Source organism: Anastrepha obliqua, chromosome 4 (genome assembly GCF_027943255.1).
Source record: "Anastrepha obliqua isolate idAnaObli1 chromosome 4, idAnaObli1_1.0, whole genome shotgun sequence".
NCBI classification, from domain to species: Eukaryota; Metazoa; Arthropoda; class Insecta; order Diptera; family Tephritidae; genus Anastrepha; species Anastrepha obliqua.
The window spans coordinates 58,970,084-59,042,172 of record NC_072895.1 but is presented as its reverse complement, the minus strand read 5'-3'; the positions used below and the strand labels follow the sequence as shown (position 1 = coordinate 59,042,172).

At 37.6% G+C, this 72,089-nt stretch overlaps 1 protein-coding gene across 7 annotated transcripts; it reads right to left on the bottom strand.

Moving 5' to 3' along the window:
- Positions 1 to 15,419: 15,419 nt before the first annotated feature.
- On the bottom strand, positions 15,420 to 50,359 carry LOC129244732 (uncharacterized). Of its 7 annotated transcripts, none has more exons than XM_054882529.1 (20): positions 50,291 to 50,359; positions 49,865 to 50,157; positions 49,551 to 49,787; positions 43,790 to 44,295; positions 42,983 to 43,704; positions 42,660 to 42,677; positions 40,596 to 42,081; positions 40,265 to 40,537; positions 39,816 to 40,172; positions 37,952 to 38,017; positions 37,720 to 37,764; positions 36,553 to 36,594; positions 36,296 to 36,465; positions 35,989 to 36,137; positions 31,193 to 35,892; positions 24,976 to 25,097; positions 21,671 to 22,198; positions 20,501 to 21,605; positions 20,288 to 20,409; positions 15,420 to 15,688 (listed from the first exon to the last, which is right to left on the bottom strand). In XM_054882529.1, the coding sequence occupies exons 2-20, from the start codon at positions 50,031 to 50,033 to the stop codon at positions 15,532 to 15,534; spliced, it is 10,974 nt and encodes a 3,657-aa protein (XP_054738504.1). In that variant the 5' UTR covers positions 50,034 to 50,157; positions 50,291 to 50,359; the 3' UTR covers positions 15,420 to 15,531. The 7 variants fall into 7 exon arrangements, with proteins under 7 accessions (XP_054738504.1, XP_054738508.1, XP_054738503.1 ...); XM_054882533.1 differs by having other exon boundaries at positions 31,193 to 32,914; positions 33,050 to 35,892; positions 49,865 to 50,353; XM_054882528.1 differs by having other exon boundaries at positions 49,865 to 50,353.
- Positions 50,360 to 72,089: the final 21,730 nt, after the last annotated feature.

Sequence of the window (72,089 nt, the reverse complement as noted above, 5' to 3'; positions counted from 1 at the left end):
ATTGGTGGTTGAAAATGGATTGACTACTTTTCAGAAAATTATCCACTTCTGCATTCGTCTGAACCAATTTTCGATTCTTTCACTTTGTCCAGTTGCGTTTCCAATGCGTTTTTTTAAATGTGTGAGATCCAAGATGAACCAACTTTTTCAGCACAAGATGATCATGCGAAATCTGATTGATGCTCATCATACTAATGCCCAAGCATGCCTCAATTTGACGATATATGGCATGACAATGTTGCTCAGTAGTTTCGTGCGCAGCATCGATATTTCCTGGCACAAAAATTGATTTTGTACGAGCTTCCCGGAATACATCAGTGAGCGAACAATGAGCATGGGAAATTCCATTCACGGTCCTACTGATTTTAGTTCATCGATGCATGCTTGACTTGTTAATCTCGATGATTGTAAAAAATAATCGCACGAAAATATTCACGGTTTAATTCGATTTTTTTGCCGAAATTAATTTTTAAAGGCACTGTTCATTATTATAATATTAATATGACTCACACATCAATACATTCATCGCGTCAATTCCTGATCGGTGGTACCCAGCTGGAGGAAGTACAATATTTTTGCCATCTGGGCAGTATCATCTCGGTGTCAGGTGGCCCGAGCGAAGACATCAAAAACCGCATTAGGAAAGCTCTAGCAACACTGAGCTCCCTACGTCCAGTCTGGAAAGTATCACACATTTCGCAACACACAAAGCTAAGGATCTTTGATTCTAATTTCAAATCATCTTTACTCTATGCCTGTGAAACGTGGAATGCAACAGCGGCCGATATAAACGCAATGCAAGTTTTCACTAATAGATAGCAAAATCCTGAAAATCCTCTGGCCTAACACGATTTCAAATGCTGATCTGCAAACTTGAAACCCCAAAAGTTCTTGAAATTTTCAGAAGAAATTCGGGTTGGATTGGCCACGTTCTTCGTAGATAATATGATGACTTAACAAGAGCCGCTATTGAATGCGATCTCCAAGGCAGCCGTAGACGAGGAAAACCATCGAACTCTTAGAGGTGGTTGTTGGGTTTGGAAACGCGCGCCGTGAATTTAACTTGGAATGAAGTTAAGAAACTGGCGCAGAACAGATCTGAATGAAAGAAATTCGTTGTTGTCCTTTGTTTTTCCCTCGAAGCATAAGAAATATTAATAATAATCAGAACGTTCAGTTGCGTTCATGGAAAAATTTGTGAAACTTTCCATTCAATTTTTCGTTTGTTTGTTCCTTGTTCACTCCTCTCGGGAGCATAGGGCCTCGACAAGACTTGTCTTGCGTTGGTTTCGTTAATCTATTTGATTTCTAACAGGGTAGGTGGTTAGCCTTCCGCTATCAGTCCTAAGTAGTGAAAATGCCCACCTGTCGTTGCTTAGGAACAACGCCTTCTTACTGCTTGGAGCGCCATCTGTGTGCCACATTTTTCTAGCAGAAGGATCACACAGATGGTTGAGGACTTCACTAAAGTGGTGGTTTAAATAGCAACTCTCGTATATTGGAAATTTATTTATTTTTTGTGACAACATTTCTTGTTTTATTTTATTTCAATGCTCGAGCGCTCCTAATGAAAACCCCGATAAATGAAATACCTACATATGTACGTATGTACAATATATGTACGATTTTTTCATGCAGCTTCCTGTCTTCGAAATACTAAATACTTATTTTGCTTTGCCTCACCGCCATTGAAATCAGCTTACATTTTGTTTGTCCGCATTTTCAACGGTTTATCACAAAAATATGGTATTGTTAACAACATTTTAATGAGCCAAAATTATATGAGTCGATCATTCGACAATAGTAACAGCAACAATGACAATAATAATTATCGAATGATTTTTTTTCCAGTTTCGAAAGCGCAACGAAAACTCACCGCAACTGTCAACACAACATCCAATGAAAGTTGACAGGCAAACAGACAACCAGCGACATTCCCTTAGTATTTATTGGTATTGCCTTTAAGTGCATTGCAACTCTGTATGTGCAGAAGTAGTAATTGGAAAATAAGCAACACCCAACATTTGCTTATGCAAAGTGGAGAGGGCAGGAGTGGCGAAAAATGTGGTACACGCACTTACTTATGTATTTATGAGTGCATATGCAACAATTGTAATTTCTGCCGGTTACTCGGTGCATGCAAAGGTATGTATGTGTACTAAACTCTACCTACAACATATGATTATGTTGTACGCTTACTGATTATTGCAAATTGTTGCGCATTGACAGGCTTTGCCGCTCACCAATTTCCGATTGCCACAATTCACCAGCAATCGCTGTTGCCATTGCCGCAAATGAAATTACTGCTGCAACTCTGAGCACATACCCACACGCACACACACACACACGTATGCTTGTATGCATGTAAGAGGAATTTGTGCAAATAGCTGCAATTGCTGCTGTTGCCATCGTATAATTTTAGCAATCAGTTTGGTACCGATTCAGTCATTGCAGCAGTCAGCCAATTCAACCAATTCAGCCAATCAGCCAAAATGTATCGAATCGCATTTTAATGGTGCAATAATTTGCAAGTACTCAATGGTTCGCCGCTGGCTGCTGCTGCTGCTGATGACTGGATGACTGTTGCTGCCCAGGTAGCAGTCGCATCAAAACAGCTGTTGCTGCAAGCCTCGTTCGTCATTTGTCTGATTGATTGAGTGACTGATTGAGACTGGCTGAATGCCTCTTGGCTAGCGTTCGCTCGCCACATAAATTCGATTTTGATTGGTGTTTGCGCTATTGATGCGATAATTGCTGGTTGTTGGTGGTAAGCTGTAGTAATTGTTGTTTGTGGTTATTACATTTACTTGAACTTCGTTACACACGCATACTCACAAACGTACATTTTACTTAAAAAGTAGTACTGCAATTCTATAGTAATCAGTTTTAAAAGGCACCAAATGAATAACCCAGCCCACCTCGATGTGTACATACAGGGTGTTTCATCCGAAAATCCCCTATTTCAGACGCAACTTCGATTGCTGACATAAGCGGACTAAATGGGTTGAGCACTTGAAGACTTGTAACCTCACCACTGGGGTGAGTAAGCTCTGGTCCACCGTTAGGTCCCTGTCGAACCCGAGGAAGCACAACGACAAGGTGGCTATCACCTTCCGATATTGCACAAAAACAAATAAAAATAGGAGGAGCATAGAATTATGACACCTAGGGCATGTCTAGTGAAATATTATGCCATTTGGTTTACAAAATCCCTATTGCCTTTCATACTTCTTACAGCATCTCCAATATCGTACTTTAATCCGTTAAAAAACCTAAAGATTTAGGTAATTTCTGATAGTCGTTTTTCCCTACTTTCATTAAAATTATTTAAAATGAAGAAATCAATATATCTTTTTCAAAATTGGCATCCAGTTTATTTATACGGGTGTACCCTCCTTTCTTGCAGGAAGGTCGCAGCGGGGCTTCTCAATCGGCGGGCATTGAGCATCGGCGTCAGTGACCTGAATACAAAAAATCAAAAATTTGTTTGTTTATTAATATCATAATTTCTATATGAATTAACAATAAATGGAAAAAAAATTCGTGGAAAAAAATGCTTAAAAAAATTAATTTTGGGGCGTATTTTCTTACTATTTTTGCTTCGAAAAAATTATTTTTTCGAAAATTTAAATTCACATAGAAAGTAATATCATAAAAAAGATGTGTGCAAAATTTCAGGGAGATCGATCAATAACTTTTCGAGTTATCGTGCACGCCAATTCGAAAAATATAGTTTTGAGAAAAACGCGTCTAAAGTTTGAATACAACGTAACTATACCTCTCCCAGCGCTCGAACGCAAAGAATAGAGTCATCACGCTTGACGATCTATAATAAAGGGTCCGCCATATAACTTCACGAAATTAAAAATGCTATAAAAAAGAAACTACTCAATATTTTTCCAAACTGTTTTTTTTTATTTTGAAGTACAATCCTTCCGGTTAATGATGGAGCACAACTTCATTCATATGACTGCCTCGGCTATCCATGCACCATCCCATACGATCGGTCCAATTTTTCAACACATTTTCGATTGTATGCGGCTGTATTTTAGCTATGACATCGCGTATGTTGGTATTCAGTGCATCAATTGTTGCTGGTTTTTTAGGCATAACACTGGTTTTTCACGGCACCCCAAAGATAATAATCCAACGGCGTCAAATCGCAGCTCCGAGGCGACGTCATACCAAGGTCTTTACGCGAAATTCGTTTCAATGATGTCTCCGAAATGTCCAATTGTTAAGAACGACGGTGAACTGATGATTATCTATGAACTGATGTTCCTGGTGATTCACGAACACTCTCGGCCACAGCAGCAATATTTTTGGGTGTACGCACGGTTTTTGGTCGGTCACGCGTTGATTTGTCAATAAGCAACCCAGTTTCTCTTACCTTTTTCGCAAAGTAACGCACATACGCTTCATTCGGTATTGCCGTACGGAATTTTCGTACACATTCTGCAACATTACCATGATTTTCAAAGTAATGTCGCAATATTTCCCAGCGTTCTTTGAGCGTATACACAACCATTTTCGTTCAGCTGAAGAATATAACTAATTTTCTGTCAAATCAGATGACAGCTAAGTGTTACCATTCTTCACATAATACCTAGTTCAAATCCGTAACGATAGATGGCGGGCCCTGTATAAGAAATACTTAAATTTACGTTCTAAAATTTTTTTGACATATTCTTAAAGGATTATATTAACATTTTATAAAAAAAATATTTTTTTTCGAAATTTTACAGGTATCTGTCCCCTTAATAACCACGTTAATTTCATCTTATCAAAATCATATTCTGTCTTAGACTTTGTACGACGAAATAGCTCAAATTTTGCTGATGCTTATACCCTAAAACTTTACTACATTCATTCGCTTTAGTTTGGAATATATATATATATATATATATAATTGGCGCGTACACTTCTGTTATGTGTTTGGCCGAGCTCCTCCTCCTATTTGTGGTGTGCGTCTTGATGTTGTTCCATAAATGGAGGGACCTACAGTTTCAAGCCGACTCCGAACGGCAGATATTTTTATGAGGAGCTTTTTCATGGCAGAAATACACTCGGAGGTTTGCCATTGCCTGCCGAAGGGCGACCGCTATTAGAAAAATGTTTTTATTAATTTTGCTTTCACCGAGATTCGAACCAACGACCTCTCTGTGAATTCCGAATGGTAATCACGCACCAACCCATTCGGCTACGGCGGCCGCGTTTATTTGGAGTAAAATTCTCCGATCCCATCTTACCTTGAAGCTTTTAGAAAATACGAGATCGATTCTTGTGCTCTCGTTTGTTTTGAATGTTATTAAAGGTGGCATTGTTGGTCAACTTCTGCGTCAAAGTATTCATTTTCTAACACCTCCCAGAATTCTTCGTAAGGGTCTTCCTTTCTGTTTGAATAAGTTCAATACAAATTATGCCCGTAATGCTCCTCCTATTGATCGTGTTCTTCGTGATTGTAATGAGATCTTCAAGTCTTACTTCCTAGATTTCTCAGTTTCAAAGAAAGAATTTTATGTACTATTGCACTCTATGTTGTTTTTTTTGTTGTAGCATTATACAGGGTGGCTGATGAATTTTGCTACATTAAGAAACTCAAATAACTTTTTTTTTAGTGTATGGAATTCATTTATTTTTTTTTTTCAAGTTGAAGGTCATTAAATTTTATTAAATGTAGCTTAACTAGTTTTAAAAATAATTGAATTTAAATGCTCCCCATGCTCGTTGACACAAGTGCGGCATCTTAGTAAAAAGTTGTTCATTGCTGCTTTGAGAGTTGCGACAGGAATAGCCGCAATTGTTGCCCGAATGGATTGTTTTAGTTCATCCAAATTTGTTGGCTTTGTTTTATAAACTTCTTGTTTACATAAACTCCACAAGAAAAAGTCAGGTGCAGTAAGGTCAGGCGACCTGGGGGGCCAACGAAATTCGGAGTTTCTTGAAATCATTTTATTGGGAAATTTTCGTCGCAACTCTGTCATAACAGTCTGGGCTATGTGAGACGTTGCCCCATCTTGTTGAAACCACACAGAGTTGAAAGGAATTCTCTTTCGGCGTAGTTCTGGATAGAAAAATTCTTTCAGCATTTTCAAATAACGGTCTCCAGTAACCGTAACGGTGTGACCATTTTCTTCAAAAAAATAAGGCCCGACAATACAGCGTGAAGAAACCGCACACCACACTGTCACGCGAAGAGGATGCAATTCCGTCTCGTGGAGTATCTGTGGGTTAGAAGTACTCCATATTCGACAATTTTGTTTGTTCACATTGCAAGTTGAGCAGATAAGCTTCTTTTTGAAACCCTTGGATTGCTTTGTATAGCTGCAGCTACAGCAGCGATCGTTTCCTCCGTCCGAACTGGTGGGTTTCGATGATAAGGCCTTCTTGCGACTGTTCCTTGCTCAGCAAAATTATTCACCAGTCTCATTATGGTCCATCTGCTCGGGGGATCGCCGCCAAACATCCGCCTGTACTCTCTCTGTACCAAAACTACGGACTCCAGTGCGTGATAGCGGCGGACTATCCAAATTCTTGTTTGCGTGTCCCAGTTATCTATTTTAATAAATTTTAAAGATCAATCTGCAAATTAAAACAAAAATGGAACAGATAACTTCAAAAGAAAAAAAGTTATTCAATTTTTTTTTTTGGTAGCGGCTTTCATCAGCCACCCTGTACTTTGCCCTGTCAGTGTAGTGTAAATCACCGGTCGTCTTCGTCTAGCTTATCTAACGGTAGACCCAGGCAACTTGCTGTTTCGACAGGTTGAGTCCGAAGGCAGAGGGGTGTTAGATGAGTGGGTTTGATTCCCATGGCAGCCGGTTCTACGTTACCGGAATGGCTCGGGTTTTTCCCGACCAAGGGCGGCCGCCCCAGTTAACTAGCCCGGCCTAGTGTACCGTAACCCATCTATTGAACTCTATCTTTTAGTTTACCTTATTATCTTCTATACTATAAAGGTAAATGTCTGTACGTTGTCCGCGCATCACTACGAAACGACAACACCAAATGACGTAAAAAATTTTATACATTCATATCTTCACCCAATGAAGGTTATAGGCATGTTTTTATGATGGAACTCCCTTCCACAGCCCCCAGGTCGCGCCACCACTCTCATTCGTCACTAATAATCGAATATTTGCTTAATTTATTCTAAAAAATCTTAGTTTTTCCTATTTCCCACTATTTAAAGCACATTCTAGACTTTAAAATCCGCATAAACTATGACCCAAATGCAAAGTTCAAAAACGGTTTCAGATAGAAAATTACAATAATAAAAATAATTTTGCTTGACATTTTTCTGATTGGTTGTTTTGATTTTATTCAACGAGGCATAGCAACGGATGCCGGGCATTTTAATATTATGGTTATTAATAAAAATTTATTTTCTATGAAATTATTGTTTGTAATTATTTTATATACTTACATATCCTAAATCCCTCTAAACTACTCCTACGCGAGCGGAGCCACGAGTTAAAGCTAGTTATGCTTATAATTGTGTTATTTTTTAGTTGTAGTGGTCAGTTTGAACTCATGTTTTCTTGACTTCTTGAAATAAAATTAAAAAAAAAAACGCGGTAGATTGTCTCGGTAAATAGTCTTTGCTTTGTCGACAATCAAAATTACAATTCGGCTCAAAATGTAAACTTTTTTCTGTGATTTACCATAGTAGAATTTTGAAATCTGAAATATCATCACTGCAGTATAGTACAACATCTTCACCAAATTACATAGAAATAGGAGCTATGCGTTTTTAGGTGGGTCCATAGGCCCATATACATATGGTACATAGAAATAGGTGAAAGAGCATGAAATTAGAATAAATATTTTTGTTTCGCTTTGCAGTTCAACCCACTGGTTTCACTTTAGAGAAGGCATTTTTTTCACCCAAAGGGCATCATCATTCGGCTAGTAGCAAAATCGAAATGTTTAAACTTCAGCAAGTGTGGTGTGTGTCTGTGCTAATTAGTCTCATTCACAATGTGATGGCATTAAAAATGAGAAAATTATGACACTAGAGGGACAGGTTCTGGTATTCGCTTCCACGCGGGTTTTATCAGAGAATGTTAATGGAATGAGAAAGAGTAGATGTCACTGTTAACTAATTTTAGCACAATTGAGATTTGAAAGATTTGTAGTAAAGGATTTTAGAACATCGACTTTATAGCCACCACACTGAGTTTTGCCCACACAAAAATTGAAAACACCACACATCTTTCACCTCAACACACAACACATTTCTCACCTCGACATTAAACCAATTAAAATTTCACTACAATATTTTCGTAGTTTTGAAATAATAAGCGAATACGTATAATTTGTTACACACATTTTTTTTGCTTACATTAAAAAAATAATATTAAGAAAAAAATTGAAAACAAAAAAAAATCGGGCCGAGCATTGATGTCAACTCATGCATTTGGAAGGTATAAAGGCGCGGTGCGTTGGCTTCTGCGACTGCGTTGTGAACCAAAGTTTTGTGATGTCTATGTATGTACATATGCATGCGCTCGACGCAAATAAGTTTTAATAAATTCTGAAAGTAATTCATGGCGTTTTTATTATATAATTACATAAATTAACATACATACATATAGTACATACTATATACATAAATGATGGTATATGACTATATAATATGCAATATGTACATGTCAATGGAGGTATTTGCATTAACAAATAAAACAGTTAACCAAGAATTGTTTGCTCACATTTCCGGCCGTTTGCAACATACAGCATCTCTCAAAGGCTTCAAAAGGGATAAATAATATTCTTTATTGACTGTCTGGCCCGATGGATGGTACTCATCGTGCACTATGCCATTAACTTTCTCTGCGAACACCATCAGTTTAATTATTTTTTAGCTAGGTACAAGGTGGCGCAAAATTAATCTCCCTATCGGAAGATTCATAATTTTTGTAAATGGCGTCATATACGGGTGGGCCATATAGCCTTTGCTTTTTAAACCACCTATTTTTTTGAGAATGGTAACACAAATGACATGTCAAATGTGTTCATAATTTACTTAAAGGTTTGACATTTACGAAATGGGACGCTATACGCTTGAACGAAATTGGGAAATATTGAAAACCTATTTCCAAAGTAGTGAGCCTTCTTCTTTTCTGATTTTCACATCGGTGGCTACGTCAATAAGCAAAATTGTTGGTTTTGGGGGTTAGAAAATCCTTACATTATTGTAGAGAAGGAAATGCATCCACAACGAGTCACTGTTTGGTGCGGTTTTAGGTCTGGCGGCATCATCGGGCCATTTTTTTGTCGAAAATGAGCGAGGAGCCGCAGTTACAGTAAATGGCGAGCGTTACCGTGACATGCTCAATGAGTTGTTTCCAAAAATTGAAGAGCATGACATGGACGACATTTGGTTTCAACAGGACGGTGCAACTTGTCACACTGCCAAAGTTACACTCGAAATTTTGGCTACCGTTTTTGAAAACCGAATAATCAGTCGAAATTCCGATATCAATTGGCCGGTGTGAATTACGCTGTGATTTAAGCCTGTTGGACTATTTTTTGTGGGGAACCGTTAAGGACAAATGCTATGCGACTCATCCAGAGACGATTGATGCTTTAAAACACGAAATCGAAGTTTCCATTCATGAAATTGGAGTCCAAATATTGATTCGCAAATTTTACATGGCCCACCTATAAATCGTATCCCCCCACCTGGGGGAGGTATAGTTACGTTGTATTCAAACTTTAGACGCGTTTTTCTTAAAACTTAATTTTTCGAATTGGCGTACACGATGATTCGAAGAGTTATTAACCAATCTCCCTGAAATTTTGCACACATCTTTTTTATGATATGTATTACTTTCTATGTGAATTTACAATATAAAATAATTTTTTCGAAGCAAAAATAGTAGGAAAATTCGCCCCAAAATTCATTTTTTTTTTAAGTATTTTATTCCGCGAATTTTTTCCCCCATTTTTTTTTAATTCATATGGAAATTATAACATTAATAAACAAAAAAATTTTTAGTTTTTTGTATTCAGGTCATTGACGATGCTACAATGTCCGCCGATTGAGGAGCCCCGCTGCGACCTTCCTGGAAGAATTGAGTGTACATCCGCCATTTCATGTAATTGAAATAAAAAAAAAATTTATATTATTTTAATGTATAAATAAACTGTATGCCAATTTTGAAGAAAATATATGTATTGACTTCTTCATTTTAAATAATTTTAATGAAAATCAGGGAAAATATTGCCGTTTAAAGGTATCTGTCCTCTTAAGCCTCCGAACGACATATGGTTTTTAATGGCTATTTGCATGGCAAAAATACACTCAGAGGTTTACTATTGCCTGCCGAGGGTTGGTTGGTTTGAGTAGTGATTCATCCAGAATCCAACTAGCGCTGCCGCACCATTTTGTTGCCACATCCTCGTTACCAACTTGTTTACCAGTTATTTACGGCATGACTATATCCAGTCTGTGCGGTTTAACAACCTTATTAGGTTGTTGACATCTAATCCAGACAGTTGTTCGAGACCCTCGAACAGTGGTTTGCCCAGGGTTAAAATTCTGTCCTTGCATAGGGCAGGGCATTCACAGAGGAAGTGGAAGATTGTTTCCTTTTTCTCCGGTTGTTTGCTGAGGGATTCCTAGAAAAAATCGTTTCGATCACTTAGTATTTTATGCCCACAACGGATTTCGTCAGAGTTCGACATTAGCGGCTGAACTATACTTTTGAATAAAATAAACTGAAAAATGAAAATAAATGAACTATGCTTTTGAATAAAAATAAAGGGTGTTTTTTTAAGAGCTATAGGAAAGTTTTTCAAAAAACACACGTAAAATTTAGAAAAATGCATAAATTTTTTAATTAAATCGATAGTACAGTCCATATAATTTAATGTTTGAAGATCATTTCATGCAAATGTTGACCGTGACTGCGCTTCAAATGGTCCATCCGCTTAGTCCAATTTTGGCATACTTTTTCCAATGTTTCGGCCGGTACCTCACATATAAATGCTTTACTGTTGTCTTTCAATGCGTTAATTGGAGCAGGCTTATCTGAATAGACATGAGCTTTAACATAGCCCCACAAAAAATAATCTAAAGTCGTTATATCGCACGATCTGGGTGGCCAATTGACAGGTCCCGAACGTGAAATAAAATGATCACCGAACTCGCCTCTCAACAAGTCCATTGTTACGCGTGCTGTGTGGCATGTGGCACCGTCTTGCTGAAACCACATGCCATGCAAGTCAAGCTCTTGCATTTTGGGCAAAAAAAGTTGGATATCATTTCACGGTAGCGCTCATCATTCACAGTTACGTTACGATTCGCAGCATCTTTGAAGAAGTACGGTCCAATGATACCTCCAGTCCATAAACCGCACCAAACTGTGACCTTTTCTGGATACATTCGTAGCTCTTGCAATTCTTCTGGCTGATCTTCACTCCAAAATCGACAACTCTGCTTATTTACGTACCCATTGATCCAAAAATGAGCTTCGTCGCTGAACACAATTTTTCGATATAAAAGTGGATTTCCGGCCAACTTTCCAATAGCCCATTCACCAAAAATTCTGCGTTGCGGTAGGTCGTTCGGCTTCAATTCTTGCACCAGCTGTATTTTGAAAGGCTTCACACTTAAATCCTTTCGCAAAATTTTCCACGTTGTTCAGTAACAGAGGCCCAATTGCTGCGAACGGCGACGAATCGATAATTGATGGTCATCATTAACACTGGCCGATGGACTGGACAGCTGCGATATTTTCTTCAGTTCGCACTCTACGTAAGCGTGTTGGTGGTTTGATGTCCAATAATGTAAATTTGGTTGTAAATTTAGTCACAATAGCTCGAATAGCCGCTTCAGTGGGTCGATTAAACTGCCCATTAAATGGAAGAAGCGCGCGATAAACTTTCTTAACAGAACACGCATTTTTATAATAAAATTCAATGATTTACAAGCGTTGTTCGTTTGTAAGACGATTCATGGTTAAATTATAAACCAAACTGAAGATGTTTGACAGTGAAATAAAACGCGAAACGTGCGTCAGCTGTTTAAACCAACTGTTTAAAAAGATAATAGCTAAAAAATCACCCGTTATTTATTCAATTCCAGACGACCGAGACCTCTTGAGTTGCTTTAAGGCTTAGCACGAGAAATATACGTATAATTATAATCATCGCAACTCATTTTATATATATTTCAATTAATTTATTTTAAATCTTATTTCTTTACTTATGAACTTACACAAATTAGGATTGCAACTTAACTAATACTTAGTGAAAAAATTACAAAACTAAGTACAAAATTAGTATTATAATTAACATACATACAAATACAATTATGTTCATTTGTGTTTACGTTGATCCACTCTTTATGATAAAGATTGAAAATATTAATGCTAAAAATTAAAAATTCATAAATTTTCTTCTCATCTTTCACACACTGTACACTGCAAAAATACTCGTATGCATGTATGTTTGTATGTAGTGCAGGGTTAATGCGTTTTTAAGCAAAATCGTTGCGCTACAAGTAGTAATCAATAGTATTGATCTCGATTAATTTTAATTATATAATTAATTTTTTTTCTTTTAATTTTACTTAAATTATTATCATTATTGGTTTTTAAATAAACGCAAAAAATGTATATACCATGATAAAATACAAAATGAAAAATTAAATTAAATAAAAATTCATAAAATACTGTAGTTTTGTGTGTACGTGTGATTTTTGAAATTGTTTTGTTTTGGAGAATTTCTATCTTGGTTTTTCTTTTTTGCGCTATTTTCAAGCAAATTGAGTTGCTGTTGCTGTATTTGTGGGAGGGGAAACTGGAGTGTTGGTAATGTATGGTGTGAGTAATGTGTGTGTGAGGGCGGTCAGGGAAGGTAGGGGTCGTAGCGTAAAAAGTTTAATTCGCTTTTGTACGTTCTTGCTTTTTCTTTTTGTTTGTTGTTTTACAATTTTTTATTATTTTTCTATTTTTTTGCTTTTGTTTTTGTTTTTTTGTTCTTAACTTGCATTTTTCTTGTGTGTGTGTTTTAGAATTGCGATAAAATAGCTTTTAAACTAATTAAATTTAAGTTTAATTTTAAAAAATACTCAAGTGTAGTGTTTTGTGTTGTTAGCATTTGATTTGTTTTTGTTTTTTGTTGTTTTTATTTACTTTATATATTCACCGTTACTTTTTCTCTTATTTTTCAGTGCTGCAGTTGCCCAGTTGGAAAATACTTTTAGTTTTAGTTTTAATTTAATTAAATTTCGTTTCTACAATTTTTCATTTTATTAATATTTTTTGTTTTTTTCTTTGCTTTTTCTCTTGCTCTTTGCTTTTCATCATATTCGCTTAAAAGTATTCGCTATTAATGTCAACTAAAACTATTCTTTCTTCAATATGTATGTATGTATGTATATATTATATATTTTAAATATTCTTTTACGCCTTTAAACTTTATCCTTTCGTTGGGTGTATATTGTATACATGCAGTTTATATGTATGTATGTATCTATGTATGTATGTATGTATGAGTACATTTAGTTTATTTCAATGTAAGCTTCTTGTATATTTTTTAATTGAAATGTTTTATATGGATTTTCTTTACTATTTACAGTTGTTTGCCCATCAAATGTCATGTCTTTGTATGTATGTGTGTGTGTGTACATATGTGCGTGTGTGCGTGTGTGCGTGTGTGGGTAAGCCAGACGATCATTGTAATAGAATAAACGATAAAAAAAAATCATCTCGCCCACGCAACGAATACTAAACTGGCGAATAAAATATACAACGCTTGTGGAGTATTTATGCTGGAAATTGAATTCCAAAACCTAAACAGCTGATTTGTGTGTTAAAGCATGTGTGCGCGTGTATATGTGAGTATACTTACATATGTAACGTGTTTGCATTTTGTTTCAAAAAAAAAAAAGAAACCTTCGTTAGGTAACTGATAAGTTTGAAATTTCAAAAAAAAAAAGAGATAAACCAAACGCGGTACATATACATTTTAAAAACTACGTACAGTGTGAGTCAAAAATATCTGTACGATTACGTAAAAAAAATAGCACAGTTGATTATTACTCGCACCACAGGCGGAAAGAGCTGAATTGATAGCTGGCTGGAGCATTGCATCTTCAGCGGCATTCTCGAAAATTTATCGAGTTTAATGTGTGCTGTTACAACAACAACAAAACAACAAATAGCTAGCAGCATTGAAATGTATCGCCCACTTCAACACACCGCTCCAGCAGTGTGTCAATTACAAAACATTGTTTGACGAGTATTTTATGCTCTTACAGGTTTTTAAGAACAACAACAAATACGCTTTAGTATACGTGCAAGTTTGCGCTAGCGGCACCGATTCATATATTGTCGAGGAATGTCACGTCAGCAGTATGCCCTATAATTTTATCAAGAAGTATATTTTATGCTGCTACAATAACAACAACAACTATTCCTCCGCATTTGGGTATGCGCTACTGAAACGACCAGAGTTGGTATTCTGCCAAGGAATACATAACAACTCCAGTGGCATGCGCTACAATTTGTTAAAGAGGTATTATAACAACAACAACAATCAAGTACGCTTTTTATTGAAGTTTAAACTGCAATTATTTGCGTGGTAAGAATGGAAAAATTTGACAAATGCCGGTCGTCAATTGGCGCCAACAAAAATGATTTTTAGCTTATTTTTTCTTTCATAGCATAAACTCAGCAAATTCAGCAACATGCGCCTTGTACACCACTTTTTGGACTAAACCATATGCTCTTTCTCTTGAAAAAAAAAATTTAATACACCAACAAAACATACACTTTTGACCCACACTGCCACTACTATCTACACTCTCATTTGCCTACAAAGAAGATTTAAAATAGTTTTGAATTCATTTTCTTTTTCTTTCTCTTTCTTAATGTTTTATGTTTTGCTTTGCACATTATTTATGCAATTAGCCTTTTACATGATTGCTGATATATTTCGTTACATTTTTTGAAAATAATACAATAGTTATTATCAACTTTTTTCTTACCTATTCAACTATATATGTATGTATATGTATATATATGTATGTATATTTATAAATACCACATCACTGATAGTTTTTAGCATCTGCTTCATTATTGTGTTGTGACTGCTGCTTCATGTTCGCATTGTCTTCTATTTTATTTTTATTTATTTTTTTATTCAATCATTCAATCAATAATATGCTTAGCCGAATGTATTTTTTATGTGTTTTTTCTTTTGGAGTGCCGAAAATGCTTTCTTTTTTAAATTTCTTGTTTTTCTTTTTTGTTTTGTTTTTGCTTAAAATTTTTATCTTGCTTCTAATTATGAGTTTTTAATGCCATTTATTTTGGTTGAATATTTAAAAATTTCTGATTTTTGAGTTTTTTGCCTTTCTTCTCCTTCTTTTCTTTGCAATAATTTCTATCCTTCCAAATAAATTAGAATTTTACTGCTCCAATATTTTATTTTTATTTTTTATTTGCTTCTTCTTCTTCTGATTTTCTTACTTTTCCTTTCTTAATCACTAGAATACTTGAGGTGGTGATGCATTTGATATCATGAGTGCTTATCAGTCAACTCAGCCCAGCGCAGCTCGAAAAATTTGCGCATTCCATGACCCGCCTTGCCGACCGGCGAATCATCTTCATTGAACATTTCACAGTTGTCGAATATTTGGCGCACGTCAACACAAAAGTCTTCGCGACTTTTATAGCTGTAGAGAGCGAAAAGATAAGAGACATTTTAAGAAAAATTAGTTTGTGGAAGGCAAAATTTACAAATACATACATATGTACATATACAGAAATATTAAATTAATCGATTATTAAGGGTAAACGAGGTGCCATGAGTACAACCTCTGGTGATACCCTAAATGCTATGCTTAATTTGCTCCCTCTGGATCTTAAGATATCACAGGAAGCAATAAAATCAATGTGTAGACTCCATAAATATGGTTTCTGGCACGAAGACGGAACTTCGGGACACTGTTTTTGGCACCTAAAGACGACCTGATACCCACAGTTTCATTTGGAAGGAAATTTGATGCCAGATTTCCATTGCGTGAGCAATGGAGCAATCCAGAATGCCTGCAGGGAGGTTTGACGGATATTTTCTTTACCGATGGGTCCAAGAATGAAATAGGGTCTGGAGCCGTATGGTACTTAAACGATAGTAATACAGGGTTTGATTGAAAGGTAATGAGCTTTATTTTTTTTAAACAGTTTTATTAAACCTTTTGGCTTATACCACTAATATTCTTTAAAATAGGACCCTTGAGCGTCAATACTCCGCTGGTAGCGGTCCCTCCACTGCAGGAAACATTTTTTAAACTCATCCGCCGGGATCGTGTTCAATTCGGCTGTCACAGTTTTTTGGATTGCCTCGATGGGGTCGAAAAGCCTCCCCTTCAGCTTTCTTTTCAGGCGCGGGAACAAGAAGAAGTCCGGAGGGGACAGGTCTGTTTTCCAAACGGAAATTTTTGCCATCCTGAAAGTACCCGAATGGATAATCGAGAGGAGATGGAGCGGGAAACAGATTGAAGTTTTCAGTGACAGCCAGGCTGCACTGAAGGCCCTGGAGAACGGGAAGCAAACCTCAAAGATTGTTCAAGAAGGTAAGAAGAAGCTTAATTCTGTAGCAAGACAGAACAGGCATGTACTTATATGGGTTCCAGGACACTCCGGTGTTCAAGGAAACGAAATTGCCGATGAATTGGCCAACCGTGGATCAGCGGTTTTCCAAAGAATTATAAATTGGATAAGCGATTATGTAGGCAATCCACATAAAGAGCGATGGTCCGGTCTAGAACGCTGCAGAACTGCAAAGTGTTTTGTGACAAGTCCGAACAGAAAACTGTCAAACTTTCTACTATCACTTGGAAGGAAAGACGTTCGGTTAATGGTCGGTATTATTACAGGACACAACCCATGGGGTCAGCATATGACCACCATTGGAATCATTGAGGACGCGATATGCCTGTCTTGCTTGGAGGAGACGGATAGCACTGAGCACTTTCTCTATGAGTGCTAGAACAAGGCTACGCATTTTGGGTTCCGATGTATTGAGAATGAGTAATATTTGTTCTCTAAAACTGGAGGATATTTACAGATTTGCCAAAGAATCTGGAAAATTCTCACAGGACTAACTACCTTAGTCTCTGTCCCTATTCTTTCCTATCTCTTTCTCTGATACTTTTCTCCTTTCCTCCTTGACTATCTACCCTCTTTCCAGAGCTCTAAATACAATGGGCTTTTTAGCCGGAGTGTTTTAGGAGCCACCAAATCTCCTGGTGCTCCTTTGCTCGACCTATTCAAATTTCAATTTCAAGGGTAAACGAACTGCCTTTTCAGGTCCACCAAGAATAATAAGAATTTAAAATTTATTTATGAAAACTTTACCAAATGAAATCAAGGTTTAACCCGCTAAGACCCCAGCCACTGTGAAGCGAGTCTACAATTATTTTATTCGCTCCTATCTAGAACAGCAAGGAAAATGAAGTTGAGGTTTGTATTACTACACATACACCTGTGTTCACAATAATAGCAGCGCGACATATTGTAAAGTTTTGACTATTTATTTATAAAAGGTTTTCCAATAACAGGTGTTATCTATCGCTATCGAGAGATGATTAACGATTTTTTATGGCCAGAAATGGATGGTATTGATCTGGACAACGTTTATTTTCAACAAGACGGCGCTACGTGCCACACAAGCAACGAAACCATTGACCTTTTACAGGAAAAGTTTCCGGAATGTGTTGTCTCTCGAAGAGGTGATCACAATTGGCCACCGGGATCTTGTAATTTAACACCTTGTGACTTTTTTCTTTGGAGTCACGTGAAATAAAAGGTCTATGTCAACAGCCCAGGGTCGATTCAAGACCTCAAAGATGAAATTCGTGAGACTATCGAAGACAAAGTGGCTGCTCACTTTGCAATTCGGTTATGGAAAATTTCAAGAAAAGGATATTGTACAGTAAGCGCGGTCACGATGGTCATTTGCCTGATTTTATTTTCTACTATTAAAGGCATACCTTCCTCTTTATAATGAAATGAACATCCGATCATTTATATTAAAAAATAACATTTTTCTTTGAATATCAAAATAACACCTCTTATTGGAAAACCCTTTATTACTAAAATTTTAATTTTTTTATAAACGTGCAGTTCATACTTCAACAAAAACTCTATAACGCAATGTTTCATTTCAAACTTCATACAAAATTTAACAAATTTACAACTTTTTAGTCAGGATTTGCATAAAAATTCAGGCCAAAAATGCAGAGATTGTAGCCCATTGAATTTTTAAAAAAGAATATTTCAAAAGTGACACCCAGATGTCAATAAGGAATAATTCCTAAACGGTTACTTTTTTTTGCCATCTTTCACATTTGTCAAGTCGAAGATGAAAACTTTTATGCGATAGAAACACGAGTTAAAATTATTGAAACATATAGTGAAAATTGTCGATCTTTAAGAACAGCATAGCACCATATTCGTGATTTTTTTGGTGAAAATAATCATCCGAAAGAGTCGACATTTCAAAAGGTAAGTATTGAAAAAGGGCAGGTCGCGTATAGAAAAGGACTGACAGGCCAAAAACTAGAGAATGTTGCTGCTGTAGCGCCAAGTGTTGCTGAACAGTCTTTGACATCGATTTACGACGTTCTGAACAATTAGGCATTCATGAATCGACTATTTGGCGGATTTTACCTGAAGATGTGTTCATGATAGGCCTTTATGTAAGTGCTGTAATTTTTCACATATAATTGTGAAGAGCCGCATTTTGAACAAAATTAGTGAAACCTGAATAAATCTAAATTATTACATATTTATTTTAAAACAACATTTAGGCGCGTCTTTCGAAACACCCTTTCTAATAAAGTATTGCAAAAGGGGGGATTTCCATTCCCCGGCTTAAAAAAATCGATTTTTTTTTTTACCTATTCTTGTTTATTATACTTTCAAAGAACTCTGTGCAAAATTTCATGACAAAATTGGTTAAATTGACGAAGTTATGCGTGATCAATGAACTCGGTGCGCTCCATAATACTGAGAAAGAGCGCGAGCAACAGCCGAGCTTTAATGCAACGAAAGAAGCTCGAATTTTACGTCGGGGTCAGCAAATGGTACAAAATCAAAATGGTCCTGGAATAGCTGATTAACACGAAAATGCTGTGAGTCTTAAATATATACCTTTTTTAACATAAATATTTGAATGCGTTTTTCTCAAAACAGCATTTTTCTATACGGCCGCCATGATATCTCGAGAACTATTCGGTCGATTGCTGTCAAATTTGACATGAATCTCGAAATAATATCTGTCTCTATCATAAACTACGGAAAGTAAGATACATGCATGACTTTTTTTTATAAATAAAAATCCGAGGAAAAAATGTGCGAAAAAACAAACTTTGTCTTTCAACCATCGCAGTTATATTAATTTTCGAAATTTTTTTTTTTCAATAGCTCATACCGAAACTATATTCATAAGGAGTAAAATGCCATTTGAATTTTTCCTTTCAGACAACCTGGAGCTGAGTTATCGTGGCGGCCAGCGACCAGGAATTTTCATAGAAATTTCACCTCGAGCGTTGTCAAAGCCACAATTTTTCAGAAAATCGACCAAAAATTGAAGTTGATTTTATATAATGCATAATAAATATGGCTGTAAATTTTCCAAAAGATTCAACTGATAGTTTTCCCAATAAAAATTCGTAAAAACCCCGTATTTTTGGCGTTTGAAATGGGAATCCCCCTATAAGTTTGAAGAGGCTAAAAATTCCGAAACTTTTTATATATGGCGGAAATGCACCAGACCACCAGTTAAAAATGAACGCGACCAAAATTCAATGTGCCAGAAAACTGCATTCTCGAATTTTTTCTAAAACTTCTGACTAAAAAGTTAAAATTTTAATGAAAATGTTTTTAAATTTTTGAAAACTTTCAAACTTTCGAGCTACATACCATACCTATATAGTTTTTATTGTAATACTTGTATGTACTAAATTTGTACACAAACTTTACAATACATTACGGCAAGTATTATTCTGAACACAGGTACCTTTGACATATGAATATGTATATGTATTTAAGGATAAGTATTGTGCATCCCGCGACAAAGGATAGCACATCAGTTTTTTTGACCAGTTCTAACAATTTTTCTTCTCTTTTTAATGCTTAGCTCATTGACTAACAGACTAACCAAGTTTCAAACTTTATGCAAAAATTAGAAAAAAGTCACAGACCTGTCATCAAAATTCTAAGAATTTTATTTATAATTTCTAGAAAGATGTTTGGAAAATATTACTCACGTCAAGTCCTGTAAGCGTTTCTTGATTGTAGATAAATCCATGGGATTTTTAATAATCTTACGGTAAGTCGGAAACTGTTTAGTATTCACTGGCAACAAAAATGGCCATGAGTCTTCGTGCAGCTGCAAGGAAGAGCAAATTCAAAGACATATATGTATGAATGCAGCACTTGATATCCACTTAATTATCATTTTTCTGTCCCATTATGCTTACCTCCATTTCACCGAGCAATGTTTTGCAAATAGCCAACTCCTTTATCAGTTTTTTGGTTGCATGCTTCTCCTTTTTTTCTTGCTTCAGCTTTTCTTTCGCCTCTTGCACTGCGTGTATATTCAATGGCGGGGGAGGCGGCGGTTGTGGCGTACCGCATTGGCTCATCGGCGATGACGTCATCGGCGAGAGAGCGCCAAACTGATGGGCAGCCGGCGATTGTGACTGCGAGTGCGGCCCAATCGTTTGTGGCGAGTGTTGAGTAGGTGTACTGGCGCGCGGCGACTGCATTGCCACTGTGGGTGCATGGTTGCTGCAGTGTTGGGGTGACAAAATCGATGATTGCAATAGCGGCGATAATTGTGGCTGCTGTTGTTGCCCAAGCGATGCAATGGATGTTGGTGGCATAATAAGCGGTAATGATGTGGAAGGTTGGGGGGATGTGCTGATGACACTGGTGGGCGGTAATAGTGATGGCGGTGGCAGCGGCGATTGCGCGACTGCATTGTAAGGCGACGGCGGCGGTAGCTGCACTGCACCGTTGCTATTTAGCTGCAACTGTGCCAGTTGTTGCTGCTGACTGGCCGTCAGTGTCATGTAATTTGTGGTTGTCACATTACCTGCACCACCAGCACCGGTACTTACTGTTGGTAGTGTTGGCGTCATATGCGACATTAAAATGCCACTGACAGGCAGTGACTGCGTCAGCGGTGGTTGGGCCGTAACATAGCTTTGCATAGTCGCATTGGGTGTCGTGCTATTGTAAATGGGCGACGAAAGTGGCAGGACACTGCCAGTCATTGGGTGTAACAAGGCGGCCGATGCCGACTGAACGTTATCTGTGCAGCCATCTATTGCCGTGTAGTCGTTGTTCGGCAAATGTGAAGCATGGATGTTGTTGTGTACGGGCGTTGTGTTGCCCGTGTTGCTTGCATCTGGCATTATACCTACTGGGGCGCCAACACTTAGACCAGCGCCAACCCCCATGCCCATTGCCATTGCAGCATTGTTGCCAACCATTTGTTGTTGCTGATGCTGAAAACGCGTGGCATCAATCGAGTTATTGTGCTGTTCATCGAATGAGGTGGAAGCAATCGAATGCGCCGGACTGCAAATACCAGAGGCGGGTTAGTAACGTCAGGCGTGACATGCGGCGCTGCCTGAGCGACCTACCTGAGCGGCGTCGGTAACGAGGTCATCGACTCGTCATGCGACGAATTCAGCGAAAGCTGTGATGAATTATGCAGGTGGTGATCCGCCGAGGCAGCTGCCATGGCCTGCGCCTGCGCTAGAACCGCAGCCTGTTGTTGTTGGAGCTGATGCTGCTGCTGTTGTTGCTGTTGCTGTTGATGATTCTGCTGCTGCTGCTGCTGTTGATGGTGGTGTTGCTGCTGTTGTTGGATATCAATATTCGATGATGTCGACGAATTGCTATGACGATCGCGCCGCTTCGAAGAATCACGATCTCGTCGCGGCTTACTACTGGTACGCTTCTTCGGTGGTGGCGCCTTCGTGATGCAACCATGGCAATACCACTTGCCACGGGGTACTTTCAACAACGGTGGTATGTAACAGTCTGCGTGATAGGCGCGCGGACACAAATCGCAATAGATCATTTTGCCAACGGGCGAAGGCCGCAAACCGCCACAGACAATGCATTTACGCTCATTCGTCGCCTTATTGACGCACTCATAGCAATACCTGAAAAAGGTGCGAAATGGAAAATACCGTTGAAGGGTTAAAACTCAAACTAATCAAAAATAAATGATTTAAAAAATATAATAAAATAACATAAAAGCGGACTTCGTGCAGGAAAGGAAGAGGATTGGGACAGAGAGGTGCATAAAAGGCTGCGCAAAATTAATCGCCTTAATGGAAGATTTATAATTTTTGCAAATTTCGTCTTAGCACATGGGCTGCAAAGTCCAGGGTCTAACACATAGATGGCACTAGTCTTATTGCATTCACCTCTTGTTTACAACCTTAAAAATACAGCTGCTGAAATTTCATGATATTCTATTCATTAATTCGTGAGTTATTATGCTAAGAGTGATGCTACTTTTGTTATTTTCAAAGCAATGGATTAAAAAGAGTTTCGTGTTATAATTTTACACGGCTGCTTTTTGGGCAATAATGCAAAGCAATGGCTTGAAAAGTGTTATGGGGAATCTGCTCCATCAGAAGCAACAATAAAGCGATGGTTTGCTGACTCCAAACGTGGTCGTAGAGACATCGATGAAGCACAACGCAGGAGACGTCCAAATGAGGAGGTAACACCAAAAAAGAATAAAAAATCCACAAAAGTGATCGAGTGATCGAAAATTGAAGTTGCGTGAGTTAACTGACATCGTAAAGATATCAAAACAATGTGTTGGCTTTGTATTGCATGAGAATTTGACTATGAGGAAACTCTGTTCAAAGTGGGTGCCACGTTTGCTCACTCCTGACCAAAATCAAGAACGTGTTGATGGTTCTGAGCAGTGTTTGGCCTTGTTTAAACATAATAAACCGTAATTTATGCGTCGATATGTGAAAATGGATGAAACATAGACCCATCACTTAACTCCGGAATCACAGCGATCGTCATCTGAGTGGACATCAACTGGTGAACCTCGTCCAAAGCGCCCGAAAGCACAACAATCGGCTAGAGAGGTTATGGTCTCGGTATTTTGGGATGTGCGTGGTGTAATATTCATCGATTATCTTGAGAAGCGAAATACCAACAGCACAGTGAATATCATATAGCGTTATTAGAGCGTTTGAACTCGGAAATTGCAAAGACGCGTCTGCATATGACAAAGAAAACATTTTTTTTTTTCATTAAACAACGCAACGTCTCACAAGTCAATCAAAACAGTGGCAAAACTAAATGAACTGAACTTCGAATTGCTCCCACATCCACTGTATTCGTTAGATTTGGCTCCCAGCGACTACTGGCTGTTTGCAGACCTAAAAGAATGCTCGTTGGTAAAAGTTTCGCTCGAATGAAAAGGTTATCACTGAAACTGAGGACTATTTTGAGACAAAAGATAAATCGTTCTACAAAAGTGTTATTGAAATGTTAGAACGGCGCTGGAATGATTGCACTGTGCTTGATGGAAATTACGTTGATGAATAAAGTTAATTTTGAAAAAAAAAAAAACGTGTTTTCTTTGTTAGGCCCGGGACTTTTCAGTCCATGTGTAATGTGTGAAATCAAAATTTAATGATTTATAGCGTCAATACCGTTATTTAATAGCCACTCCTCGCACATATAGGGCAAAGGGTCAAATACAAGTGACGGTCTGCATTGTTCTGTGACCTCTCTAATAATGATTATGATCAAAAGCGTGCGCATTCCTTGAGAGTACCCCCAATGGAACTGTGTTGCACAGCGTTCGCTGCTTCCATTGTTTTCCTAGATTCATGCTTTCTATGGGGGCCTTTCACTGATTAGATATGTCTATAATCCACCTAACACGACTTTTTCTTGTATTATAATTATATTTTTCTTTTCTTTTTTTAAGTTGCTATATATTGACAAACCGACCGCCGATGTCGAATGGGTTGGTGCGTGATTACCATTCGGATTCGATCCGAATCTCCGTGAAACACCAAAATGAAGAAATAGTTTTTTTCTAATAGCGGTCGCCGCTTGGCAGGCAATGGCAAACCTTCGAGTATATTTCTCACATGAAAAATCTCCTCAGAAAAAATATCTGCCGTTCGGAAGCGGCTGAAAACTGTAGGTCCCTCCATTTGTGGAACAACATCAAGGCGCATGCCACAAATAGGAGGAGGAGCTCGGCTAAACACCCAAAAAGGGTGTAAGCGCTAATATAATATATATATTAGGGCGGGTCGATTTGTGGGGAGGCAAAAAAATCGCTCATTGCTCTGTGAAAATCATATTCTAGGGATCAAAATAAGAAACTTTGCCGAAGGAACCATGCCTCTAAAACAAATTCTGATGCCCCCCAATTTGGGTCGAACTTTTTAGTTTCTTTTCTCATGTAAAGGCCAAAAATGGCCAGGGAAGTTCCAGGGGGTGTGCCACTGGCATGGGTGGATCGGCCGTCCAAAGTTAGTGGGGGTCGGTCATACATTTGGACTCGATTGGAGCACTCTAAATGGGTCAAAGTGGGATTTTTCGTTCGACCCAAATTGGGGGACATCAGAATTCGTTTTAGAGGCATGGTTCCTTCGGCAAAGTTTCTTATTTTGATCCCTACAATACGATTTTCACAGAGCAATGAGCGATTTTTAAATCGACCCGCCCTAATATATAATATATTATATACATTTTTTTTTTTTTTTTTTTTCAAAAAACAACTTATGCGACTTTAAGAGATGTTGCGTTGAGGTCAATAAATTCTGATTCATCACAGAAAACTTTGGTGCTTTATTGAATTTTTATTAAGATGTCTGACGAAAAAAATGCTACGTCGATTTAAGTTGCTTCATCAAAAGCACACAGATGCATTTATAAAAATACTCACCAATCGCCATCGGGTATATTGTCCATTTTCGGCTTGAAGCAGTAGGTGTGATAGCCTTTGTCGCATCCATCGCACAGCAGCAATTTATCCTCATTCTCGCCAGATGTGCAGAACTGGCAGTACTGTAATACAATAATAGGGAAGATCGAAGAGAAGATGCGTGGTAGAACAAGAAGAGGAGATTGATGTTATATGTTGTTGTTGTTGCAGTTGTACTTGCAAGTGTACACACACATACATACACAGACACACTGATTTGTGGCAGCTACCTAAATTGTTGTTATTTTGTTGTTTTTTTTTGTGGTTTTTCAATTTTTTTTTTTTTGTTTTCTTTTTTAGCTTAACACTATTTAATGTTGTTGTTACTGTTACATTTCATAAGAAAATTATTTGCATTATATTATATTAAATAAACGAGTGTATACGGGTATGCATTGTTGTACGAGTTGGGTGTATGAATAAGAGCCCCATGTGTGGGTGGTAATTGTATTGAATTTGTACTTTGTCATTATTTTTGATTTTTCCTATTTTTCATTTTTCTTCTTCTTCGCCTTCAAGCGGCGTTAATCGTCGGACATTAAGTGTGTCGCTTGTGTTTTTTGGCATTTGAGTTTTTCGTTTTTTTCGCATTATTTCCACTTTGTCCTTTCATATTGAATTTAATCGTAGTGGTTAGCGGCGGTTTTGCGCCATCTTCATACTTAACACCCACATTTGACTCCGCACCAGCTTTGGCGTCATTGGCGTTTTCAACGCAGCTAGTGGCGATCACCATGCCGTTCATGCGCTTCTTGACCAAGCTTAAACCCACTTGCCGCCTCGCATTCGCTACCTCATCCGCAACTGATTCTGAGTCACTGTTCACCTCCGCTTCGTACTTCTTCTTCTTGTGCTTTTTATGCTTGTGTGATTTGGCGCGTTTACGCGACTTGGGTGTGGAGGACTGCTTCTGCAGTTTTGCGTCACCCTCTTCGGCCGTTGTCGTATTCGCCACAGCCAGCACGTCATGCAGAGACGCGCTGCTGTTGCTTGACTCCTCCGGCGTTGTGTCCTCGCTATTGGGACTCGCTGGCTCTACATAATTGATCACATATCCGCTGATTGGTGCCTTTGCCTTTCGTTGATATTTAAAACGTGCGTGTGACAGATTTTGTGTTTCTGGGTGCGGCTGTGGCTGTGGGTTCGACTGTGTTGCGGTTGGCTGACTCGTAGATGTTGGGGGTTGCGTCGTATCTACTTTTTTCATAGACACCGTCTTAGCCGCTGCCTTCAGCATTTGACCATCAACCTTTTGCTTATTAGCGGATTTTGATCGCTTTGGAGTTGTTTGAGCTTTCGCTTGCTTGGGAGTGCTTTTCTTTGCCGCTTTGGTAGTGGTGGCAGTTGGTGTGGAATTGGACTGAGAAGTGTTTAACCCTTTTTTGGCGGGCATTTTGACCTTATCTTTAGTGGGCGCAACTTTGGGTATTTCATCTTTGTTAGATTTGGGTTTTTTATCTTTTTTGGATTTTTTTGTTTTCGTTTTAACTTTTTCCTATTCGTGAGAGTTGTGATGTTTTTGGGGAAGGTTCAAGTGTGGGGAAAGTGTGGTGTATGTGTGTAGATATGAAGATGTATTTGAAAGTATGAGTAAATGAAGGTGTGTTTGTAAATACAAAAGCACGGCAAGCAATATGTAGCATTTTCCAAACATTAATTCACCAAAAATTAATGCAGTGTTTTAGTTTTCATTTCGCAGCATAAATTTTTTTTTTCAATTTTCAATTTTCGTTTTTTTTTTTATTTTGTTCAACAACCACGTGCAACAAATGACACGAGCGCAAGCATGGAACAGAAAAAGCGTGTTTAAATGCATATTTGCCCCGTATATGTATATATTATTGTTTTTTTTTTTTTTTTTTAAATTTTCGATATATATCGCATTACATATATGGCATTCACATACAAATTAGGTGAATATTAATTTAAAATATTATATTTAGTTGATTGTCAATTTTTTTTGTGTTTAAAATACAACAACAATTAATCGCGTTATCAAAGTTTATAAAAAGAAATGAAAGGAAAAAAGAAAGAAAAATTATGCAATTAGTTTTAACGAATTTTGATAAAAATCGATAGACAGGCAATTGTTTTTCAAGCAGCAACAACTACAACTACCTACAGCAGGGTAGCGTAAACTACTTTTTGCTAAGCAAAGAGATGGAAACTACTTGAAATCAAAAGAAACTTAAGATGAGCTAAACAAAAGTTTAGATAAAAATCAAACAAACGTTTTTTATGGTGGAGGGGAATCAATAACAAAAAACAATTTAGTATTGAAGAAAGATTTAACTTAAAAGTATTCGAAGAAACTGGGGCTAATCCAACATATTTTTCTTTATATTCAATGTATTGGACCCTCAGGTATGCAATTCTCAACAGGTCGTTGCATTTTCATTCCTCTGCCCTATAATCTACACTTCTCAACAGGTTTATGAAACCTGAAATAGTTAATTGCCTTGGTAGTAAAACGGGATTGGCGCCAATAACGTAAGTGCTGTGCTCTGTGTTTGGTTGCTTTGAGGGGGAATATGGATTCAATGTGATCTTCACTATCAACAGTTAATAAGACGGAACCAAGCAACTCAACTGGAGTAATCAGAATTGAAAGCAGAAAATTTGTTGTTATAATTTCTTTTCTTTTAATTTCAGACACATGTGTCTAAAAAATCGCGTCTCATGCAACATTTAATCGTTGAATTTGATTTTTTGAACTTTTTTAACTAAAATGTGCACTCATTTTGTCCATATTTCGAAAAGCAAATAGTTCACGAAAACTCTTTTCGATGAGTGTATGTTAATTTAGGAGCCTTGATCTCAAATTACATTTCACTGATAAGACGAAATGAATTTGCAAATGATACTCCATGGAAAAGTTAGTGGACGAAAGTAGTGTTGGAAATTTTCAGTTTCATGCTTGCCGATATTTTCGAAATCGCTAAAAACGAATACAGTCAAACCTTTATGTAACAAAGTTAAAGGCGTTACACCAATGTTTCTTAAGGTCTATAGATTCCTTATATTTATTGTATATTAAAACCTCGATACAACGAAAAAGTTAAATTTTTTTTACAAAATTCATGTAAATGTTGTTATTTATTTTTTTTTTTAGTTTAATTTCCAGATCAAACAATAAAGAAAGTGTAATTATTCTAATCATTAAAAGTTTTCAATTGATGCCAAAATATTCTGTTATTTCTCTTTTTTTTAAGCTCGGTTTGAATAAAACAATCTATCTAAGTATGTTTCTACAAATGTCAAGACCTCAAATATATATGTAAGTATAATGCGGTGTAGAATTCTGCGTTCAAAAAATATTTGGAGCTTTTTAATTGCAGTTTTGTCGGGTAGGTAAATCGATTTGCACTTCACTAAATAATTCACATTAACAGCATTTAATAGAAAACTGACAATGTGCACTCGATGCACTACACTTCATTATAATCGCTTTTGCTAAAGGAACTTTAACCATCAATATATTCCGAAAGTTTTCATGCCCGAAATTTTTTGGAGCAGTTTTATGTGGAAAATTTCGCAACCACAAGGTTCTTGCAGGGGACTCAGCAACAATTTTGATATTTTGCGGTTCATTACATCGAGGTTGCACTATGCACTTTAGGCCAGGTCGATTTGTGGGGAGGCAAAAAAATCGCCCATTGCTCTGTGAAAATCATATTCTAGGGATCAAAATAAGAAACTTTGCCGAAGGAACCATACCTCTAAAACGAATTCTGATGTCCCCCAATTTGGGTCGAACTTTTTAGTTTCTTTTCTCATGTAAAGACCAAAAATGGTGATATTTTGAAATGATTGTATGGGGAACCCCCCAGGGGAGTTCCAGGGGGTGTGCCACTCTCATGGGTGAATCGGCCGCCCAAAGTAAGTGGGGGTCGGTCATACATTTGGACTCGATTGGAGCACTCTAAATGGGTCAAAGTGGGATTTTTCGTTCGACCCAAATTGGGGGACATCACAATTCGTTTTAGATGTATGGTTCCTTCGACAAAGTTTCTTATTTTGACCCCTAGAATACGACCTAAATCGACCCGCCCTAATGCACATATTATTGGAATTTTCAAGACCTTTCATTGTACAGGGTGGGCCATATAGCGTTTACTTTTTGAACCACCTATTTTTTTGAGAATGGTAATACAAATGACATGTCAAATGTGTTCATAATTTACTTAAAGGTTTGACATTTACGAAATGGGACGCTATACGCTTGAACAAAATTGGGAAATATTGAAAACCTATTTCCAAAGTGGTGAGTCTTCTTCTTCTTCCGCGGTTACAGTAAATGGCGAGAGTTACCGTGAAGAGGATGACATGGACGACATTTGGTTTCAACAGGACGGTGCAACTTGTCACACTGCCAAAGTTACACTCGAACTTTTGGCTACCGTTTTTGAAAACCGAATAATCAGCCGAAATTCCGATATCAATTGGCCGCCTCGGAGCTGTGATTTAAGCCCGTTGGACTATTTTTTGTGGGGAACCGTTAAGGACAAATGCTATGCGAACCATCCAGAGACGATTGATGCTTTAAAACACGAAATCGAAGTTGCCTTTTATGAAATTGGAGTCCAAACAATCGAAAATGTGCTTAAAAAGTGGGTTGATCGAATGGCCTACTGTAAAGCCAGTCGTGCCAGTCATTTGAACGATATTATTTTTCATTATAAATGACAATATTCAATCTTCAAAATAAAAAAAAAAATTTTGAAAAAATATTGATTAGTTTTTTTTTATAGCCAATTAAAAAAGAAAATTTTACATGGCCCACCCTATCCAATAAAATTTATCTCAAACGAAATTTCTCCAAATACTTCCGAGATTTTCATACAAATTTTATAGTTGATTATGAACACCTAAATCTTTGAATCCTTTTGTTTGGCATTCATCATCAGAATCACTTCAAAGCGAGTATTTTTACTATATTCAATCTTACGTGCAACAACTGGACTCGGAAGAAAGCAAGGAAAATAACACCACTACACACGCAAACTATTCATATGGAATAGTTAAATTTGGAGCCAGTATACTTTGTGCTAACGGAAAAAATGATTTCGACGATAATAATTTTTCAGCTTTTAAGATATTGATATTCAAAAAAAGTTGTTAGTCACAGTACCCAAAATATTTTCGTTATATTTTTATAGCGGCTCTTGCCCATTATTGCGGTTTTTGAGCTGTATGACACATGTTTTCAATAGATTTTTCCATTAAATAGCATATGACAACACTCTGCAATAGGAAACTATATAGTATAAGGTCGAGTTCTATAAAAAAATCGGCTCAAGTTAGATACAAAAATAATCGCACATCATTTTGGAACTTCGATATTTCGAAAAAGAGACGAGATACTGATTGATTTGTCGCATCGTATTCTATTACAGCTGTAAATAATTTATGTTTTTATAATTATTGTATATTTTTTTATTTTGAATTTCGCTACGAATTTTAGAAATATAGTGAGATTTCGAAATATGAATTCATACTTTTCCAATTTTATCGTCTAATTTTATAATATTCGCTAACAAAAATTTAATTAATACTAAAAAATTTAATCGAAATTTTGAAAATTAAGCCAGTTATTGATATGTTTAGTGTAATGACCCCTTTTCAACTAGTGCATAACTAGTCATTAGCAGACTCGTTATGTATTTGTCAAAATGTCGACTGTAGAAGCCAGATCTTTTTTTCCGCTAGTTTCTTCTTGTTTTCTCTGGAAGATAATTTTTTCATAATTCAAATACATGTACTTATATTTTTGCACACATACGTATGAACGTATTTTTTAAAATTCATGTTTTTCATATAAATAAGATTAATGGAAATGATAGTAATGAAATTAACCTTCAAACGAAAAAGAATTACTGAATTCCCTTTGAAAAGTAACAGAAGAGAAAAACATAAAACAAAGAATGCACACAAAAAAAAATAATAACAGTAACAACAACAACATATTAAGTTTAATCCTACAACAAACGGTGATAGCGAGCACAATTGGGAGCCGTGTCGTACACATGTTTGTATGTGTGTGTCACAAATGCGTAAAAATACCACAAAAATAAATCAAAACAAAATGGAAACAAACAAAGTATTCGCCACTTATCTTTTTTTTTTTTTTTTAGTTAGTTTTTTTTTCTGTGTTTTTTTTTTTTGCAATTGCACTTACCGCCTTCATTATGCTCTTATCCCAGGCCACACACGATTCCAGCACGTAAAGCGCCATCGCCAATTGTGCAGTGGTGTGTGAACGTGACACCGCATCCCGCCACGATGCCAAACCTTTGGGTATATTCTCCACCTTCTCATCCTTTTCGCTGTCACAGTTGCTTGCTGGCGAATCGCCACCTGAGTTATTGCCACTGGTGTTTGCTGTATGCCCGCCCGCTGCATCTCCGCTCGCATTACCAGCAGCTGCTGCGGCCGCGGCAGCATTGGCAGCTGCAATTGCCATTGCGCGCTCATTAAACGCCGAAGCATTGATTACATTCTGTGTTTGTTGTTGTTGCATATTGATGAGCTGCTGTTGTGCAGCAGCCGCTTGCTGTTGTTGCATTTGCATCAGGAATGCAGCAGCGGCTGCTGAATTTTGCGTTTGTGTAGTGGTGTGTTGATTTTGCGCAATTACCGCTAAGTGCGCATCACCTGTCTGTGAGCCAAGTGGCGGCTTCAAGTAGCGTCGCTCGATGTTGGCCTCCAAATCTATGATGCGTTCACGTATCATTGGTATAATGCTGATGAAGTCTTCCTCGGTTACATCTTCAAGTTCGAGATTGATTTCGCTTTCGATGCGAGGTGGCAGCTGCCAGTTCTTCAGTTGCATTGAAGCGCTAGCTATTTTGTCCTCCAACGCTTCAAGTTGATCGAGCAGTGCAAGTTCGGTACGTTTGGCTATTTTTGGATTCCAATCGTGCGGCTTGTCGGGTTCCATGTAAGTGGCATCTTCGCCAGGTTTGCTTGCCATTGGGTACTTGATGCCAATGGTGGGATCCTCCTGTTGCATGAAGCGCATAAGGTTCTCTTGTAAATCGCGTTCACGCAAGCCGCTCGGATCCAGGGAATCGATGACGCGCTGCAGCATTTCGAAAGTATCCAACTTCCACCAGCCGTAGCGCAAATCGCGCGGCACATATGTGCCGGTTATTTTCTTAGGGTAGCCCTCCTTCTTCACTTTGTCCAGCAGTTTTTGTTCTTCTGGTGTCATTGAGAGCGGCGTTTGTACATCGTATTGAAGGAATGTGGTGAGATTTTGCAACGACATATTTGCTAAATTTTGTATGGACATGCCAGCAATGTCGTCCATGCGTATTTCTAGTCTGACTGTATTGAAGTCGTTCTCTTTGGCTTCGTTTGCGGCACCATCGATGGTGTCTTTGGTCGGCTTACACTCACCATTGCCGCCACTGTCCATTTTTGTATCGTTCAAAAAGGGAAAAAACTTCTTGTCTTCGGTGTGCTCCTCCTCGATGCCTTCACTTTTCGTTACATCGGTTTTAATAGCGGGAGATGATGACAAATTTGCGACAGCGGCTGCTGCGGATGTGGATGGTTTACAATCATTCTCGTACTTTTGGTCATTCTCCTCCTCATCACCGCTATCCGCCGCTTCCTCACTCTTCAATCGCTGACGAGGAGAATCCAGGCAGTTTTTTGACTCCGCCGGTGATGCTATCGCAGCCTCTATGCTGTCCACACCTTCAGCTGCCGTAGCTGCAGCTAACAACATCTTCTTCTCGTACTCACGTATCTTCGCTTCCATTTGCTTCTCATCCAGACCGGAAAGTGAAAGAATGCACTCCTGCACGAATTTGGCTGGGTCCACTTTGCAATCGTCCAAAGTCACGTTGAAATACTGCACGACATTCTGCACCTCCCAAGGATGGCCCTGTGTCTGGAAGAGAGAGTCGCATGAGACATTTGCGAAAGCCATCTTATACTCTTTGAGGCTTGCTTCATCCATCGGTTCGGTCGACATCAATGGCAAATCGCGATCGAGTATCGAAAACCACTTATCTGAGACATTTACCGGCTGTTTGAAGAGTGCGTCATCACCACTTGTCGCAGACACAATGAAGCAGTCGTCTTCCTTCTTTAAGTCTTCTGCCTTCACAACGCTGTCGATGATGGCTGATGTTGTGCTGCTCACATCCAAACCGCCAATGCTGGGCATTACACTGCTAATGCTGGGTGCGCTGATGCTAATGTTGTTGCTACAGCTGACTATTGTATTGTTGCTGCTCATTTGCGCAGCCGTTGACACTGGCAGCGGTATCGGCAACGGTAACGGCATTGGCATAGACAACGGCATGGACAATGGCAATGGCATCGGCATTATCATGGATGTTGGGATTGGTGTTGGTGTTGGGGTCGGTGTAGGCATCGACATCCCCATCGGTGACGGCGACGGCGTCAACATTGTAATCTCATTTTTATCACAGTTTTTTTCGCCGATAGCATTAGCCGCAATGGCATTTGTTGCATTCGCATTGGCTGCAGCCGCAGCGGCTGCGGCGGCGGCAGCGGCAGCGATAGCTGCATTGAATTGCGCTGGAATGGCGGGTATTTTGATCTCCGCCTCGAAGTCCGTTTTAGTGGAAATGGTCGCTGCGTCGATATGTGGCTTCTTAGCTAGACCATAGTTGTCCGCATCAATGTCCATGCGTTTCGGCGCTGGTATGGTTGCTGTGTGCACGACGTCATCATCATCATCGTCGTCATCCCGCAAATCGACAATCTCCGGTTCGTCTTTGCTGGTGAGCACGACATCGTCGTCGTCATCGTCTATCACTGCTGAAAGCGTAACATCTACGGTATTGGTATTGTTGCCATTGGTATTGTTGTTGCTGTTGTTAGTGGCAACTGAATTGGTCGTTGTCACCTCCGCGACGCTGTCAACTTGCATCTTTTCATCGTCGTCCTTCACGGCTATCGCTGTGGCTTCCATACTGTGGTCTTCGGTAGTATCAAGAGCTTTTTCAGTGCTAGCCCCCTTACTTTCTATCTGGCATTCTTCTCCATGTTCATCGACATTCTGCGTCTCCGCGCCTATCTCATCACCCTGTTCCTCTTTGCACTCATCCTTAGCCTCAGTTTCACCGTTCGCCAATTTAGCAGCGCGTTCTTCTTCCGCTTCTGCCTCTAACACTTCCTGGTAGTGGAATATATCATTTTGTGCCGACTCCAATGCTTCGATGAAGATACCACCTGCTTTCGGCAATTTCCAGTAGCGTCGCCAAAAACGATCTTGGCCAAAGCAAGTGGCTCGCAGCTGATTCGTACTCTTCTCCAGTAGCTCCTTGCAATTCATTGATGCGCGTAATATCTTGTCCAATTTCTTTTGCAACTCATCCGCGCTCAATCGATTGTCCTCATCTTCCTCAACGTTCGTTATCTCCGATTCCAAATCACTGAGATCATCATCCAATCCCACATCGGCTGGAACATCTTCATTACCACTCTTTTTTGTTAACAGATTACTCAAATCGGACGGTGTTGCTGTTGGAACGGTCGTCGCTGGTACACAAACGGCTGGCAAACTGCCTGGCATATTGCTGACGCCATTGTGATAAGCAGGCGTCGTCCCTAGCACTGGTTCTTCCGGCTTCAGTTGCTTACAGGGTGTAACCGCGCTGTCACTAGTGTAACTTTTTGTGGGACTCACATCGTATTTAAGGCCGTCGAAAACATTTGGCAACGATGGCGTCTGTAGCATATGTGGCGGCGGCACATCTGAAGCATTATTGGCGCCAACGACAGTAGTTGTTGCAGACGCATTTATGGCCACTGCCACAGGCATTGACTGCTCCTTGTTGTCACACTTTGCGGCGTTACTGTCTTCACCGTTATTGATTGATGCCGTCTCTCCATCTACATCCATCTTGTCAGATCGTTCGGCGATTGTATCATTCACTTCCTTGTTATGATTCTCACCATTGTTGGTAGTACTGCTGTTGTTATGCTCTGCACTCTCCGGCGTGACCGGATTATTAGCATTACTACTTGACAACGCATCGCCGCCATTAGCACCATCAGCTGCAGCAGTATTGGTTTTGCTACCGTCACCGTCTTTTTCGTCACCCGTATTCTCTGTTGCTGTATTCGCATTCGCAGCCACTGCTGCATTTGCCGCCGCTTCCGCCGCCGCAGCAGCTGCTGCCTCAGCCTCTTTCTGCATACGTTCGGCATCGGCCTTCTGCTGTGCTGCAATGGCTGCTTGCATTGCCGCCTCGCGTTCTGCCTGCGCCTTCTCGTACGCCTCGATGCGCGCCTTGCGTTGATGCAACGCCTTGTATTTGCGTACCTTCATGTCGGTCATGTACTTCTCTTTACGCATTTGAGCGCATGTCTCTAAACTACCATCGATCTGTTTTAGCACTGCCTTATTCATAAGCAGATCATTGCAAAGATGTGCGAGTATTTGCGCCTTTCTTGTGGGATTCAATGCAACGAAGGGACGATTCTTGAGTGAATGCGACAATTTCCACGTCTCATTTTCATGTAGCAGTTTATAGTACTCGGCGTTTTTACCCGAATGTGAGGCGGTTTCGGCGTCCACCTGATGATGATCGGGTATACGACGTTCACGCTCACGATCCATTGTTATGCCGTGCAATTGACGTATCTCACCGGTGGCAGTGGCATATAGATAAATACGCAAAATCTCCGAAACGTTGGAGTTGGTAATATCGGCGTTACGCAACGATTGTCCGAGGAGTGTGGTGTGGCGGCCGGGATTCGGTATGCCCGGGTCTTCGATGGCGCACACCAACAGATGAGTCATCACAGATAGCAGCTCCTCTTCAGCGTCGGGATTGCTGTCACTAATTAGAGCATCATGCAGGTTCTGCAGAGTGGGAAGTGACTCCATGTCTGCAAGCGAATGGAGAAGGGGAGAACGTCAATTTCAAATTATTTTAAACTGTTACAAACATTCAATAGTTTTTCAGAATGAAATCAAATGCTCACCAAATCCTAATGTTTCGCCAAAGTTGTGCAAAAACTCGAAAACCATCAGCAAATCGGCCATAGCTTGACCGGGCAAACGATTGCCACCGATGCGTTCCAATTCTGCTAACTCATGAGGATGTGTAACTTCAGAGTCTTCTTGTGGTTTTCTGTGCAGAAAGAGGAAAATTAAGAGTTAAAACAAAACAGTTTGTGTGATCAAAAAAAACCCGTTGTTCACTTCATGCGTTGTTTTTTTCTTCTTGTATACAACTTTGTAATTTTCTGCTTTTCTTTTACTGAATTTAATTTTATGACAGCACCTCACCTTATTTGTGCCAAAATTTCTGAATCACGCTTTCTAATAGCCATGCGCTTCTCACGCAATATCAGACGATCTAAAATCATTTGATGTTTCTTCTTTTCACGCTCTACAAATTTACGACGCGCCTCCAGCTGGCGCACAAGTGCCATATGTTGACGGCGGCGTTCACGTTCCTGCAGTAAAGAAAACGCACCAGGTAAAAAAAGAAAAATCGTTCAGTGATTTGTGGCGAGAAAGTTTCGAAAAAATATTTTACTCACCAATTCGGCGGCAAGTAATGCTTCTTTCTGTTTTTGGAGTTCCTGTAGGTGAAATTAACAAAAAGGAAAATTTAGTATTTATAATTTAAATGCAAAAGAGTGTAAAATATACAATATTTAAAATAAAGCCAAACGATTCAAGCAAAAATACTGAAAAGTCGGAATTGCAAAAGGAAAGTTTAAGACCGAAAATCATTACTGCTGCACTTTTACTATAAATAAAGAAAGGTAATTTCAAAAATCTCTTTTAAAAACTAATGCAAATTTTTATTTTGTGATTATTTTAAGGGGGGACCCTCATTTAGACGGTCGAAAAATGCATCATTTTTGGGAATTTTTTTCTCAGGTAAAATAACTTCAAACGTTTTGTAATTCATAAAGTACTTTAATAAATGTCTTGACTGTCTACAAAAATTTTCGGAGAAGAAAAAAACATTTTAAGTATGGAAATATACACCTCGTCCATGGCACCTCATTCTATCTGTGTACATTCTAGCGCTCTGAATTTTTTTCTGAAATAAAAAAACCAAATTTTTTTTAAAACTTTAGGATAATACCTTCGATGTGACATTTTGATTTAAAAAAAAATGTCGAAATTGATATTTTTTACCCAGTTTTATGTTAAAAGTGATTTTTCATGCATAAAAATTGACTTTAAAATTACAAAAAAATATGAAAATCTTTTTTTTTTTTTAAACACTTAATGTCACATTGAAAACAATTTAATTATCTTTAAAATGAGCTATTGTAAAGCCTGATTGGTTCAATACAGCGTTCTCAATTGTGTACACAAAATCGAAAAATGATGTTTCGAGAAAAACGCGTTTAAAGTTTTGGATACAGGCGATCAGGCCACCCGTCGCGTCCTGTTAAAAATTTTGTCACTCCTTCAAAAATACAGATATCGACTTGAAATTTTGAAAGTATATTCTTAAATAGTTGTAGAATAGATTAAAATTATTTCCAAAAAATCGATTTTTTTGACCCGATAAATGAGGGTCCCCCCTTAATGCCGCGCCAAATATATTATATTAAATAAAACCAAAGTTTTAGAAAATTTAAAACTATATCAAAAAAGTAGAAATAAGAGCAGCCAATTTCGAAAAAAAAAAAACAGAAAGCTACTACTACACTACTAAGCGTAGAGAAAAGGTACTCAGCTAATACCTGTTCTTTAGCTAAAATAGCTTCTTGTCGTTTCTTTTCTTTTTCCTAAAGGAAAAAATAAATAAATAAAAATTGTATAATTAATATTCAATATCGTTTCAATTTTAAGTCCGCAATTGTGAAAATGTATAATATATGAAAATATATTAAAAGAATTCTCCATCGCCTTTTGAAAATACGAAATTGTGCAAATGAAAAGGTTGCAGCAAATTTTCATAGAATTCCACATTACCTGTTGTTTCTTGAGCAGCTCCTCTTGCTTGATGCGTTCTAGTTCTTCTTGACGCTTCTTGCGTGCCTGCAAGGAAAAGACAAAGAAGCACAGGAATGAGTAAAGGGGGGAAAATAAAGGAAGTGAGTGCAAATAACTATTTGTTTTTAACTTTGAAAAATTTAGATTAATAACGATTGTGTGGCGCGTGATGCCTCGGCGGAAGACATGTAGACTGCGTTAAACCCACTTTTAACAAAAATTCTTAGACAAATTTTGATTATGCAGTTTAATAGCAAATCGAATTTTGATATTTTGGATAAAGTAAAAGTTTTAAATTGCTCCAAAACCGCATAGATTAAAAAAAATTGTTTAACTGTAGAGAAAATGCACAAGACCACTGCGCAAAAAATTGAATTTAATGTATTTTGGACTAAAATATTTTTGCAAAAAAAATTTTAAGTGGAAATTCAAGTGCACTGAAGTTATGTAGGCAATATAGTATCAGATAAATATGCATGTCTCGCAACGTCGTTGCTTTTGACGAATAATTTAACCCTGGAACGTCGCCCCTATTTTTGGTCCATAATGCCAACAATGGACTATATTTTCATGTTTAATTAATTTTTAATCAAAATTAAAGCAAATACTTTATAACTTAAAATTTAAAGCAAAACATGCGACGTTACCGAAACGATCCAAATTTATATCCGGCCAAGGACTGTCACTCCAGCAGAATTCTCCGTATGTAAGTATGGGGAATGTTTATGCTGCTATAACAACAACAACAATGAAAGCATGCGACGACTACACTACGCCGACGAGATCCAGCACAAAACAAACAGACACCTACTGGACCAGACAGTGTTTAGACAGACATTAAACGACGTTCACCGGGAGACTGTTCCCTACTTCATAAGCTCCCGTCCAGTGAATGCCATAATCGGAGTCCAACCACCACCTAAAGCAGATGAAGAGCTCCAGTTTCCCCGTGAAACCCGCGTAACACTGGCACAATTACGCTCTCGATATTCTAGCAGGTTAAACTCTTACTTATCCAGAATTGACTCCGACATACCAAACATATGTCCGGCATGTGAAGGCACCCCGCACGACACTAACCACCTTTTCACATGCCCTTTAAAACCCACTCATCTAACATCCCTCTCCCTCTGGACGCAACCTGTCGAAACAGCAAATTTCCTGGGCCTACCTTTAGATGAGCCTGACGAAGACGACCGTTGATATACTCTACACTGACGGGGCTTCTCTTACTGCTACAACAACAAAAACAACAACGAAAACATGGCCGTTCCCGCGACAGTCGGTTCTACGCAAGCGTAACGACCCGGATTTATATCCGGCCAAGGACTATCACTTCAACAGCATTTCTCGTATATGCACGGGGAATATTTATGCTGCTACAACAACAACAACAACAACAACATGACACAGCTTGAAAGTATCTTAATCACTAAAAAGAATTCTAACAGCGTCAAATCTCATGATCGTGGTGTAGAATTCACATCAGTGCGTTGCGAAATAATATTTTAAAACCCTTTCCGTAAAACTCCTTTTATTCAGTAGGCAATTTCTAAAATTTCTATTAGTAGTCCAGAATGACTGAATTTCAAAGTTCACACATCGCAGCTGTCATACAACACCTCTGTACGACTGACTAAAAGCGTTAAATTCAAAATATTTGGTCTTAATGGAACACCGAATATCGCCCCCAAACTGTCTCAGCATTACTGGATTCTCTAGTAAGTTTGCATTTATGTCGTAAAAATTCTGGTGATTGAGTTATTTAGCATCTCTCTATAATATCCATACTCAATTGCTGTATGTATGTATTTGCTCCTCCCCTTCACTAGCCATAACTCACCTCAATCATTTGCTGGTTTTTTAACTCCTTTTCTTTTCGTTGCTGCTCAAGCTTCTCGTTTTTTTCCTGCCGTGCTTTTTCTTTGTTGCGCGCCATCTCTTCTTTTTGTTGCTTTTTTGCATCGCGCATGACCTGTTGTTGCTTAGCGATCTCAATACGCTGTTCCACATTCAATGTTTGACGCGTAAAAATTTTTAAATCCTCCAAGCGCTTGGCTACATCTTCATCTGTCATGCGTATGTATTCGCCATCGTTGGCATATGGCGGAGGAGCGGGCTGCAAAAATGAGCCAACAATAGCACGGGATGAGAAGCTGAAATTGTCGCGCGTTAGCTTCGATGGATTCTTCTCCAAATGCTACAAAGGAAATGTGTAAATTTAAATTATCACACTCGCACAAAATTTAATTTCGCACAAAAGAGGTTAGAAAAAGTTGTCTACAAACTCACAGAGATCACTTGACCAATGTTCTTGAGCGCCACTGTGCTACCGGGGGCATAATACACCACCTCCCCGCGTATCTGGCCCGCTTTGGTTAGCCCACGTATGACTGTTTCACGCTTCCAACCCAAATCGAGCGGCACGCGCAACTCGGTCACATTTAGAATGTTTGCATCTTCACTCTCAGATTCGGAGAGACCACTTTCCGCCGCGACGCTTTCAGAATCTGTGGAAAGGTCCAGTTGTGCGTTCGCTTCATTTAGCGCCTGTCGAATTTTTTCCTGCAATGTGTAGTTTAAACTATTTGCCAATTGTTTAATTGCAATTATTCACACTTACCAAATCGGCGCCTTGTTGGAGCAACTGTTGTGTGGCTAGCATTGGTTTTATACCCACTGCACGTGACTGCGCCAACAGCGAAGCAACTGTGTTCTTTTTCGGCTTAGACACGCCACGCCCCAGGTTGCGTGGTCGCCCCTCCTTAAACGGCGGTTGTCCTGACCGATCACCACTGCTTCCCCCACCGCTGGAACCGGCCGAGCCACTGCTTCCCGTATTGCCACCGCTGCCGCCGGCACCGCCACATGGTAGTGGGGTGGTGCTTCCGCCGCCCAGCGCTGCAGTTATCGAGGTCAGACTTTGCAAGCTATTCGAACCACCGCTTCCTGAAGGAACCGCCACAGTGCCGCCCATATTTACTGGGCTGCTGTAGTCACTGCTGCCACCGATCATAGATGATGCCATGGCACCTGCAGAACTCTGCTTGTCAGCTGGTTTCATTGACAAATTCAACGGGGCATCGTAGTCCTCGATCATTATGGGATTAGCAGCTGTACCGATCAGCGCCGATGCTGCTGCTGCGGCATTACTTGCCGTTGATGTGGCAGACGATGATGATTTCATACTGAGATTCACACCTGCGCCGCTGCTATTGTCGCCCGTCAGATCGAGCAAGTCTTTATTTTTATTTGATAAATTGTAGGCGCCATTTGAGGTGATCGTGGGCGGTAATTTTATCACTTCCACGCGATCTGTTGATGAGTCACGACTATTACTGGACGTAGCACTTAGTGAGGTTGGACCCATCGAATGTGGATCTAGACGCCCAGTGCTGCTTAAGCCTCCAACACCACCGACACTGCCGAGACCACCCAGGCCGCCCAAACCGGGAAGACCCATCGGTGCCCCCATGCCAAGACCACTGGCACTTAGTGCAGCTGCAGCAGCCGGACCACTTAATTGTCCAAGCGCAGCAGCCGCAGCCGCTGCAGCTGCGGCCGCTTGGGCTGCCGAACTTGCATTTGTACCGCCAACACCAATGCCACCGAAACCACTAGCGGCTGCCATATTCAAAGCGTGCTGATGTTGCTGTTGTAATTGTTGTTGTTGCTGCTGTTGTTGCTGCTGCTGCTGTTGCTGGGCTTGTTGTTGTTGTTGCTGCTGTTGCTGAGCCTGCTGTTGTTGATGTTGCTGTTGCTGCTGCTGCACCTGTTGCTGGTGTTGTTGCTGTTGGGCGACATTCACCGCCGCCGCCATTGCTGCATACTCCATTTCGAGTCTAGCCCGCTTGGCCGGGCTCAGACCTGGAATTGCCAGCAGAGAGGAGAGTGCATTTGTTGTGGCGTCTAGCTCTTGTTTTTGCAATTGTTGTTGTTGTTGGAGTTGTTGTTGTGCAAGTAATTGTTGTTGTTGTTGTTCGTCTGAAATAGTCTTTTTACGACCACGCGAAGTAGTACCGGGTATTTTTGGTCCCACAATGGACGACGTGTACTTGATAATCTCCGTATCGGGCGGCAGGCGTACACCCAGCAGGGATTGATGATCACTATGAGCCGAATCCAAGAGCGAGCGGAAAAGTTGAAAAGTATGAAATAAAAACCATATTAGTAGAATGAAATGGTACTTTGAAGACACACAGAGTTGCATTCCTGGTGCGAATAAAAAGTACGTACGAGATAAAATAAACAAAATAAAAGCGATGAATATTTGTGTGATGGTGACTTTAAGACAGCGAGAGTGAGAGAATTCCATAAATGTACACGAGCCAGTATTTTTGGAAAAGTTTGGAAAACATTTTGCTCTAACAACGTTTGTATGTAAATTTGGAACTTCAATTTAGTTGGCATAATGAAAATTTTACTTTCCAGCGAAACAAATGGATGTTAGCATGCTGTGTGAATCGTTTACCCGATTAACTGTTAAATTATAAGACTTTGAATGTACATATGTATGTATGGAAATATATATCTGTGTCCAAAAATAAATTCTCCATAATCAGAATTTCAATGTAAAAGCCTCGTGTGAAGATATTATTGCATTTTGGTCACAGATAAACAAATGAGAATATGCGTATGTATACAACAACAATATCAAAAGAGCCATTAACAAAAAGGAGGATCTTACTTTCCTTCCAGTGCAGCACTACGTAAACCAAGGAGTATTTTTTATGAGTGTTCAAAAGTGATAAATTCATTTGTTTGTGGTGGAAAAACGTACCAAATGCCGAGAATAAAAGAAATGCAGAAAAAAATTATAATTAAAGTTAGAAACCAAAATTGCACTAAAACCCAAAATATTTGCAAGCGCCACACCATACAAAATAAAAAGTTATTAGCACTGCTGCACACCCTTATAAACACCCTTCATTACAACTGCCACACTCATACTGCTCTCATAAATAACAAAAATGTAGCCCAATATTACAACAATATTCCCCGCTAACTCACCTGAGTATACCCGTTGGCATGTAATCCTTGCCACCTTTGCCACCACTTGCCGCCGCCGAGGCTGCTGCTGCTGCAGCGGCCGCAGCTGCTGGATTGGATGCAGCAAACGCATTCATTGCCGCTTGCATACTTTGCTGCGGACTCATGCCGAGTGCGCCGAATTGTGAGAGCGAACTGAGCGCATTTAGCGAAGCGTTGTTTTTGTCCCGCTCCGCTTTGCTGCTCGAAGCCGAACTGTTGCTGCCAGCACTACTCCTAGCATCACCCATATTACTGCCTCCACTACCCATACCGCTGCTGGCGCCCAATGAGCCATGCGGCGACATTAACGCATTGATGTGGTGCGCCGTTGAATTGCTTCCACCAACATTGCCGCCTAGCGCACTCAAATGATGCATTGCCGCATTGCTGACGCTGCTCATTGAAGAGTTTTTATTTGAGCTATTGCTGCTGTTGTTGCCGCCAAGGGAAGTGGAAGCTCCACTGGACATGCCTAAGCCACTGCTACCACCACCGCTGCCGCTGCTACTGCTCTGATGTGACTGTGTATGGTGGTGCGATGAGGATTTCTTCGATGATGAGGAACTGGAAGAGCTACCAGATGCTGCGGCCGCTTGCATTGCCATCAGTTCTTTATGCAGCTGCACCGGATCGTATGCCGAACCGGGCGGTGGCGGTAGAACTGGACTCACCGACGGTTTACTATAGCTGGTTGAACTCGACTATAAGATTTAGACCGACACAAATGCATTAGGAAGATTACACAAATTAAAAACAATAAATGCACACATCAACACACGAACTCACTTTATACGACGAACTACTGCCGCCGCTGCTGCCACCAACACCAGTGGTGTTGCCTGTACTGCCACTACCAACCATACCCATCGAGGTGGGATTGAGCGATCCACCAGCACCGACCAGTCCGTGCATACCGGCCAAGGCGGCGGCAGGATTAGCACTTACTGCTGCTGCAGCTGCCGCCGCTGCTGCGGCAGCTAGATTTTGTTGTTGCTGTTGTTGTTGCTGCTGCTGTTGCTGACGTTTCTCTTTGCGGGATTTGCTCGATTTGCTGCTAGACGATGAACTGTTGCCACTGCCGACATTGCTTCCACCTGCGCCAGCGCCCAAAGCACCGACACCGCCCCCAGCGCTGTTCACACCTGTACCGCCTGCACCGGTTGCTCCACCTAGGCCCAGTGCCGCTGGACCAAAAGCAGCCATTACATCGGGATGCGCAAACGGTGACAGACCAGAAGCTTGCAGACGGGTGAAGTAGTCTTGAGCTGCCAGTTGAGCCATAGACCACCAACCTGTCGAGGCAAGAGAGAGAGAAAAGTGAAAAAATGTAAGAAATTGAAGATTCATTTAAGTCTGCTTCACTGCAGGAGTTTAGTTTTATTACAATAAAAAAGTGTTATTTACATAAAAAATTAGATGAGATATAAAATTAAATATTAAATGAAATAAAAAAGTAAAAAAATTAGGTATTCAAATAAAATAAAAAAAGTAAAATGAAAATTTTACATTCAAATCAAATAGAATAAAATTAAAAAATAGAATAAAAAAGAAAAAATAAAATAAAAATAAGTAAAATAAAATAAAAATAAGTAAAATAAAATAAAAATAACAAAAGATAGTTTAAATGAGAGATTTCCAATAGTTTTTCGTGATTTGAACTAATCGAGAAAAAATACGAAAAAATGTGGTGCATTCGTTGTATTGGGAAAATTTCAGGACCAAAAATTATTAAAAATCAACGAAAATTTTAAGCCACTTCAAACTTGCACTCTATTAAACTTTATTATAAATTTAATGGGCTATAAAACGGCATAAACAAATTAAAGTTTGAAATTTCGATGAAATTTTTTTCGAATTTTTATAAACCTTATATAAAATTAAATATATAAGGAAATATATAAAGGAAAAGTTTTCAAAACTGGTCAAAATATCGCGTTTCTAATTAATAGTCAACGTGTGTATGTATGTACAATATATTCGTGATGTCTCATACATACATATAAGCATTTAAGAAAATTTTTACTGAAATTTTTTTTTTTTTGTTTTTAATGAAAAGGAAATTTTTTGAGTTTGATGTAATTTTTGTTTAAAAAGATTAAAAACAGAAAGAAATAAATATAAACAAATATGTATGTACATACACATAAGTTCATGTATACACACTTTCAAACTTCAGATCCAACACAGTTGGGTAGGTGATGCATCTAGAAATGTGAAGTCATGTACTGATATTTATTCTAGGAGCGTTTTCTTCAAACGACATCTTATCGTAATTGCAAATGCGTTTGCTGTTTCACTCCCTACAGAAATTAATTTCATTTGTTACATGAAAGAAGTATAGCAAAGTTACAATTCTACCCGGAATTCGAACTCATGGCTATCGAACGCAAAGCAAATGTGTTCACCAAAGTACCACAGGCGCGGCGAAAAAACCCGATCAAACAGAGTAGTAGTTGGCATTGAACAAAACACCCTACAAGAACTGGTGATGATGGAAACTAACACATACACATTTTGTTTACTAATACATATGCAAATTCATATTTTTACTTTGGATATGAACTAGGCAAAATGAGAACATACGACTCTTTTTTTCATTTGTTTTTCATTTAGAAAAAGATACTCGTATATGAAAGGTGATAAAAATAATTCCAGAACTCATAACAGATAATAACACGTTCACGCCGGCGCGTACCACCGGTGGCTCGCACAAGTCTGCTTCATGGGGCGGCGCGTACCAGCGGTGGTCCGCACAAGATTGCTTCATGGGACGGCGTGTACCACCAATGGTACTTTATTAGACGGTACCTATGAAATGAGAAGCCATAAACGACTACCCTTATGAAAAAATTTCGTTTTATATAACCTGCAATCGCTTCCGATAGAGCGAAAAGATGTAAACGTTGCCGTCTGTGGGCGAAGACCATGAATAACAGCGCCGGCGGGAACGTGTTAAGCATTGGAAATTAGATCTGTTCATGAAGCAAATAGTTTGTAAGAGTTCTTACAAATTATCACGTTCTGGTGTTCATGTACCCAAAAAACTTGCAAAGTAGGAGAAAATGAGAGAGCAAAATGACATTTAATTTTGAGGGTAAGTTGCAAGTTTTTACTGGATAAATTTTTACTTGTAAGAATTTGCAAGTGGAAAAACAGCTGATTGGTAGCTAAGGTAAAATTTTAATTCAAAGCAAAAGTAAAACTTAGCATAAATTAAAATGTGCGAATTGCAATTGAAGCGGAGCCACGAATAACGTTTTAAAAGCCATTTTTTGCAAAACGTGTTTTTTTTTAAGATTTCCGTTACTATTACTCTCTTGCATCTCTAAAGCATCAAATAAGTTAAAATTTCGGACCATAAGGCAATTAAAAAGCAATTAGAAGAAGTAAGTCCGTGGAAGAAAGTTGTAAGTTACACGCAAAAGTTACGATCGCAATTGTCGAAGGTAATTGATAAGTGTAACCGAGGTACAAAAAGGAAATTTAATGTTGAAAAGTGGAGTGATAATAAAAACAAAAAGCTTAGAAATAGTGGAAATGCATATATAACCAGGAAAAACAAAAGTATCCCTAAAAAAAAGACGCTCAAGAACAAGTAATGTGGAAAAAGGTTTTAAGTGTAGTTGCTGTAATTTTATTTTATTTAATGTTTTTATTTAGGTTTGTGATTGCCGTTGCTATTTCAATTGCGAAAAATTTAGTGTTAGTCAAATAATGGACTATTTTTTCAAATTCTATGAAAAAAATTATAATGAACAAACGGTTTTTTATCGTCTTTGATCGAATTGAGTGAGAATTAAAAGCGCAATTTCATATCGTACCGTCACTGTAAACTACTTTTTGCAAACAAAATTTATATAAGGATCCTAAATGCAAAATTACCGAAGCTAGATTGCTTCAGATTTCTACTGATTATCCATGATCGTACGTTTCAGTCTTAAGTTATAGCGCGTCAAAGATGGAGTCCATCAAGCAAGAAATTCGTCATATTTAACGTTTTTACTACCTTAGAGGTAAAAATGCAACGAAGGCGGCAGCAAAAATTTGTGAAGTTTATGGGCCTGATACTGTAACGAATCGCACAGCAAAGCGTTGGTTCGATCGTTTCGTTCTGGTGTTGTAGAGACTGATAAAATCGTTGAAATTATCCAAAGAGACCGGCATGTGAGCATTCGCTCTATTAGTCAGGAACTAGGTGTAGACCACAAAACCGTTTGGAACCATTTGCAGAAGATTGGATTCCAAAAAAAGCTGGATGTTTGGGTGCCACACGTGTTGACGCAAAAAAATCTCTTGGACCGAATCAACGCTTGCGATTCTTTGCTAAAACGGAGCGAACTTCACCCATTTTTGAAGCGGATGGTGACTGGCTGTGAAAAATGGATCACGTACGACAACGCCAAGTGGAAAAGATCGTGGTCGAGAAGCGGCGAGCCGGCCCAAACCATCGCCAAGCCCAGATTGACCGCCAGGGAGTTTTTTCTCTGTGTTTTGTGGCATTGGAAGGGAATTATCCACTATGAGCTGCTCAACTATGGCCAGACCCTTAATTCGGTCTTCTACTGTGAGCAACTTGACCATTTGAAGCAGGCGATTGACCAGAAGCGGCCAGAATTGGTCAATAGGAATGGTGTTGTGTTCCACCAGCACAGCGCTCGTCCTCACACATCTTTGATGAGAAGGCTAGAAGCTACGGAAGCTCGGATGTGATGTCCTATCGCACCCACCATATAGTCCGGACCTGGCACCAAGTGACTATCATCTCTTCCGGTCCATGCAAAACGCCCTTGGTGATACCAAGTTGGCCTCAAAAGAGGCTTGCGAAAACTGGTTGTCTGAGTTTTTTGCAAATAAGGAGGGGGGGTTTTATAAAGGGAGGATGATGAAGTTGCCTTCTAAATGGCAACAAGTTTGCGAACAAAACGGGGCATATTTGACTTGAATCGGATAATTTTAAGTACGTTAAATAAAGCGTTAAATTTGGATCACAAATATGACATTTCTTTTTCCCCAACCCAATATATAAACCTTTTACTTGAAAGAGCACACTTACACCACGATGGTTTTTCGCCCTATTTATGTGACCGTCAAAAAACATTCGGAAATTAATATTTAAAAAAGCAGTAAACAAAAAAGATAGGTTGGAAAGTTATTGTGTAAAAGGGCTCAAAGCTATATTCACAGTTTTTGGAATAATTTCATTTCTGTTTTGAACACATTTTTGTTTTGATGCCGAAGTAACGTTTTGTATTAAATAAATAAACTGTACGCAAAAAAAAAAAAAAAATATTTTTGTTTGCGATAGTAACATTTTGCATGAGTTCCTACAAACCGTATTGCTCAATGGAACAACGTTTTAAAAGCCATCAGTATAGATGCTGTGCATAGTGGAAAAACGTTTCAACTGCTGTCGCGCTTGGAATATGAAACGTTTTGCCACTGAAAAAAATTTTTAAATGACCGCTTACTTGTAATTTGAAATTAAAATTCCCAAATTTTTTTTTTTCGTATAAGTTATTAATGTCATTGTTTTGGACAAGTCAAAAATACAGGAACAAAAAACAATCACAAAGCCTCCAAAAACGTTGTTTGTCTTTCCTGTAAAAAAACGATTTTGGCATTTACAACGTTATTCAAAGCTCCGCTTCAATTGCTGATGGAATGTCCTTCATCTAACATCGATGATGAAATGGCGCAAATTATTGTGGACAAAATGAAATCATGTGATTCCGAAGCTCGCTATTTTGCATTTTATGTGCTTCATTTTTTTTTTTTTTTTTTTTTAATTTAATACGAGGTAGCTCAAGTGAAAAACATTTTAATTTTTGTGATTTTTGCTGCCTACAATTAATCAGCTGTTGGTAAAACTTGCAAATTGTTGCTGGTTTTGCGTTCAATTAAGTTACTGGCAACTTACTGGTGAACTTTTACATGTACAGACCTATTGCTGTGCTATTAATAATTAAAAACTAAACTTTTCTGATCGCTGAAAAGACGAAAATAACGGCGCAGATCAAATTAATGTGTGAATGCAAGGTGACCATTCGAAAAGTAGAGCACTCAGCCAGCTTGCTTGCTTTGCAGTCCTATAACGCGCTGCAAGGGTTCACAAAAAAAAAACGGAAAGTGGTACGAATAATATTAAAAATATGGAAAAATCTTTTATAAAATGTAAGACTTGCATAATCAAAATATTATATAAGAAATACATGCATATGTGTATTAAATGAAAAAAGATGTAAATAAATTATAAAAAAAAATACTTTCGTCAAAAGCTGTACAAAATTTTATTAATAATCCTTCACAACCTTAAAAAACTTAAGGCACTGCTATTTCAATGTTGCACACAAAAACGGAAAGACGTAAATAAAACTTTACACATCTAAAATCCCTTAACCCTTCGTAGACATTTGGTATTGAAATTTTCTTTTGTATGATTTATGGGAAAATAATAAATGACTCCGAAATATTTGCTATTTTCATGTATACATACGTAAATGTACTCGTATACACTATAAAGTTACAACGATCGTACAGTTTAACTCACTTGCTGGGTGCAGGCTAGCCAGACTAGCTGCTTGGGATGCCGCCACCGCCATGGTATTCTGATGATGATGTGACGCGGCGGCCGCTGCAGCTGCCGCTATCGAATAGCGATCATTTGCCGCGCTAGCCGGGTTCTGCAATAAGCCCAGGCCGGCTGCCGCAGCGGCATTAAATTGCGAATTAAATAGCGGATTGGAAGCGGCTGCGGCGGCAGTTGCTGGATCGCGACCCCAGTAGGCTGCATATTAAATTACAAAAATTATGTCACTTAGCATTTGGACACAACAGTAAAACAATTTTAATATAAACACTTACCAAATAAAGAGGCGGCATCCAACAATGCGGAGGGATCGTGCACACCGGCTCCACCGCCCCCACTGGCGCTAGAGCCGGCCTTACCACTGCCGCCACCACCCAGACCGACGCCGACACCCGATTTGCCATCGCTACCGTCGCCGCCGGCATTTTTGTCCATGTTTTTCATCAAACTGGATGGATGATTGCTGTGGGGTTTCTTTTTATTGTTGCGTTTAATTTTGAAGGCTTTTCTTTCGACGTTTGCACAAGAGGAATTATATTTGCTAACAACGCCTTGCACGCCACAGTTACTTGAAAGTTGTCAAGAAAAAAATTTCGTTAAATGCTATTTTCCTTCGAACAATATATTTTATATATTCCTGGGACTCCTTCCCCGCTTTTGTTGCCAAATGTGCGTAATGTCAATTTGCTTTTTATTTCCACCTTTTGTAGATTTTGTGCGCTTCCAGCTGCCTCAATTTTACTCCCACAATTTATTAGTATTTATTTATTTACTTTTTACTTCGCATATTTCTACATTTTTTAAATTCTTTGACAATAATACAATTACAGATACAGATTTTCACTGCGTTCCTGTCATTTTTGTTGTAGCTGTAAATAGAAGAGTGGAAAAATGCAAGTCAGTAAAATAAATTAGATGAGGGAACTATTTTTACTACATATATAAAAACAAAAAGTGTTTGGTATGAGTACTTGTATGAGTTCGAGTTTGAGTTAGAGTTTGAGTTCGAGTATGAGCTGCCGAGCAAACAAGTTGGAAACGTGTACCAGACAAGTCTGCCAGAACAACGACCAACGAGTTCGCTTCAAACAACTGGCCATTCAACACGTTCGACAAACAAATTTGGTAGCGCACGTTTTTGTTTTCTTTTCTATCTTCCACACTCATTCGCTCGCTCTGCATGGCTGTTAACTGGCATAGCGTCTCATTAACTCTCTCAGCACTGTTGCATTGAGAATTCTGTCTCGCATTGCCCGTGTAATTCTCAATTTTAAAATAGCAGCAGACACAACACTAACCACACTACTCATAGCCCCAACAACAACCACGTTACGAGAGTTTAATATAAAAATAATTTCACTTCGACTGCAGCAGTCTGCGTGTTTTTCTTTTCAAGCCTAAAAATAACTTTGTTGCATAAATAAAATTTAATTTTTCATAATCGAGCTACTAAAAGTTCAAGGACGTTGTCATAACACAACTCAAGGTCAAGTTCACGGATGTATATAAATCTTGGGTATACATACATATGTATGCGTGCATGAGCATAGAGTATGTATGTATGTAAATTCTATAATTTGGATAGTGCGGGTAGGTCAAGGTTGGGGATTCGTAAGATCGCTTGGGGAAGTGAAGAATCTTATTATTTTCTTTTGCTTTTGTAACTTAAGAATGTAAAGAAAGAATAAATAACTAAAATATGTTTTCAACTATAAATTTGTATTGTGTTTTTAATCAATATAAAAATATTTGTACATGGCCAAGCCATTCCCTCAAATTATGTGGTGGGTAGATAAAGTTCAGATCCGACCAAATAGAAAGAACGATTCTAATTATTTTATTTATTATAATTTATTAAAGAACTAAAATCTCATAACTAACGAGGCGAGCGGTAATTTTAATCAGAGTTTTTGGAAAATTTTCAAGTATCCAGTTTTCCGCTCACTGGGTTATGATATAATAAAGTGCAAGCATAAGTGGCTCAAAAATCGTGTTGATTTTTTAATTTTTTTTTGTTTTTGCATACGGAGTTGCACAGTTTCTCCATAAAAAGAATTCGAGCAATCGTTGCATGAAAAGCTGCATAAAACCTTCACTTTAAAGCCACGTTAAACTTGCACTTTATCACCAACCAACTGGGCAATAAAATTGCACACTCGAAATTTCTAAAAAAATTTAAAAACAAAAAAAAAAAAAAAAACACGCTCGAACTTCTTTTAGATACAAACCGGAAAGAAACTTTATATCTGTAGTTCATGACACTTGAAAGCTAACAGAGTTGCACTACGGAGTATTATTATTATTATATTTAAATTCAGGTGTTCGTTTTGAAAACTTATTAAAACCTGCATACTCCACTAAAACATTACAAACTCTGTGAGTAGTAATATGGAACAAAATAAAAAATCTCCATACAAAAATTTTGTGGTTTAGGGCACTGTCGGAACTCGTTGCCGACCTCCAAAAATGCTTTTATTATAAAAGCTTTCACACATAAAATTTTTTCTTTTTTAAAGCTTAAATAACAATAGAATTGTTAAATAAACAAAAAGATAACGCAGCGCTAGCAACGGAGGATTTCAGCTACACATGAAATTAGTTAAGGTATGAACTTTAAAAAAACCGCATGATACAGAAAACTGACTAAGGAGAATTTTTGACACTACTATAAAATGTAGACAGCTCATTTTCGAAAATAGTCCTTTAGGCTAACGCTCATATCTGCAACCTTACTTAAGTTAAGACAATATTATTGATGCATTTAAACAGCTAATTAAATGCGAAATGCGAAATGAAGTACAAAAGTTACCATTTGAAGTGCATGTTCGGGTTACCACCTCTTTCATAAACAGTAGATTGTGAAAAAATAATAATAATTTGAATAGATTTATTTCTGGTGAATATATGTGAATAATGATTAAAAATATAACAAAAATAATGAAAAAAAATAATAAAAATAATAATAATAATAAATAAATAAAATAATAATATCCCACGAAATCAGGAATGCAACCACAATAGAAGAAGAGATCCAAAAATGGTCTGAAATGGCTGAAATTTGCTGAGCCCACAGGTCGACCAAAAATTGTCGCACTTATGGCTTACCAACAGGTCGATATTTGCCGAAACGGAAGGTATTATTTTCGCCATACAAGATGGTGTGATTCCAAAAAGTCATTACATTAAATATGTAATGCGAGATCCAAATGCCGCTGCAGATAGATGCCGAAGATAGTCGGAGTGAGACATTAGACCACGTGCTAGCGGGATGCACCACACTGGCAAACTCTATGTACCTGAGGCGACACAATGACATCGCGAAAATAATCCAACTAAAACCGACGCAGATCTATATACAACCCCAATCAAAGCAAAATACCGTACTTCAGATACGCAACAGAATCTGTTCAAGAAAACTCCAACTACTTTCTATATAATGACCGAACAATTTTAACAAATTGCCACAAGAGACCCCAATAGGCCAGATATTTTCCTGATTGATAAATCTCAAACGACTGGATATATAATTGATATTGCTGTTCCTCTAAACAAAAACATGCAAAAAAAATATGCAGAAAAAATATCCATATATTCTGACTTAGGCATTGATGTCAAACTCCAGTGGAAGCTAAGGAAGGTGCACATACTACCAATTATCAGCTCAGCCCACGGACTAGTGCATAAAAACTTAGCAGACAACATAAAAACTCTTCAACTTCCAGAATCTTTAATTTTCGACATGCAGAAAGCAGCTTTACTCAATTCTTGTCATATAGTCCGAAACTTTCTACAGTAAACGTTTTTCTTGTTTGTAAAATTGTTAACTATTTTATATAATATTTATATACATTTACTTAATTGTAATCTGTGTACCTGTTATAAATTATTGGTTTGCAGCAAAACTGTCGCCAATTAATGTTAATCACACCTTTCTTGGGATGCAAAAATGTGATGCAAAAACAAAAAAAAAAAACAAAAAAAATAAGAAGTATAAAATATAAAATAAAACAAAAATAAAACAAAAAAACAAATACAAATAAGTATATTCAACAAAATAAAAAATTTAATCGTAGGCGAAGTACTTTAATAGTGGCTGCTTAAGCTAAGTAAAGAGCTAAAAGTTGCCACATTCATAATATTTAAAAAAACCATTCGTTTGGCATCGTGGCGATTTCCTAAATTACATTACGCATAAAACGGATTACTTTGCTTTTAAAAAAATATTTTTTTAGATATCTCTCTTAAACACTTCTATCCTATTATCTGCCATTCTAAAATGATTTTTATTTGCCAACTTTTTATTACAAGACAATAATGGTTCATATCAATTTATAGAACTCTGGCATCCTAAACTTTTATCTGCTTTTAAGAGAGGATATGCAGGAACATTTAAATATGATCGAAACGAGATTTTGATATTTTGAAGAGAGGCTGAGGGCTTGGATTTACTTCTTAAAGGTAGCACTAAATTATTGACACAAAATTCATTAAAATCCAAAAAATGGATTTAGAAAGTTTTAGACTTCTAGTCTAATATTTTATACATTTTCAGAGCATCCATTTCTTCCAATCTTCTTAAATTTGTTTTACAAAGCCTTAATTTCGTTTAGCTGGCAATAAAATAAAAGGCATTTGGATTCTTCTGCGCAGTTATAGTTTGGTCACCTACCACACACATTTCTGGAACTTTATTCTCTAACAAAAAAAATCGTTGAAGCACAAATGTTGTTACTGTATAGATATTCTGCAAAAATACACAATAAAATCTACATTTTGTTAACTTTAGTCCCCGCCCTTTTGTAGAAGATTCTTCGACTTAAAAGAAAAGTTGTTAGCGATGTTGGCATTCTGTCGAAATCGACAAAAAAATCTTTCCTATTAAGTGTTTATCGCCCTAAGCAAAATCGGTCCAATCAAACATTTTTACTGAATGTTTCTACGGGAATCCACAATAAAATTTAAATGGTTTGCATAAAGTTACAGAATTTTTTATAAAATTTAATCACTTCTTAAAATAGTACTTAAATTTTATTACGGCAGATAAAAAATTCGAGATGACTTTTATAAGGCAATGGAAGAAATAAATAACTGTATTCTGCGGAGCAACATCAAGACGCACACCACAAATAGGAGGAGGAGCTCGGCCAATGGATGGACGCGCGAATTATATATATATTCTGCTTTTTTAGTAGAAATAAAACAAAAAATAATTGTTTTAATATCAATTAAATTGGCTTAATTTGGCAGATTATTTTATGGAATTAATTTTTGAATGTGGCAGCTTCGTCTGGCGCATCTATCGCGTACACTGGATGATGACTTTCAAATGCTCAGTTATGTGTGGTTTATCGGTGTCAGCATGCGACTTTATATTAACCTAGAAAAAATAGTCCAAAGGAGTTAAATCGCACGAACGAGGTGACCAGTGATTCCACCTGTGACTTTTTCTAGATGTAAAGGCCTTTCAACAATGGCTTGTGGCTTATCAATACGTATTATACCATGTTTTTTAAAGTCATGAGTCTATTCATGATGAATTGTTAGGGCAAACTAACATTAAAACAACTATCAACAACAACAACAACAAATCAGTTGTCACAGCAGAGGATGTTATTAATTTAAAGTTACCCACATCTATAAAAAAGTACAGTTTATTAGCTGCTCTCGATTCGTCAGCCACTTAGCGACTTGGGAAGAGGACAAGAATTCGCTTATTGCATATACATATATTTAGTATACATAATATATTACATATACATAATACATAATACATTATATACAGTGCACTCTCTCTTAAGTGGACACTTAAGGGACTGACAAATTTGTCCTCTTATGGGAGGTGTCCCCTTATGAGAAAAGTTTAAAAAAAGTTAAAATTATTTGTGACTGATTTTTAATATTTAATCAGTTTTATTATTGTACACACATAAATATTTGAAAAAATAAACAGAATTTGTAAGCAAACGACAAATGTAAAAACAAATTTGGTTATGCAAGGTATTCAAATTCATTTAAAAAAAGTCAGAAATTTTAGTTTCGCGAATTTTTCCTTTCATTTCAATACCTTGGTGGTGTATACATATGAAGATCAGTAAGCAATTCAATGCCGTTGAGGTCGCTGTGATATAAAGGGCATTTAGTTTTCTCGTTGATAAATAAGCCTTTTTATAAGCAGTGAATTAGTCATCGATTTCATTTTCTAGATCATCTTCAGAAGAGTTGACCAGCGAGAGTTGCCACTTCAGTATTGATATTTTTTGTTTCTTCATCATTTATAAAGACTTGAATTACCTAAATTAATATAGTTTCGACGTCAACTTGAATTTGTTTCTGAGCTAGATTAATAATGTTGGCGAACTGAGCATTTGCCGATAGTGGAAGCTCATCTTCTGCGGTATAACCGTCCTATCACCATTAGGGAAGTTTCTTTTTTCTCAAATGGACTCACTTGCTCTCACGCTTTTTGAATGAAATGAAACATATAACCAATTTATTGATTTTAATAACTCCGAGGCAGAGTTTTTACGCTGTCAGCTTATGAGAGAACAAAAATACCTTTGGTGAGGGGAAAAGTGTCCGCGTCCTTTTATGCGAGCGTTGTTCGCTTAAAAGAGAAAACTTTAAAAAATCCCTAAGGGGTGTTTGGCCGAGCTCCTCCTCCTATTTGTGGCGTGCATCTTGTTGTTGCTCCTCAAATGGGGGGACCTACAGTTTTAAGCCGACTCCGAACGGCAAATATTTATGCGGAGCTTTTTCATGGCAGAAATATACTCGGAGGCTTGCCATTGCCTGCCGAGGGCAACCGCTATTTTCCGCTTTGGGCGACCACTTTTTCTTCATTTTGGTGTTTCGCCGAGATTCGAACTTACGTTCTCCGAATGGTAGCCAGTCGGCGGCCAGCATTAGTAATTTAGAAAGAAGTAGATAGTACTATTAGAAAATGATTTATTCAAGTCGCCATATCAAAGCGACTGCTACCTGTTGTGATTACTGAACACGGATCGGTCAGTTCGAATTCGACTACTGGAAAATTTAAATCACTTTCTTTTAACGCTAAAATATCATACTTAAATTGTAGGCTACAATCTATTGCTTGACTTTGAAAAATTCGTTAACCTTTATTTATGGAAAAAGAAGTTTTAGCTCACACAGAACCGGAGCTATAATTTTTTTAAAATAAGCCTCGAAGTCAAAAATCACGAAATTCGTAAAATTTTGATCCCATCTATTTTCTAAAATGTCAAAAAAAAATAAATAATAAATAAAAACTCTCGATACGCTCGTACATAAATGAATATGTATGTACTTGTATATCTCTTTTTCGACTGAAATCCAATAAAAAAATTTTAGTGATTTTATTTTATTATTATTTAGGTATTTTTAATTTTTTTTTAATTTTTGTGTATAAAAATATAATTCATTCTATGATAAAGATAAAGTTTCAAACTTTGTACAAAATTTATTATCGACAAATTTTCATCGAAAATTCGAAATTTTTAATCAAAATTAAAAAAAACATTTGTGTACTCAGTTTTATGGCCCATTCAATTTGAGTATAATAAAGTGTAAGCTTTAAATCACTAAACATTTTCTTTGATTTTTCATCATTTTTTCCTGGACGGCGTGCGTATTTACTCCATAAAAAAAACAAATTTGGTGAATTTTATATGTTGGAAAAATACAAACCACCGTCAAGGAAAATATTAAAAAAGAGCAAAGGTGATTTTCTAGAAGCTTCAAATTGCACTTTATCAAACTAAAATTTTATTTGCTGCGAAACTGTGTACCCATTTTTTTTTTAATCTGATAATGAATGTATGTCCTAAGCAACGACAGGTGGGCATTCCCACTATTTAGGACTGATAGCGGCTGGGTAATCACCTACCCTGCCAGAAAGTAAAATAGATTAACGTAACGAAACCAACGCAACACTGAATCTTGTCGAGGTCCTATGCTCCCGAGTGGAATGAACAAATGTATGAAAATATGTTCCATTTTTCTCAATACTTACAAAAAAAATGAACATCAGAAAGAAAACAGAAAAATAGTCAATGTAAAATCAGGTAAAAATGTTTAAGATGCCATATACGAAGCTTTTCGCGGGCTGTATATACGCAATTCACAGAAAGAAAAATTGCATGCAATATCATTATTTTGCTGTAGGCGCTGATTTCACCAAGTTGTTTACGTGCCAAGAGCTTCAAAATCTACAAAAAATGAGCTGAAAATCTCTTTTGGTCGGTAAAATTTGTTGTTGCTTTTCCATACAAATTTTTCCCTAGAGCGAGCAGGCAAGTAACGAATCGAAATCGGTTATAGTAATATTATCATGAGATTAATCGACCAAACAATGACCTCGAACTTCGCGAGAATTGTTGATTTCCTGTACATTACAAATACAAAAAACAACAATAATGTAAAGAAAATTCATTATCAACTCATAACTGAAAACCACAACAAAAAAAACGAACTCTTTACAATCATAAACCACAATTTTCATCAACAAACCGAAGAAACAACGGAATAAGAAAAAGTGGAAAAAACAAATAGTCGGACCAAAACAAAATAGAGACGCCACAATTAAAGGTTAACTAAAAATATTATGTATACAAAAACAAAATGCAAAAAGTCAATGCACAACAATAACTACACTAAACGAAAAAGGAAAAAAAAATTATATTTAGTGAAAGCAATCAGCGATGGATGATAAGCAATCACAACACTGCATAAAGTAAATAACTAGAAAGAGCATACAAGTAAATGTTTGTATAGAGAACAACAACTGCAGGGGAGCAAAGTAAAGGAATAGAGAGCATAGTAAAGAGTAAAGCAACCAGAAGAAAGAAGGGTCTTAAATACTTACAGTGACTCACAGCTTATTTGATGCAGGTAATACTTTTTTAGAAAAAAGAAAATGACTCGATGTTTATTAAATTTAATTAAAAAAAATGTATACGACTTGTAATGAGATATCTATGTACTGTTTACCACTGCAGAAAGAACAATAACAAAAACAAATCTTGCTGAAAAAATATAGAAACAAATAGTTTTCTCATCAAAATATGCTCACAGTCCTAATGATGCAGTGTATTTTATATCTTCTCTGAGTATGCAATAACGGTGAAATGTATTTTTTTCTGTTTAGCTTAGCGTCTTAAGTCATTTTCGAAAAAATTTTGTAAAGAAAAGTTGAAAAAATTTAAATTTTTTTAAATGGGAAAACGGACCTCATTACAAGGAGGGCAAAAGCCAACGAAAAATTACAGAAATTTTTGCTATTAGTTCCTCAACTGTCCAGCACATTATAGAAAGGTTTCGCCCCCAAAGGAGGATAGAAGATGGAAGATAAGGGCAGATCTGCGCCAAATTAAATATTTAATGATGCAGATAAGAGGTGGATTGTTCGCAAAGTTAAAGAAAACCCCGATTTAAGCGCTCCAAAATTAACGAACGAGGTCGAAAAATACTTAGGCAAGATCTGTAACCCTGAAACTGCTCGTAGAGTTCCGTGCGGAGAAAATTTTCATGGAATGACTGCCCGAAATAAGCCGTTGATTAATGCTCGTAATAGAAAACAAAGAATAGAGTTTTGCAGACAACATTTGAACAAAGACATTTCGTTCTGGAAGTCCGTTGTTTTTGCGAATGAAAGCAAATTTAACCTTTTCAGGTCTGATGGGAAGTCCTGCGTTTGGAGAAAACCAAATATGGAGCTTCAACCATGTAATTTGCGGTCCACAGCTAAACACGGCGGTGGCAGTGTGATGGTATGGGGTTGCAAGTCCTATTCAGGCGTCGGGAATTCAACATTTATCGAAGAAAACATGAATAAAGAGATGTATCTGGATCTGCTAAAAGATAACTTAGTACAAAGTGCAGATAAAATGGGCATTAGGGATTCGTTTAGGTTCTACCAAGACAACGATCCCAAGCATACGTCTGGTATGGTAAAAGCTTTGCTTATCTGGAACTGCCCACATATAGTACACACACCTGCACAAAGGCAGATCTTAACGTTATTGAGAAATAAGACGGCGCAATATTTCTAATGCTCCTGATCTGAAACGGGCACTACATAAAGAATGGGATAAAATTAGTTCCGATTATACAGCAAAACTTGTAGAATCTATGAATCAAAAGGGATACCCCACTAAGTATTAGCCGTAATCATGAAATCGAAATATTAATGTGTTTATGTTTTTTGAATACTTTAAGTTTAGTGCATCATTTAAGCTGTGACCTCAAAACTGTAACTGAATTATTTTAATTTGCCATATCTTTCTTATGAAGAAACTTTTTTTATTATTATTTTTTTGTTATTAAATAAAACATGATATTTAACAATACAAATAAATATACGATTTTTTTTTGTAATGGAAATACCATAAAATATATTTGATATTTTAATAATTTTTTTTGGCTGCATCAAATAAGCTGTGTGTCACTGTATATTCACTCCACGATATTAATAAGAATATCAAACGAAAGAGGATATATCCAGCTATTAAAAATTATTCCGCTTCATTTTCTTGCAGTTTTATAAAAACGTAAAACAAATTGTTGTACTTTCCTCCTATTAAATAAAGTAAGTATACCCAATGAATGCTATACAAATTCTATATTTCTTGGTCTTTAGGGATCTCCTTCAGTTTTCGACTCCCCGACTACTGTAGTGTCTTTCAGGCTGAACTGATGGCAATAATGAAAGCCGTGACACTGGTACAGTGTGATGCGATACCCGGAGATGATATCTACATTTTCACTGATAGCCAGGCGGCGATAAAATCCCTCACAAAACAGTCGATAACCTCCAAGGTAGCCATGAAATGCCGCGCATCTCTTAACGAGATGGCTGAGTCATTTCACCTAATGATAGCATGGGTTCCTGGTCATTACGACATTGAGGGGAACTGCAGAGCCGATGAACTGGCGAAAATCGGCACCAAATCGACTGATGAGTACATAGACAACGATATAAGTATACTCTTGCAAACATGTAGACTACGTATCCGCGAGGAAATTGTAAGAGTAGCGAACGAAAGATGGCGTAACTAGACCACTTGCAGGATAGCCCGACAGATGTGGCCGACTCTCAATGCTAAACGCACAGAACTTGTACTAAGAAGAGATAAGCATAGTCTTAACACACTGGTTTAAGTCATTACGGGGCCCAGAGAATGGGTGTGTAAACACATGACTTCTGCAGAAGTTGTCTAGACGAGGAAGAGGAAGAGACGATCCCGTACCTTCTGTGTCACTGTCCTGCTCTATCCAGACGTAGACTCGCCATTTTGGGCGGACATTTCTTCAACGCGTTAGAAGACCTCAGCTCTGTCAAAATTAAGGACCTTGCGAAATTTTTAAATAGCACACATTGGTTTCAGGAGGGATAGGGGCTAGTTCCACACGCGGCATCACAATGGGCCATGGGCCTGAGTGTGTCCTACAATGGACAACCGCTTCAACCTAACCTAACCTAACCTGGTCTTTGTATATTTGTTGGTCTTTAATATACAACATATGTATATAGTACGTACTGTGATCAAATAGATATGTGACTTCACAGCTTATAAATCGTGGGGAGACGAATACAGGTTGGTCGCATTTTATATAAGAAATAGGATTGCGATTTCCTGGCTGAGTTTTTAATTGAAATGGTGAACAAATATATTTTCCATTTATATTCTTTTGTGAATCGATCCAGATTTCTACCACGAAATTTTTGTAATTTTTTTTTCGCTCCACTTGCGATTTTTTTTTTTGTTTGTTTTGACTTAATCCGCCGATGAGTCTGGGCGCAATATAAAGTTACTAGTGAGCAAATTTAGACAATGGATATACGAAATTAGCTTAGAACAGTGTTTCCTTGAATGAATATTTAATTCAACCTTCGTTGAAAACGTCGTCACCGAACGGCAGATGATTTTTTGTGAAAAGATTTTTCATTGCAGAAATACATGCGGAGGTTTGTCATTGGCTGGAGGCTCGACCTCTATTAAAAACAAAAACGTTTTCTTTCATTTGATGTTTCATGCACGGAGATTGGAGCCTGGGCACTTCCGAATGTTACTCACGCATCAAGCCATTCGGTTACAATGGCCGTTTTAGGTGATATACAAAAATTAGGTAGAGCATTTTGTAACAGAATATACATTTCGTAAATAAAATGGCATCGTTTTTGCTCGAATTCCGGCTGCCTGTACCGCTTCATGTAAACCAACTACAAAACTTATTTCTTGATTTTTCTTATCTTGCGTAATGTTTGTCGATCTCCGTGAAAAATGGTTTTACTAATACTTAAATGTTTGTTTTTATTTACGACCGCAATTTTCCACTGTGCAACGGCCGGAATACACCACAAAAATCAGGAAGCACTCATTTAATGCACGAAAAGTTTTGATACTAGATACCAGGGTAAAAACCAGTTTGTGCAGAATTAAAAGCGTCGGGCCATTGTTTACCTCATACATTCGGTGATTGGGCTAGAAGTTGAATCAGATTTTTAACGAAGAGACGCTTTTGTGCATTAATGGCAGTAGGTGTAAGGTAAATTGCCTTATTTAGAGTGAAAGGTATCATCACGCCATTCTCTCACCTGATCCATTTACTTTCCGAAAAACGCACTGTTTCCTACCAGAGGCATAATTGGCTCTAAATTCTTTCAAAACTGGAAATGTAGGAAATTTTACCGTCACTGTAGACTAATTCCGCAATATATGAAAAAAAGTGTTTTATCTTTGGGTTCTCATAGTATTTTTCTGATAGGTCATAGAAAATAATAAGACGCGTACTTTACCAAATATTTATATCGGTATGTTTTTTCATTTTATGCCAATACAAAGCTTACAGTTCTCAACCTTATCTGAAATCATCCAAAACTATTTATATATCTTATACTAACATTTGTAAATCTTATTTTGAAATATTGCTTATGCCTTTATTATTTACGATTTCTTTAATTTGAGCTTTAGAACTGGAAGATCCGCGTAACAGTTTTATTTTTTTGCCTTATAAGCAAAACTATAAAAAATGTTGTTATTTTTATTTGATTGAAAAGTAATGAGCCCTCCCGCCCGGAGGGTCTGCCAAGCGATCAACCGAATCGGATGGTAGGGGGCAAATAATCGTTGGACCTTCCTCTTCCACTAGAAAGCGGTCCCAGTTCGCCAAGGTCAAACCATGCTGATCATCTTTTTCGACTCTCGAGGCATCGTCCACAAGAAGTTTGTACCTCCAGGAAGCACTGTAAACGCGGCATTTTACAAAGAAGTGCTCCTTCGGCTGAAAAACCGCATCGCTCGGGTTCGGCCCGACCTCGTCAACAATTGGACCCTTCATCACGACAATGCGCCGACGCACACCGTCTTCCTCTGCACCTCTGCATTGGCCAAGATGGGGGTTCCGGTGCTTCCCCACCCTCTCTACAGCCCAGACCTGTCCCCTCCGGACTTCTTCTTATTCCCGCGCCAGAAAAGAAAGCTGAAGGGGAGGCGTTTCGACTCCATCGAGCGATCCAAAAAACTGTGACAGCCGAATTGAACGCGATTCCGACGGATGAGTTTAAAAAATGTTTCCTGCAGTGGAAGGACCACTACCAGCGGTGTATTGACGTTCAAGAGTCCTATTTTGAAGAATATTAGTTGTATAAGCCAAAAGGTTTAATACTCGTAAAACTGCTTAAAAAAATAAGGCTCATTATTTTTCAATCAAACCCTGTATTCGCGACTTTTTGCTTCCCCGCCTTAAGGGGGGAGCCTCATGTAGAAGCCTCAAAAATCGATTTTTTTCGATAATCTGAAAATATAGTATCTTAAGAATATACTGTGAAATTTCCATGCCGAAATTCTCAATATTATAGCTTCCACAGCCCACTAACTAGGTAGAGAGCGGTCCGCGCGCTCCTGTACCTCAAACTTTAAACTCAATTATCTCGAAACGACTTTTTAAAAACTGCTCGTGTTGTAACTCAAAAAGTTATCGACCGATTTGTTTGAAGTTTGGTGAGGCCTTTCTGTACATTACTATCGGAAGGATAAACCTAAAATTTCAGATATTTCGCGTTGATAAATTACTTTTTGAGGATTAAAAATGTCAATAAAATAGCCCTAAATTCTGACTTTTTTCAAAGGCTTATTTTATAAATAATTGTTTACTTGATTTTTAATTTTATAGGTTCATCCTTTCTGTTAATATGTTATAAAAAAAAAACAATTTATTTTTTTTGCTTCAAGTCGATATATTAAGAGTAATAAATAGAGCAGTTTGGGACCTCGCGCCGTAGGCAGCCGACAAGAAATGATCCTGAGCCGCCGTTTTTGACACAAAAAAAAATTAAAAACAATTTTTTTTGTACTCTCGAAAAGTTAAATAAAGTTGTGCCAAAGCTTAAAAATAATATAATTATTTTATCACCTTTAAAAATATGTTTAAAAAATGAGGCGGTTTTGAGGTTTCTGAGGCTCCCCCCTTAAACCAATTATCTAAGTGCTAAATGGGGCTGAAATACTGGGTATCTTGCAATAGAAACTGATGAACTTCCAGTAATAATCAACTAATCATCTAAAGAAATGGGTATGTTATTGTTGCTGTTGTTGTAGCAGCATAAACATTCCCCATACATATACGGGGAATTCTGTTGAAGTGACAGTCCTTGGCCAAGTATAAATCCGGGTCGTTCCGGTTACGTAGAACCGACTGACGTGGGAACGCCGACAGCTGGTCCAGTAGATGGTGTATTTTGAACTTTTTGAACTACTTCATAAAATTAAAAACCCCTGACCGAAGATTTATAATTTTTGCAAATGGCTTTGTGCGTCTATTACATATATCTGACACTTGTGGCTGCTGCAGTGTACAAACACGACAGGTAATGGAGCGCATAAAAGTCAAAAACTTCCATTACTCAAAATCATTGTTTTTATTTAATAAAAAAGTTATTCAGAAACAGAATTGGATGATTAATTTTGCGCCACCTCATACATACATACATACATACATGTGAAGGGATGCTCAGCCAAAATTTTAATGTGTCATAAACTGTTATTTTAATTTATGGTATTACATTTTTTAAGTCATTTCCCAATTTTTTTTTTAGTTTTTATTAAGTTTATTGTATTATTTTTATGCTACAGTTACTTTTATAAGTAATCGCCCGAAAGAGATAGATAGCAAAAATGTTTATTATTGCACTCGACTTTCTTACTGTTTACAATTTTCGCTCTAATTTTATTTGCCGCTATGTGCATATGTATAAGTATGTAAGTATGTATTTGGAACAAAGTTGAACGAACTTGGGTGAATTTTTGTTTTTATTTTACATTACTTTCATCTGGAATATCATTATTTGGGGAATTCAAATTTCTGATCAAAATATGAGTCGAGACAATTTTTCACTTCTTTCTCCTACTCGCATAAATACATACATACATACGTATACGTGTGTATATTCACTGGCGCACACACTTAACGACCGGATATTGCAACAAGAAGAAGATATATGTATGTACGTATAAGAAAATAATAAATTTTTTATGTTTCATAGCCACAAACATTTTTTTGTTTTGCTTTTTTGCACTATAATATTTTTGACACTTTTCTTGTATTCTCGTCAGAGTAGGTATATTTTTCCATTTCCCCTATTCGAGCTGCGTGAAGAGCGCGCAAGTCTCAAACAAAGCAAGAGTGGTTGAGAGAAGTGGTGCTCAAAAAGCCGAGAGCGCGAGATTCGACGAAAATGCAGGCACAGAAGAATTGCAAGCAGCGCAGCCACCACTACACCTGCGATGACAGCAACGTAGCAGCGCTGCTGACATCCACGCAGCTGAGTATTCGTGTGTATCTAAGAGTTTATCTATATATGCAAGGGTGTACGTAGCGCGTACGCACATCTGCTTGCTTTCGGTTATTTTCACAGCGTATTCTTTCATTCATTGTATACATACGTACACACGTATGTAGGTATACACAATTTTTATACACTTTTAATAAATTTAATTCCTATATTCAAATTTATTATATGTATGTATGTAGTTTCATTATATGCACATAAACAGTTCACAGTTCGTGTTTTTTGCTTGTTTTTTTTTAGTTTTTCGCGCATTTTCTTGTGTATTTTTTCCATATTGCCGGCATGAATCAGAAGATACAGATGAAATTATTCAGATAAATATTATTTCACACTCCCACAAAAGAAGTTGGAGAGCGAGCGTCGCTCAAGCGTCACAGTGGGGCTTTGTAGGAGTCAATATTAAATTGGCGACTAGTTTTTTACACATTTTTTTCTACATTTATTTAATTATATTTAGGCGTATACAAGCTGCATTTTCACATCATATACTTGTATATCCATATATACATAAATGTGCTGAGAAGTATGTATGTAAATATGTATTATAAGAGTGCATGTGTATGTACATACATATACAATGTATACGTGTGCGTTTACTTGCCCTCTACCAACGTTTCAGCAGCGTTGCACCTTGGTCAATCCATTCATGAAATTTTCTGTAAATTTTCCTGCGTGAGGAAAATATTCCCACTATTTGTTGTTGTGCACGTTTTAAAGAAAACTTCATTTTTTTAATTTTTGATGCACGCACAAGGTACAGAGATATATGTACATACATATGTATGTATTTAAAATTTTTAAATTCAACACTTTTTTAAGATTTTTCATACGAAAAGGCACATTTTGCCGGATAAATATTTCCTTTTTTTCTCATAAACATATGTGAAAGTGAGTGAATCTTCATATTGAAAGCGAGTGAATCTTCTTTATCTCAAGGTCTTACAACCGAAATATATATGTATGTGTTTACACAAGTTTTCGGCAATTCCTAATCTTAACAAATTGGATGATTAATTTTGCGCCACTTTGTGGTAATACATACATATATCGCGATGAAAATGTGACAGCATCGAAGTGGTCTCCCAAATAGGGTTGCCGAAATTAAAAAAAAATATTAAATCCACAGGTTGGTTTAGAACAGATTCAGGAGTGTAAAGGGTATCCAGTGGTATCACAATGGGTCCATTGAGGTCTAAATGTATCGGATGACAGCCACTTAACCTAACCTAACCTCACCTAACATATGGTAGATCGAGCCATAACAGTGCCTTATCAATGTATTCTTGATAAAAGTAAGCTGATTACTTTAATAGAATTCTTAAAAAACTTCATCTTCAGAGACAAGGACTTTCCAACTTTTGCAAACCTGATTCTTTGTTCGTATTAAATACATATATGCTCGTGTATAGCTTCGGTCGCCGAATTATCGGATAGTCACTTCTGTTACTCTAGATTACGGTTATTGGGGTACTTTTTTCATGGGAATCCTTTCATAGATGTACATATGTATGTAGATCAATAGTTAATAGTAATGATGATAATAATAATACCCATTGCGCACCACTAAATGACCCTGAAAGGTTGCCGCACATTATTCTAGCACCAGTAAAACGGCCAAGACGGTTATCTTCGAAAATTTTTCGAATAAACCCTGTGTTTTGTAGAAAACCTAAGTTTTGTAGAACAACCTGAGTGTTGTAGAAAACCTGAATTTTGAAGAAATCCCGAAATTTGTAAAAAACCCGAGCTACCGCTTGTGGTAACTTTGACCGCAAAATATTGTAGATTCTTTGTTTTGTATGACCTCTCGAAAAAAATCTCAGAAAAAAATGTTAGATTTTAAAAAATCTGCACTCCTACGGAAAGAATAAACAAGGTTATCTTATGGGTGGACTCAAAATAAACCATAACAAAAACCATATTTAAAGTCTTTCACCGACTGAAAAATTATATAAACGTTCTGGGTCTCCCGTTGAAGACATACTCGTATAACCTAAAATACACCCGTGTTCCAGGGAATATCTTATACTTTGTTTACTTGATCTCTAAAGGAGCTCCGATTCGATTAATTTCATCGTGAATCTTTGAGACCATTTAAAGAGAAAAGTTGGAATGCACAAAGTTGAAGACTTCCCAGAACCACAGGACGCCAATGGTAAGTCTAAAACACCAAGAAGCTGTCATGTAAAAGTTTCTCCTAAAAACCAAACTCCGATAGATGGGAGGCGGCTTCAGTAAGATTTTATTTGCTATAAGCAACCATAGTATTTTATACGAGTATGCAGTCAAAGGCCATCTAAAGTGTACGAGTAATGCTTTATGCCGTTCAAACAACAGTAAATTGTAGTAAAAATAGATTTTTACTAATTAATGAAGTGAACTGAAAAGAACTGATTAATCAGGTAGAAAACTAATTAAGTGAACAGGAATTAGGAAATTCATCACTATCACTTTCGTCTACCCTTGATTCATTATAAGTGTTGTAACTGTTGTTGCATTTGAACATAGGTATTTGTCACTTTTTCAATTTCACTTCCTTTTATGTGTTTGTTTTTTTATTTGATTTCATCTTAATTTATGCAACTTTTTTATCACTATACCATATATGTCGGCATTCAGATAGCGGTTATTAGTCACTAAAAGTGATTAATAAACACTTAAGCGACTTGTGACTTAATCTCGGCAGAAATATTTTAAATCTGCTATTTATACTAATTTGAGTCATTTGCTATATTTTTGTGCCATATTTAAAAAATAAATTACTTAAAAAATAATTATGTGCATGATATAAAAAATTGCACTTTTAAAAACTTTCTTTGAAATATTGTTAAAAATATATGTGGACTACAATTTTTTAAATCCCTTCCCAAATGTTTACAGGTGAAAAATATTTAAACAGGGTGTTTCTGCTGGTTGCACTTTTTGCTTATTACTTAATTGAGCCGTTATACCCAATTTACAGCCGTCTTTTGACATAATGAAAAGCTTAAGCTATCTGCACTTTACAACAGGATTTTACTCCAGAGCTCACGAGTCATAGAATGAAATGGAATGGTGGATGGCCGAAAATTTCCCAAACACTCAAGCAAAATTGACATGGCACTTCAGGTAAATAGAAAGGATTTAAAGAAAACGGAGATACAACTGGGATGGGGACTCATTAGTCAGCTGCGAATTGTGTTGATTTCTTTAATAATCGAAACAGTGTGTCGAAGGAAAGAGAATGTAGCTCGTCTATTCCATAATGAACCATCTAAGTCTGGCGAAAGCCGTATAACGGCAGAGAAAATGCTCTGGTACTACACTCACTACATATCGTTGCCATGTAATGTACCACGTAATTAGTCCTATCAGGATTCTTAACTTACTCCTTCTCTGTCTGAGAAAGAATTTTGGCATCACCTTCGCAGGCATCGCCAGTTCGTTGCCTTGAAATACCACAGTGTTCCGGCATACGCATAAATCCCAGATGACTCAACTTACCATTCCTGAACTGTGTTTGAAGAGGTGCGAGCAGTTTTAAAGGTCTTTAGAGCAGCTTGATTGCCATTACAGTCTCTGATTTTAAGGGGTTAGGGGTAGTCAGAATTTTCAAAAAATCGATTTGTTTTTTTGCATTTTCTTAAAGTATAATGTTTTAAAAATATTGTGTAAAAATTTGAAGTGAATCCGACAAATACTTTTCAAGTTATTCAACAATTAACAAAGGGCGCTCGGCCGCTCCGGAGCCGATAGCAAAACTTTAAATGCGTTTTTCTCAAAACTATGTTTTTCAAACTGGTGAACACTGTAACTTAAAAACCGCTACGTAGATTTCAATAAAATTTATACAGCTTTTGAAAAACATAAAAAACTTGTGCCTGATTGAAGGATTTTTTTTTTTCAAAAATTTCGATTTTTTTTAACAATTAACTGTTGGTTTTTTTTTTCTAAAATCTGGAAAAAATTTTCTGAGGCCGCCATTTTGTTCATTTTGAAAAAAAAAAAGCTTCGATCAGGCACAAGATTATCTATTAATAAAACTAATTTTTCTTGTCCGATTGGTTTTAGATGAATCTGCAAGGACTTGTGATGTTCACCGCAAGGGACTTCTGGAGAAACGGGCTTCACACAAACAGCGATAACTTTTGCAATTATTAATTTTTTTTTTTTTTGAAATTTTGGTGAAGTCAAGTTAAAATATGATGTTTTTATGCTATGTTTTTATTTTTGTTAAATAAATTAATTAAGTAGCAAAAAAAAATTCGTGAAAATCATCATTTTTTCGGGCCTCTGACTACCCCTAACCCCTTAAGCACTCGACACCTTTCGCCAATTATTTGGTCTCATACTTCAAGTATTGCAAAGACTACCGATTGTACCGACCATTGTCGTCATACCCTTAGCAGTATCCACGAGTCATAGCGCTAAACTTTTTATACACTATTGCCAATAGGTGTTAGAGCTCTCGCTCTAATCCAACTCGTTGGTAACTAAAAGTTCCATGATAGCTAGAACCGAGAACCGCGAAACGCCGAGTTCAAAAGTTATTCATTTTCTGTTAAGTGCAGCTGTTCTAGTTGATACAAGCGACATTTTTTTTTTTTTGCTTTAATGCAAAAATGCGGTTTTATTGAACCACTGTTAACACGTTCACGCCGGCGCGTACCACCGGTGGCCCGCATAAGATTGCTTCATGGGGCGACGTGTGCCACCGGTGGCCCGCACAAGATTGCGTCATCTGGCAGCGCGTACCACCAATGGTAATTTATTAGACGGTACCTATGAGATGAGATGCCATAAAAGACTCCCCTTACGAACAAATTTCGTTTTACGACCTGCAATCGCTCCCGTCAGATAGAGCAAAAAGTTGTAAACATTGCCGTCTGTGGGCGAAGACCATGAATAACAGCGCCGGCGTGAACGTGTTAAGTTTTTGTCAGTTTAATCTAACTCAAGTGGATTAGGGTGTCTTAACAATCGTTCATCGTTTATTGTATCAAAATCTTGTCAATAACTTGAAAATGAAATATTTTTATTAATTTTCAATATTAGGTGCACAGACATTCACATATTTCTTTTGCTTTAATTTACTTAAAATCTACTGCTACTAAAGCTTGCGAGGGACTTAAATTTAAATCCGGCACTAAGCTAAAAGCCAGATTCCAATTCGACTATGATTAAAATAAACTATAGTTTTGGTTAAACCTCTGTTTAACAAATATGGAACCGGCTTGTTTTGGGCTATGATTAAGCGTCATTTTTTTTAGCTTAACTTAAACTTTATAACAAATATCAGCTGTATAAATTTCCTGATGTAAACCACATAACGCCCAACGGAAGGTTAAATAAATCACAGATAACCACACAATGCGCTTTTGTGTCATTGGACTGCCTACAACAATACACTTAAAATCGACTTCGCTAACAGACGGAGGTTGTAATACGGATAGTTAGCACTTGCTTTAATCAGCCTCTCAACTGCCAGTGTAGCTAGAAACCTCAGCCCCTAATAAATTAGCACTCCTAATAACATCTCCTTATTAATCACCTGCTCAGTGCTCTCTAGAATCTCTAGATCTCCCCTCCCACATGCTCCCTAAGCTAAACACAGTATTCACATAGCAGCGATAAGTTACGATAATTTCTAGTGGTAACTTTGGTGATTAATGATTTTGGTTTCTGAATACCGGCATTAGTCTGACTTTCATTTCATTAAGTTATTACACGGTAATTACATTCCACTTCGTTTAATTTCATTTCATTCCATTCCATTCCATTTGCACTCATTTCCACTGTATTTCACTTCGCACCATTCCGTTTCATTTCCTTCCATTTACCTAATTCGTTTGTTCTTATTCCATTTTGTTTATGTTCTCACGCTATACGATTTCATTTGTGTGTCGTTTTCTAGTTTAAATTTGTGGATTTTCGTTAACTTAGTTTTATTTCATTTAAAAATTTATTACTGAAAACTAGCCAGCAACCCGTTTATATTCCTGCTATTTAACTTGATTGAATTCACTAATTTACGCCTCCATATAAATTGTTTAAAAATCTATTTATTGTAGTACTTTTTATTCATTTTTATTTTATGGCTATTTTTATTGTTGTTATTTCACTTTATTTTGTCACTTTGGCTCTTTCACGCATTAGATAATTTTTCTCAACCAAACAAACTAACAATTTTGCAATAAACAAAACAACCACAAGCTCAAACAAGTAACTCAAAATTACTTAATTCCAACAAATGAAATGTTGTTGCTTTATTTGGCAACGGGTAATTAACCTTTTCGCTTTTAGCTGCGGCAATTTGCTTTGCCTGGCGTTGCAAGTACATGCGTATGTGTATGTGTATATGTATAACCGTTTCTCCACAAATACATACACATACAAATATGTACAATAGGTGCCGCCAGCCAGCCAACCAACCAGCCGACCAGCCCCTGCTACCACCAGCCTTGTATTCCAGCGGCTGGTGGTGGTGTGGCTTTTATTTTCTTGTTATTTCTGCCCCTTTGGATTTTGCACCTCAACTTTTGCTGATACTGTTGCTGCTCCTGTTACCACGGCCACCACTTTTAGTCACTTCTACTTCGAATTCAGATTATGTACTCCACCAAATTTTTTCTTACACTTTTCTTCTTCGCCGCAGTGGAAATGCACAATACTAA

Excerpts from the sequence above, each read along its gene's own strand:
- LOC129244732 (XM_054882529.1), bottom strand. The coding sequence starts at position 50,033 with ATGAAAAACATGGACAAAAATGCCGGCGGCGACGGTAGCGATGGCAAA. Across the intron at positions 49,788-49,864 it reads GGATGCCGCCTCTTTATTTG|CCTACTGGGGTCGCGATCCA; the intron begins GTAAGTGTTTAT and ends TTTAATATGCAG. Across the intron at positions 36,595-37,719 it reads CTATTTTAGCTAAAGAACAG|GAACTCCAAAAACAGAAAGA; the intron begins GTATTAGCTGAG and ends TTTCACCTACAG.